At 41.9% G+C, this 69,636-nt stretch overlaps 1 protein-coding gene and 1 long non-coding RNA gene across 2 annotated transcripts; one reads left to right on the top strand and one right to left on the bottom strand.

The window, feature by feature from the left end:
• Window positions 1-9,970: 9,970 nt before the first annotated feature.
• TNFSF8 (TNF superfamily member 8) lies at window positions 9,971-44,828 on the bottom strand. Its single transcript, XM_012554397.2, has 5 exons — window positions 44,688-44,828; window positions 41,977-42,153; window positions 31,784-31,826; window positions 16,855-16,926; window positions 9,971-13,726 (listed from the first exon to the last, which is right to left on the bottom strand). The coding sequence occupies exons 1-5, from the start codon at window positions 44,826-44,828 to the stop codon at window positions 13,329-13,331; spliced, it is 831 nt and encodes a 276-aa protein (XP_012409851.2). The 3' UTR covers window positions 9,971-13,328.
• Window positions 18,637-22,090, top strand: LOC111819709 (uncharacterized). The gene is made up of 2 exons (XR_002823278.1): window positions 18,637-21,284; window positions 21,442-22,090. It is a non-coding gene; the product is annotated as an uncharacterized LOC111819709 (long non-coding RNA).
• Window positions 44,829-69,636: the final 24,808 nt, after the last annotated feature.

Here is a 69,636-nt window from a genome sequence, read left to right as displayed (position 1 = left end):
TGTTTGAGCCCATTGTTGCAGCCACTGTGTCAATCCATCTCATTGAGGGTCTTCCTCTTTTTCACTGACCCTCTACCTTACCAAGTATGATGTCCTTCTCCAGGGAATAGATGGTACTGAAGGAAGAAGTTGAAGCTGCATTGAAGGTACTGGTGAAAAACAAGGCTCCAGGAATTGACGAAATACCAATGACAATGTTTCAAGAAAAGGATGCAACACTGGAATCGCTCCTCTGTGCCAAGAAATTTGGAAGACAGCTACCTGACCAATCAACTGGAAGAGATCCACATTTGTGCCCATTCCAAAGAAAGGTGATCCAACAGAATGCAGAAATTACTAAACAAAATCGTTAATATCATACAGAAGTAAAATTTTGCTGAAAAGAATTAAAAAATGATTGCAGCAGTACTTTGACAGGGAACTGCCAGAAATTCAAGCCGGATTCAGAAAAGGATGTGGGAATGAGGGATATCATTGCTAATGTCAGATGGATCTTGGCTGAAAGCAACGAATACCAGAAAGATGTTTACGTGTGTGTGTGTGTGTGTGTGTGTGTGTTTGACTATGCGAAGGCATTCGACCATGTGGATCATAACAAATTATGGATAACATTGCCAAGAAAGGGAATTCCAGAACACTTAATTGTGCTTATGTAGAACCTGTACCTAGACCAAGAGGCAGTCACTCGAACAGAACAAGGGGTACTATGTGGTTTAAAATCAGGAAAAGTGTGCATCAGGATAGTATTCTTTCACTATACTTATTCAATCTGTAAACTGAGCAAATAATCTGAGAAGATGAACTGCATGAAGAACATGGCATTAGGATTGGGGGAAGACTAATTAACAACCCGAGATATGCAGATGACACAACCTTGGAGAGGTAACTTTGGTGGTAGGAATTGAGCCTCTTTAAGCATATTCTGGCTTTTTCCTCATCTCACTGTGTCAAACCCATGAAGGGTTGTGGACTTTCTTCCCTCTACTGCTTCTGCGCCTGATGCTGACTTCATCAACCCAGCTGATAAAATGAAACTAGTTGTGACAGCAGAAGGCAAGGTCCGAAGGTCATGGCAATTATGTCATAGATGTCTCTAGCAGCGGAAATGAAATAATGAAATATTTCAGCTGATTGTCTCTTGGAGCCTTCTGGTGGTGAAGGTGGGTCAGACTTCAACTCGGCATGCTCTTAAGTAGCTTAGCTGGTGCCCTCAGCTGGTAATTTCCTCATTCCATCTAGAAAGAAATTTAAACATTTCCTGAGAGCTGACCTTGTGCCGGACACTGCTCTAGGTGCTGGGCTACAGAGATGGCTTCCTTGTCTTCTAGGTGCTCACTTCTAAGTGGGAGGAAAGATGTGAAAGCACCCATAGTCCATGTGATCAGGGCTGCTGTTGGGCGAGGTGGAGGTAGGGTACCCCGATAATCTATCTCCTGAATATTTGATTGGTTTATCCAGTCTAGTTTTCCCTCAAGTGTGAAATCAGCCCCGGAGCATTTGCCTCCCAGAGACCTTTGCTGGCTCAAAGGCTGTTTTTCCCAGTTGCAGATAGGAGCAGGCTTTAATGAGTTTGAGGAACTTTGATTCCTTTCAACTCGCTTGATTCTTTTTGAGCTCCTTTCCCAACAGGCAAACTCCTTCACTGATACTGAACAACAAAAGTCGCCTGAGCTAGGTTTCAATGCCAAGATCACTGTTCTTTCCCATCTGCTACCTGAGACTTATTTTCTCTCTCTCCTTGGCCATAGGGGAAGTGCAGACCCCATTCAAGCTTCTGGACTGTATGCAAAGATTTCAACATATTGGGCAGATCCTTGTCCCATCTCTTGTCCAAGATTCCCAAAGGAGAGAGAGCTGGACCAAAAGCAATTTTTAAAACTCAGTGATGATATCTACAAATGAATATCATCATATTGACTCAATTAATGACATTTTTGTGGTATCTAGACCCTCACATTTGCTTAAGTAACAGAAGAGGAAGGGAGAATCCATTTCCCAAAGTCCCAGCGGGGAAAGTAGGGAAGCATAACGGATTCTAAGCAATCTTCGCCACTTACCAGGGAAAGTCATTGAAACAGTACTCTTCACACTATAATGTGCCTGTGAATCCCCTGCGGAGCTTATTAAAGCATAGGTGCTATTTTAGTAGGTCTGGGTAGGCATGAGATTCTGCATTCTAACAAGCTGTCTGGTGATGCCAGGGCTGCTGGTCCTTGGACACAATTTGACTAGCAACGATTTAAACCACCGACTCTCAAACTTGCATTGAAGTTGCGGGAGCTAAAAATAATGCTGATGCTTGTATTCCAGCCCCAGGCTAATTTAATTGGCCTGGGTTGTGGGCTGGCCATCAAGATTTTTAGAAGTCTTTCATTTGATTCTAATGCACCCTAAAGTTTGACTTAAACTCTCTAGACTTAGTATTTTCACCTACAAAAGTATTAGAATAGCATACAGATATACACAAGGGTGGGGTCCTTGGGTGGTGCAAATGGTTAATGTGCTTAGCTGTTCACCAAAAGTTTGGAGGTTCAAGTTTACTCAGAGACATCTCAGACAAAGTCCAACACCCATTCCTGATAAAAACTCTCAATAAAATAGGTATAGAAGGGAAATTCCTCAATATAATAAAAGCATCTACACAAAACGAACAGCCAACATCATTCTTAATGGAGAGAGGCTGAGAACATTCCCCCTGAGAACAGGAACAAGGCAAAGATGCCCTTTATCACCACTCCTATTTAACATTGTGCTGGAAGTCCTAGCTAGAGCAATAAGGCAAGAAAGAGAAATACAAGGGCATCCAAACTGGTATGAAGAAGTAAAACTGTCCCTACTTGAGGATGATATGATACTATACATAGAAAACCCAAAAGACTCCGTGAGAAAACTACTGGCACTAATAGAGAAAGATTCAGCAGAGTAGCAGGATACAAGATAAACATACAAAAATCAGTTGGATTCCTATACACCAATAAAGAGAACAATGAAAAGGAAATCAAGAAAACAATACCATTTATAATAGTCCCTAAAAAAATAAAATACTTAGGAACAAATCTAACCAGGGATATAAAAGGCCTATACAAAGAAAACTACAAAACCCTACTGCAAGAATTCAAGAGACCTACATAAATGCAAAAACAGACCATGCTCATGGATAGGTAGACTCAATATTGTGAAAATGTCAATTCTACCCAAAGTAATCTACAAATACAATGTAATCCCGATCCAAATACCAACAACACTCTTTAAAGAGATGGAAAAACTAATCATTAACTTTATATGGAAAGGGAAGAGGCCCCTTATTCTTGAAGAAGAATAAAGTAGGAGGACTCAAACTAGCTCACCTCAGAACCTACTGTACAGCTACAGTAATCACAACAGCCTGGTACTGGTACAATGACAGATACATTGACCAATGGAACAGAATTGAGAATCCAGGTGTAAATCTATCCACCTGCAGTCACCTGATCTTCAGCAAGGGCCGAAAACCCATCAAATGGAGAGAAGATAGTTTTTTTAACAAATGATACTGGCAAAACTGGTTGTCCACCTGCAAAAAAATGAAACAGGACCCATACCTCACACCATACACAAAAACTAACTCAAAATGGATCAAAGACCTAAATATAAAACCAAAAACTGTAAAGATCATAGAAGAAAAAATAAGATCAATACTAGAGGCCCTAATACACAGCATTAACAGGAACAAACCATAACTAACAACATGCAAACTTCAGAAGATAAGCTAGATAACTGGGATCTTCTAAAAATTAAACACTTATGCTCATCAAAAGACTTCATCAAAAGAGTAAAAAGAGAACCTACAGACTGGGAAAAAAATTTTGGCTATGACAAATCCAACAAAGTTCTAATCTCTAAAATCTACAGGAAAATCCAACACCTCTACAACAAAAAGACAAATGATCCAATTTAAAAAATGGGCAAGGGAAGTGAACAGACATTTCACTAAAGAAGACATTCAAATGGCTAACAGACACTTGAGGAAATGCTCACGATCACGAGCCATTAGAGAAATGCAAATCAAAACCACAGTAAGATACCATCTCACTCCAACATTATTGGCATGAATAAAAGAAACAGAAAATAATGAATGTTGGAGAGGCTGTGGGGAGATTGGAACTCTTATGCACTGGTGGGAATGCAAAATGGTACAAGCATTTTGGAAAATGGTATAGTGCTTCCTTGTTGTTGTTAGGTGCCATTGAATTGGTTCTGACTCATAGCGACCCTGTGTACAACAGAACGAAACACTTCACAGTCCCGGGCCATCTCACAAACATTGGTATGCTTGCGCCCATTTTTGCAGCCACTGTGTCAATACATCTTGTTGAGGGTCTTCCTCGTTTTCGCTGACCGTCTACTTTACCAAACATGATGTCCTTCTCCAGGGACTGATCCCACCTGATAATATGTACAAAGTATGCAAGACATAGTCTCTCCATCCTTGCTTCCAAGGAGCATTCTGGTTGTACTTCTTCCAAGACAGGTTTGTTCATTCTTTTGCCATTCCATGGTGTACACAATATTCTTTGCCAACACCACAATTCAAAGGCGTCAATTCTTCTTCGGTCTTCCTTTATTCATCGTCCAGCTTTCACACGCATATAAGAAGATTGAAAACACCATGGCTTGGGTCAGGCGCACCTTAGTCTTCAAGGTGACATCTTTGCTTTTTTATACTTTAAAGAGGTCTTTTGCAGCAGATTTGCCCAACACAATGCGTCTTTTGATTCCTGACTGTTGTTTCCATGGGTGTTGATTGTGGATCCCAGTAAAATGAAATCCTTGATGACTTCAATCTTTTCTCCGTTTATCATAATGTTGCTTATTGGTCCAGTTGTGAGGATTTTTGTCTTCTTTATGTTGAGGTGAGCTTCCTTAGAGAGCTAGAAATAGAAATACCATATGATCCAGTAATTCCACTTCTAGGAATATATCCTAGAGAAATAAGAGCCGTCACACGAATAGACATATGTACACCCATGTTCATTGTAGCACTGTTCACAATAGCAAAAAGATGGAAACAACCTAGATGCCTATCAACAGATGAACGGATAAACAAACTATGCTACATACACACAATGGAGTACTATGTGACGATAAAGAACAATGATGAATCTGCGAAGCATCTCACAACATGGATGAATATAGAGGGCATCATGCTGAGTGAAATAAGTCAATCACAAAAGAACAAATATAGTATGAGACCACTACTATAAAAACTCATGAAAAGGTTTACACGCAAAAAGAAACAATCTCTTATGGTGACGGGGGAGGGGGGGAGGCAATGGAAAAACACTAGGTAGACAATAGATAAGTGGTAACTTTGGTGAAGTGTAAGACAGTACACAATACGGGGGAAGCCAGCACAGCTTGTCCAAGGTAAGGTCATGGAAACTCCATACACACATCCAAACTCCCTCAGGCACTGAATTACTGGGCTGAGGGCTGTGGGGACCATGGTCTCAGGGCACATTTAGCTCAAATGGTGTAACATAATTTATAAAGAAAATGTTCTACCTTCCACTTTGGTGAGTAGCATCTGGGATCTTAAAAGCTTGTGAGTGGTCATCTAAGATACTCCACTGGTCTCACCCCATCTGGAGCAAGGAAAAATGAAGAAAATCAAAGACACAAGGGAAAGATTAGTCCAAAGGACTAATGGACCCCATGAACCACAGCCTCCACCAGACTGAGTCCAGCACAACCAGATGGCACCCGGCTACCACCACTGATTGCTCTGATGAGAATCACAATAGAGGGTCCAGGACAGAGCTGGAGAAAAATGTAGAACAAAATTCTAACTCACAAAAAAAGACCAGACTTACTGGGCTGAAGGAGACTGGAGAAACCCTGAGAATATGGCTCCCAGACACACTTTGAGCTCAGTAATGAAATCACTCCTGAAGTTCACCCTTCAGCCAAAGATTAGACAGGCCCATAAAACACAAAATGAGACTAAAGGGGCACACTAGCCCAGAGGTAAGGACTAGAAGGCAGGAGGAGAGAGGAGAGCTGGTAATAGGGAACCCAAGGTCAAGAAGGCGAGAGTGTTGACATATCATGGGGTTGGTGACCAATGTCATAAAACAATATGTGTACTAATTGTTTAATGAGAAGCTAGTTTGTTCTGTAAATCTTCATCCAAAGTACAATAAAAAGTAATAATAAAAAAGGGACATATGGTATATTTATAAAATGGAATACTACATAGCAGTTAAAAATAATGAAATATATCTCTATGTATATATAAAAAAAGAAAACTACTCTTAAAAAAAAATCAGCCATTGAAAACACTATGGAGCACAATTCTTTTCTGAGACACATGGAGTCACCATGAGTCAGGGTCAACTCTATGGCAACTGGGCCATGATGGCGGATTCATAGGTGAGGGAAGAAATTTTTATGGCAGATATACTACACCTGACTCATAGAAGGGAATCCGCAAAGTAAGTGAAAGTTTGATTTTCTCCTGTCTAAATTCTCCGATGACACAAGTGAATTCTGTTTTCTGAAAATTTCACCCTTCTCCCCTGAGTGCTGAAAAACATTTCTAAGAAAAACGATGACTTTCAATTCACAGTTCCTTGTTTTTTTCTGGATGAGTTATTTGAGATCTTTTCCCCTATCATGGGCCTGTGTTTCAAGTTTTCTCAGTTAGGCTGGACTGCGGGGACCCAGTGCTGAATAAGATCGATCTGGTTCCTGTTTTCAGGGAGTAGCAAGGATTTAAACAATCCTGTTTTCAGGGAGTTTGGATGTTGCAAAAGATGTATAGGGGGAATCAGTAATGAACAATAAAATTTCATGCATTAAGGATGGAAGAAGTCTGGAAGAAGAAAGCAGGGAATTACGTGAGGCTAGAGGGGTCAGGGAAGACTCCTCTGAAGAGGTGACATTTAAATGGCAAGCAGACAATGATAAGAGTTAATCAAGTAAAAGAGAGTGAAATGAGTATCCCAGGCATGAGGAAGAACATCTGCAAAGACCTGGTGAATGCAGAAGGTTTGAGGAATTGAAAAAAGTTCAGTGAGGTTTGAGCATAGAGCACAGAAAGTGGAGGTGGGTGGGCAGATGAAGCTAGAGAAAGAGACCGGATCTAGATGGAAAGGATCTGGTTTAAATAGCTGAGAGTTTAGAAAGGCTGTACTTGTAGTGATTGGAGCCTGGAATGTGGATTTAGACAAACTGGTGCTTGAAACCCCCATTGGTTGGGTGATGTCGGCTATGTTACTCAATGTCTTGGACTCACAATCTCCTTGTCTGCTGCATGGGGAAAATAATGTCTACCTCATAGAGGTATTCTGAGGAGTAAATGAGTGAGCCCATGAAAAGTGCATAACATGTAAGAGCTTGATAAACTATCATTATCAATCTCAAGAACAATGGAGAGTTATTATTGCTGTATGAAGATGGAATTTGTAAGGAGCAAGACAGGAGGCGAGGGTTTGAGTCAGGAGGTGATTAGGGTAGTACAAGTAAGATGATAGGAACTGGGGCTAGAGAACTGGCTGAATTGGAGAGATGTTGATTTGGTGGGGAATGGAAAAGAAAGGTCATGAGAGACTGAGATAGTTCTTGAGATTTGGAACATAGTAACAGTGGTAGGCTTGGGTGAGTATTATGAAGTCAGTTTTACACATGTTGAGACTGAGGTGTGTATCCATCAGAGATCAGTTGCAGAGAATAGACTTTACTCTAGTTTGTTTAACAAGAAGCGATTCATCATGGGAAATTAAGCAGTTTATGTAATTGTCAGGAGGACTGAGAGAACATAATCCAAGCTGAGATTTCAGGAGCGTTCAGGAGCAACCTCTAAAGCCACTAGTGGGAACCAGGCTGCCGTGGTAACTGCTATCTCTTCAGTGTTCTTGCAATCAGAAAGCTGCCTCCTTGAAAACACAGCATCACTGTTTTGAACAGGAAGCCACCACAAACAGGAAGCTGCTGCTGCCGCTCGTTCTAGAACTAACGTGCATCTGCTACAGACTACGTCAGCAGGATGGTGGCCCACTCCCCACCCCGACTCTGCTACAACTACCAAGCTGGTATCTAAACATTGAAACCTCTGCAAAGCAGCTGCAGAAAAACCAAGCACCTCCACAGCCATGCTTGCTGACTGCATGGACAAACATTCCAAAATCTTGTCCATCTCAGACTGAACTATATCAGAGACCAAGCTGCAAGGGACTAAGGGAAAGTATATTTTTAGCTTTCCAATTTCTGGAGGAGAAGAAGGCACACTAGAACAGTGTTTTATAAACTGTGGGTTGTGACTCATTAGAACATCATAAAATCAATTCAAGTCATAACAAGAAACTATTTTCTCAGTTACAAATAGTTAAGGATAAGTATTACTTCATGAAAGTTTTGTTTTAGATGAACGTGTGCGTGCGTATGAGTATGCATGTGTGTGCGTGTGCGTGCGCGCACGCATCCTTCATGTAAAATGTTTTTTCCTCTAAGTCATGGTGAAAGAACTTTGAAAACCACTGCATTAGAAGCAGGAGTGAAAGCCACTGTGTTAGAAGTGAGTGGTCTCAAGAGAGAACTATGGGTAGATCCCAATGGCTACTGAATCTATGGAGTTGGATTTTAGGTGCAAAATCAAAGCTGGATATACAGATTTTGGAGTCATCTGCAGAAAGATGGCATTTGAAGCCATGGGAGTGGATTACGTCATCCAGGAAAACTGGAGTGGGAAGAGATCTGGAACCGATCCTGAGGAACACAGACATTTGAGCTTGGGGAGGAAATTTTCTTCTGGGGTTGTGGTTGTCGTTTCCGTTTGGTAATTCTCATTTACCCCCAAGAAAGCAGGCCCAGAGTGCTTCGGAAAGGCGTGTTTTAAGCACCAACATGCTAACTAGGGCTAGTTTTCCAGCAGCCTGGCAGAACCATCGTGCATACCATGCTGGATTATAAACGGGCACCTCGAATGGGGCCTGGCAGCACACTGGCACTCAGAACATGCCAGTTAAATGAATGTACTTACAACAAATGGAAAGAGCTCTTCAGATTCCAAAGACAAAACTCCAGCTCATGAGCTGTGACCACAGAGAGATCTAGAAACTCACTAGCTATGACTAACTCACTAGCTTTGGGATACTATAATTTTCAGAGTATTTTTGCTATATAGACATATGACAACAGGGTGGGATGTGTACAAGAAGATAAGCTTGTTGCAGCTTTGTGTGTAATAGTGAAAAATCTAGAAGCAAACTAAATGTTCATCAATAGGAGAATGGACAAACTGTGGTTTATTTAAACAATGAAATATTATATAGCAGTTGAATGAACTAAATCTACTTGTATCAATCTGGACAAATACACAAAATTAATATAAGTGAAAAAAATCAAGTTACAAAATGTTTTGTAAAGTATGGTATTATTTATTGAAATTTTAAAAATTATACAAAATTGTACTATATATTCTTATGGGGAAACAAGTACAAAACTATGCAAGTGAAGGGAACATACAAACTTAAGGGCAATGATTACTTTTGGGAGGGGGGTAGGGAAATGGATGGAGGAGTGGTACTTTAGCTCTGTCTGTATTATTTTAAAAGAAATAGAAGCAAACATAGCAAAATAATAGTTGTTAAATAAGCTGGTATGGCATGGAAAAATATTATTTTCTGTTCTTTTCATAATTAAAAATAAATACTAGCATATATAAAGTTTGCAAGACCCAGAGCAAGAGGTTCACCTGACCCAGGTTAAGCAGATGGATTGTAAAACAATTACTAGGAGAAAGTATATATACACACAAATACACACACACACACATATATGTGTGTGTGTGTATATATATATACATATATACATATACACACATTTATACACACACACATATAGAACCACCCCATAGGGTTTCCAAGGAATGGCTGGTGGACTTGAACTGCTAACCTTTTGGTTAGCAGACAAGCTCTTAACCACTGTGCCACCAGGCTCTGCACACATATATGCACATATATATAAATATAAACATACAGACATGCATACACATAATCTCAAATTAGACAACAAACTTTTAATTTTTTTCTGGAAAAAAAATAATGGCTTTGTCATATATTTCTTCAGTTTCTGAGAGACAGAGATTTTATATAGTGGGACCCTAACTCTTTTTCTGTGATTTGGTCACAGTACTGAATCTATATGGGATTGAGGTGGGGCAGGGGAAGGAGGAGTAGAGGAAATCCTTGAATGCTGGGGACTGCTTCAATGTAGGGCTGACATGTGGAATTACAGAAAGGCTACAGGAGGAGATTAATAGAGCATGGTGGGAAATAATGGGGAGGAGTCAGGAGGCAGGGCTACTGATTACAAGTGAGGACTTGGACAAGTCCCTGCCCCCTTTTGGGCTTCCATTCAAACGTTGGCTTAAGTGCTCTCTCAGGACCTTTCCAGAGAAGACGTTGGCTGACTTCTCTATTCTTTTAATTTAAGGGTTTTGTCCCCCAGCGCCAGAATAATTGCCGTTGAGTTGATTCCAACTCATAGTGACCCTATAGTACAAAGTAGAACTGCCCCATAGCATTTCCAAAGCTGTAAATCTTTATGACAGCAGACTGCCACATCTTTCTCCCGTGGAGCTGCTGGTGGGTTTGAACCGCTGACCTTTCAGTTAGCAACTGAGTGCTTAACCACTGTGCAACCAGGGCTCCTGGTGCCAGAGTAATCAGTGGTATTCCAGTAATTCTGGAAGTCTCCCTTGTTTGGTAAATTAGCCCAACTTCCCTCAGCACTTCCTCTCTGGATTGCCTGTTTACATCAAACCCTCAGGGGTTATTGGGCCATTCTCTGAGCCACCTTTCTGTGACTGGGGGATTCAAGAAGGAATTGGATAGAAGACTAGCAGGTGATGGGGAGGCCAGGTGAAGAAAAAGTTACAGAATGTGGAGAAAGAAAGCTACGTTAATTTTTCCAAAGGCAAGAATACATTTAGCCTACACTGATTTGTTATTTTTCATTAATTCACACATCTCCTACCTCTACAAGTTCTGCACGTATTCTGATGTGTGTAGAGCAAAGAGTCTGTGAGCTCAATTTGAGTTTTTATCAGAGGTGTGGGTTTCAGGTAGCCCAGGTTCCTAGTTAGAAAATGACTTATTTTACTTGCAGAGATGGTGTCAATTACTCATAACATTTCCAGGGGCTAGTTAAGCCATAAGGAACAATAAAATTTTGTTTTAAATCCTCTGGGTTGTCTACCCCATAGGTACTTATTGGCTGAGTTATTAATGATTATTCTCTTTTAAATTTTTTGTTTTACTACAGGGTACCTTTAACTACTGTGCCCCCTTGTGTCTTCACCTGCTGGCTTTTGGAGCATTTCTTGACAGAGACTGAGAATAGGGACTGGAGCCCTGGTGGCTCAGTGGCTAAGAGCTATGCCTGCTAGCCAAAAGGTTGGCAGTTTGAATCCACCAGCTGCTCCTTGGAAACCCTATGGAGCAATTCTGCTCTGTCCTAAATAGGGTCATGACTATGAGTCAGAATTAACTTGACCGCAATGGGTTTGTTTGTTTTTTTTTTAACAGTGCGGAAGTCAGGTACCTCCGCTCAGAGGAAGCTTGGTGAAAGGGTAAAATGTAATCTTTCTGGAATTAACTTGTGAGATGGTAGAAAATTTCCTTTTGATTACATAAACTTAATTTTGTATACCTTTTCAAGAATGCATGAGTTGGTTTAAGCAAGATTCCTTTTTTCTACACAGCTAGAGCATAACTCACATGCCAGATGTCCCCTTATTCTCTAATTTTTGGGTCCCCGAAACCAGTCAAGTATTTTTTTGTCTGTTTGTTTTTTAAACACCACATATCACTTGGCTTGCTGAATTCAACACCTCTTTAAATGCCCACTCCTGTCGGAGCAACTACTCACAGAAAGCATTAAAAACAATGTAGATTTTACTATTTCATGGAGGAGACCAAGAAGAAGGTTAACATTGTACACCGTTCAGCAAATAACTTACAAACTTCTCTTGGACATTTTTATTCTCCCCAGTCCATCTCATCTGTACCACCACTGCTCATTTTTTCTTTCTTTTAAATCTTTTCTAGACTTTTCTTGGACAAACTTGCCTGGATTCCTATTCCTTTTGTTTTTTCTCTTCTCTCCTTCTCCAGAAAAATGCAAGTTTCACTCCATTCTTTTGCATGAAAGTTAGAAGTCTGTCTTTTGTCTCTTCTTACTGAAGCATAACCTCAGGGACTTTCACACCTACTCAAATGGTTTGTTAAAGTCTCTTCTTTCAAACATATAAGGTGCTTCTCGAAAGATGCTGGAGAGATGCAAAGGTTGATGTAGCTAGAGAAGTCTCATAGCTACTCAAATCAGTAGAGGAGATTGCCATTCCTCAGAAGTTCTCCTCACCATTTTCAGCTTTGTGGGGACTTAGAAATCCTCCACAGAAATGGTTTTCTGAGAGATATTTGAAACAAGGAGTAGAAACAGATCATGTGAGAGGTGGCAGCAGCTATTCCCTGGCTAAATGACTGCATTGCCTTGGTTATTGCTTGATGATTGAGTGTTTGCTGAATGCACAGCCCTTTCCTGACAGGACACCAATACTGTCTGCTGTCAACTTATTGTTAATCTTAACTGGAATAGAGTCAGGCCCAATTGGATGGTTTTCCAAATAGCCAGATGGTCTTTTAGAGTCTGGATTTCTGAACAGTCAGTTTGGCAGTGCTTTCTGTTACATATTTTTGAATCCTGCAGTTCTTACATTTCTGCAAGGCACCCTGAACCTTGTCCCCATATTCTGACTCTGCTGAAGTACACAGCAGCCCGATGCTACTAGTACCATCAGTTTTGTACAAGTTTAGGGGCCTTTCTTTGGTTGGGGGCTTCGTAACACTATGTGGAATCTCAGCTCACAGGTCTGTAATGAGAAAGTCTGGTCTTCTGAGATGGAAGAGACCTTGGGGAAGATCAGATCTAGCCCCCTCATTTTTCAGACATGGATTTTGAGTTCTAGGGAGGTGAAGGAATGGCCCAAGATCATACAGTGAGTTAGTGGTAGGGCTGGGTATATACCCATCCTTTCTGATTCCCATATGGGGCTCTGTCCACCATACAACACTACTTCCCTGCATTTTCTCTGAAAGATACTTCACTCAAAACCTTTTAAACCCTGGAGCTGTATCTTTCCAAGAGAAAGGAGGAGAAGAATTCTATTTAATACTCTTTGTGGTTTCCGTCTTGGTCTAAAGTTTTCTTTTTTGTTCAGGTGTTTGGGTGAAGGCAGTATTATATGGTGGAGAGTTTCTCTTTTCCTGAAGGCCAGGAAAAATTGCTCAGTCTGAACTACTGTATAAGAAGATGGACAACACATTTTCAAGAGGGAAGGTGTCTGTATCCACAAACTGGAATTTATCCACCCTGACTGATATGGTGGTGTTGACCTGAAGGTGCTCCAGCAAGAATTGTGAGAGATTCTGGTATATATTTCTGGTTTTCACTCCAGACTCACACACCGTCACCAGTGCCTGCTTTTTGACCATCTCGTTGACGAGAAGCTCCAACTTCAGGTCGACAGAATTTTCTGGGCATTGAGTCACGTGAAATTGCAGTTGGCAAATGATAAAGTACAAACCTGGGAACTGGATCACCAGATTCCCATCTTTATGTTTGACTCCATCAACAATGCCATCTGCGTTCCAAGACAACTTGGTTTGGTTTATATGTTTTGACACTGGGAAGAGAAGTATAAAAAACAGAATTATTGAGCAAGTTTCAGGTATAGGTTGGAAAATTTTAAGTCTTTATTCAGAGTTTCCCATTCAAGACCCATGTTTTCTACAGCACTGTCTCTGTTCTAACCATCTGGAATATTTTCCGTGTTACGCTCTCCAGGTTCTACTTGTTATTCAAAGCCTCTATACAAAAGACCCCTTCCTTTAATGCTCAAAGCTGAAGTGTCAGAACATCCACGGTACTATAGCTCTATCTCCTGCAGGATTAAGCTTTTTCCACTTAATAATTTTTATATTATCATTCTTTCTTTTTTAGAATTTAAGCTCCTGGATTGTATTCTCTACAAGGTCTGCATTATCATGTTCATTGATCCAATCAATCAATGAGCATTTGGCGGAGAACTAATCTTTGGTTCTAGAGTACCAGAGATAGAATACTCAATACTTTTCAATTAATAACCAAACGAGGTATCAAGAGGTCCAGGAGAATCTCAGTCTGTTAACTTTCACAGTAAGAGGCATCCTTTAACCACTCATTGTCTAAATTTTTTTATACATACCATTATTTATTTAACCTGTCCCCTATTCGTGTAGATTTTTCCAGGTTTTTTTTTTCCTAAATTTTATTTATTTTGTTGTTGTTGTTGAGACTATACACAGTAAAACATACACCAATTCAACAGTTTCTACACGTACAGTTTAGTGACATTGATTACATTCTTTGAGTTGTGCAACCATTCTCACTCGCATTTTCTGAGTTGTTCCTACCTTATTAACATAAACTCATTGCTCCCTAAGGTTCCTATTTAATCTTCCAAGTTGCTGTTGTCAATTTGATCCCATATAGATAGTTCTTAAAAGAGCCTAATGCTCAAGGCAGACCTTTTTTACTTGTTAAGATAAACTATTATTCAGTTTTAAGGTGACTTCAGGGGATATTTTTGGTTTAAGGTTTAAAGATTATCTCAGGGCAGTAGTTTTCAGGGGTTCATCCACCAACTACAGATCCAGAAAGTCTAGAGCCCATGAGAATTTAAAATTATGTTCTACATTATTCCCCCTTTGATCAGGATTCTTCTATGGAATCTTTAATCAAAATGTTCAGTGATAGTAGCTGGACACCATCCTGTTCTTCTGGTCTCATGGCAAAGGAGGCAATTAGCCACACATTCCATATGCTCCTCCTATTCCTGACTTTCCTTCTTCCTGTATTGCTGAAGATGAATAGAGACCAATTGTTGTACCTTGGATGGCTGCCTGCAAGCTTTGAAGACCCCAGGCACTATGCAACAAACTCGGAGGTAGAATAGAAGCACTAAACGTGTTATTAGGCCAATTAACTGGGATGTTCCATGAAACCATGACCCTGAACCTCCAAACCAAGGAACCAAATCCTATGAGGTGTTTGATTGTACATAAGCGGCCTCAGCAGCTATTCTTTTTTTTTTTTTTTTTTATCATTGTTGTAAATATATCTATCACACAACTTTTGCCAATTCAACTTTTTACAGGTACAGTACAACTTTTTGACAGCAATTACAAAAATCGGCTATGCAAACTTATCCTTAATCAATGTGATTTTTTCCATCACTGTTAATCCTCCTTTTCCCTTCCCTCCCACCCCTGGTAACCACTAATAAGCTATGGTCTCTATACGTTTGCCTTTTCTTGTATTTTTATATAAGTGAGGTCATACAATATTTGTCATTTTGTGATTAGCTTATTTTGCTCAGCATGTCTTCCAGCTCCATCCATACTGTAGCATGTATCAAGACTTTGTTTCTCCTACTGGCTGAGTAGTATTCCAGTGTGTGTATATACCACGTTTTGTTTATCCATTCATCTGTTGATGGGCAGTTAGGTTGTTTCCACCTTTTGGCTATTGTGAATAGTGCTGCAATGAACATTGGTGTACAAGTCTCTATAAGTCTCTGCTTTCACCTCTGTTGGGTTTATACCTAAGAGTGGAATTGCTGGGTCATATGGTAGTTCGGTAGCCCTGGTGGTGTAGTGGTTAAGAGTTTGTCTGCTAAATAAAAGGCAGGCAGTTTGAATCCACCAGCCACTCCTTGAAAACCCTATTGGGCAGTTCTACCCTGTACTATAGGCTCACTATGAGTTGGAGTCAACTCAACGGCAACGAGTTATGGTAGTTCTATTTTTAGTTTTTTGAGGACGTTGTCCGAATTTTTTAATGTCTTCCTTTCTATAAAAGGGCAGCCAAGCATAATTGTGTAGGTTCTTCATACGTACATTAAGGGCTTTTGCCATCTGGGATTTACAGAAAAGCAGAGAATCAGCAAACCCTGTAAGCCATGTTCATATCAGAAATCAAGTCTCTCTGAGTCATAACGAGTGAACCTCAGCACTCACTGGTAAGTATCCTTTCAGAACTGAGAAGATGGTGTGTTAGTTTTAATGGGCTCCCTGCTTTCCCTTTAAACTCTGATACAATTCAATTGAAAAGGGTGAGAAGTAATCTCACCGCAAAATTGAATTTTTAAAATGAACAGAATGGTTGTTCTGTTCAGAGAGTCTTGGCCACCGCCTCCATATCTCATTCTTTCACAGTGTAAGTACCTCTTATTGTTCTGTTTATAAGGGGCCTCTTACCTGAAGCATGCTGCAATATGCAAATAGGTGCTGTGCCAACATGTTCATTAAGCTGTCAATCTGGGGGACAAAGCAATTTTGTGGTTCCCTTGTGAATAACTCTACCGAGGCAAAGATTAAAAGCCTGCTTCCCTTGCATTAGGAGAAGTACTGTGCGCTGGACTCTAACTGCTAGGGGGCTGAATAGAGAGGGGTGGTGGTGCTGGTGGTGGTGGTAGCCGGATGGGATGAAAACGCCAGCAGGGGCAAGGTGGGCAACAGAAATGAGTGAATGGGGCTGAGGAAGGGGGAGCCTTGTAGCTTTGGAGAGAAACACTCCCTTTTAACTTTAAGGCATTTACATTCAAACTATATATATACATATATATGTATATATCATGCAAGCTAAACAAATTGCATCCACAGGTCACATTCGACTATGGGCCTCTTCCTGTGACCTCTGGCTTAGGAGTTGTAGAAGGGCTCCAAGAAGTGTTAGTCATATGGTTAGGGCTCCCTAGATTTGGTTACTGACCTTGGACGTAGGCCCATGACTTCTTGAATGGAGCCCTTTTCAGCATACATAAGATGTCCTCTGAGCAATTTCCTAAAAATAAAGAGATCACACGTTAAATGTCTTTTGCTGCTCGGGGAACTGACCCTTTGATAGAGATAATTATCATTCTGTTTCCATTTTGGGGGCAAAGGGAAAATCTCTTTCTTTCTCATTTTGCCGTCAACTACCTTAGGCTTTCTTTTAACTGATTGGTTAAACTTAGGCTTTGAGAGAAGATGCCGTAAGTCAGGGAAGGAAATGAATATGACCTGAGTTACAGTGATGTGCCAGGTGCCGTTCTTGTCACTTTGCATACTTCGCTTCACTTAATATTCACAGCAACTCCATGAGAGAGGCATTACTAAAGCCCATTTTACAGATGGAAAGACACTGAGGACCAGAGAGGGTAAGCAAATGTTCCATGCCACTTAGCCAGGCAGTAGTAGTTAGAATGGTGATATTGACAGTAATTACCACTGCCTTTTCTTGACAGCCTAGTGTCCACCAGCTACTTGTCTGAGCACTTCTGCATGTATCAGTAATCTAATTCTCAGAATAACCTGCTACAAGGGAGTGATTGTCATTTCTGATGCCTAGGCAAATGATACATTTCAAGTCAAAAAGCAACTTGATGGAAAAGCTGGGATTAGTCCCCTTGTCTATCCGATTCCAGGGGGCAGGTTTCCTTCACTTGGCCATTTTGCTAGACAGCAGAAATGAACACGTCCTTGTGCTCTATTTCAAGAGGAAATAGGACTAAAGACATCTCAGCAGGAGGCCTGCTATCTGGAGCTTCCTTGGCAGAGGAAAAGACAATGTTTATGTCATTATGGCATTTAAGAAATAAAAATGCTTTTAATAGCTTTGCGGGTGAGTGTAGCTTAGCTTTTTATTATTATAGTAACTGTTGTATGCAAAGCACCAAGTTAACCATTTTCTGAAATGACTCAGGGATTTAACTGATTCTGGGCAAATCTCTTCTCCTCTTTGGGCCTTGGTTCCCCTATCTATAAAACTGGGAGATGTCGTCAGAGATGGCTATTCGTTACCGTCCATCAGAGACCAGATTGCCATAGGCCATTCAATGGAAGCAGCCACACCTGCTGTGTTTGCTCGCTGGACCTCTGAGAGGTAGCTGTTGGGTTCAAAACCTCCCCCACTGCCCTCTCTGTCAGGGCCTGAGAAGGTCCCTCCTGGCCTTCTTCACATCTCAGGGCAGGAGGGGAGGGGGGAGGGAAGCATCTTGGAGTGGTTGAAAGTTAAGTGAAGAGTTCCCTCTGCTGTCTGAAAAAGGTCACTGCTAGCAGCACCCCCAGCAGAAACGGGGGCAGACGTTTTCATTCTTACATGCCCTCTACCCAAAAAGAAGCTCTGGTCCAAAGCTTCCCTTGGTGATGAGGGCTTATGGGCCAGATGCCGTTGTCTTGATCCCATCTGTGGTGGTTAGTCTATGTGTCAACTTGGCTAGGCTATAAACCAAAAAGCCCATTGCTGTTGAGTCAATTCTGACTCAGCGACCCTATAGGACAGAGGATTGCCCCATAGGGTTTCTGATGCTGTAAATCTTTGCGGAAGCAGACTGCTACATCTTTCTCCTGCGGAGTACCTGGTGGGTTTGAACTACTGACCTTTTGGTTAGCAGCTGAGCGCTTAACCACTGCTCCACCAGGGCTCTCTATAAAGCAAAACCAAACCAAACCCATTGCTGTAGAGGCAATTCCAACTCATAGCGACTCTATAAGACAGAGTAGAAATGCCCCGTAGAGTTTCCAAGGAGTGCCTGGTGGATTCAAACTGCTGACCTTTTGGTTAGCAGCGGTAGCTCTTACCTAACCACGATGCCACCAGGATTTCTGGGCTCGCTATAGTACCTGGTTATTTAATGAACACTAATCTAGGTCGCTATACGTCAGAATCGACTCGATGGCAGTGGGTTTAATCTAGGTGTTGCTGTGAAGGTATTTTGTAGATGTGGTTAACAGCTACAATCGTTTTGACTTTAAGCAATGAAGATTACCCTGGAAAACACAGGTGCGCCTCATCCCATCGGTTGAAGGCCTTGAGGGCAAAAACAGTTTCTCATGCAAGAAGAAATTCTGCCTCTAGACTGCAGCATAAAATCCTGCCTGAGCTTCTAGGCTGCCAGCCTGCCCTACAAATTTCAGGCTTGCCAGCCTCCACAATCACATGAGCCAATTCTTTAAAATAAATCCCTCTCTCTCTCTCTCTCTATCTATATACAGGTAGTCCCTAACTTATGACATACTCAAGTTACAATGAACTGAGCTTACAACTGTCCGCTTTTTTTTTTGGTACATCTTATCATTAGTAATATATACTGCATACAATGTTGTAGCGTGTAATTTGCTGATGTTATCATTCTCCGGCCAACCCCAAAGACAAATAAAGATCAGATGTATAAAGATACTGATAATAAAAGGCAATAATCATGAAACTAAAAATTAAAAAAATGAGGTATTTGACTGAAATCTGAATCAGTTTACAAAGGAGTCATTGGAATGGAACCCCGTCGTAAGTTGGGGACTATCTGTATGTATATACATATATGTGAAATTTGTAGGGCAGGCCGGCGGGCTGGAAACTCAGGCAGGATTTCCTGCTTCAGTCTAGAGGCAGAATTTCTTCTTTCCTGGGAAACTTGATGTTCTCTTAAGGCCTTCAACTGATTGGATGAGGCCCACCCACATTTTCCAGGGTAATGTTCTTTACTTAAAGTGACCTCCCTCCTGCCCTTGCACTATGTTCCAATGATGATGATGATGATGACGGTGACAGGAGCAGTAATAGTTGTGATAGTAATAACAATAATACCTAATACTGAGTACTTGTTATTTTCTAGGTACTGTGCTAAGCACATCACGTTCATTGTTTCATTTAATTCTCACAACCATCTCATGAAAAAAGTGTTATCATTATTTCTAGTTTGCATGTAAAGAAGCCTAGGCATTAAAAGGTTAAGTGATTTGCTCGCGTTCGCACAGTGTATCAGTGGTGGAGTGGAGATTCAGATCCAGGCTGCCTGACTCTAATGCCCGTGTAGAGTTTTGACCATGTTTCTGGAGTTTGGGGGCTTGCAGCACCCTCAAACACACTGTGCTGGTTTGTCATTCTTCCTTGGCACCTGCTATTTCCTCGCCTGGAATCTTCCTTCACTTGGTAAGTAATTCATCATTGAAAACATAGCCTGGAATTATCTCCCCTGAGAAACCTTCTCTGACCCTGCCCTGTTTCTCTATTTGCCTCCTCCATTAGACCGTAAACCCTCAGGGCAGAGACTGCTGTATATCTGGCCCTATGGCCAGCCCAGGGTCTGGATGTTCTGTAGATGTTTGTTGATTGAGTCATCTAGTCCATTTCTCTTGTTTCCCTCTGTGGGTGCCAGGTAAGTACATATGGCACCAGTGAGGTAAATGGGGATGCATGGCTTGCCTTTCCCCTCAGCGTTGGAATAACAAAGGACCTCATTCTCAAATTGACTTTGCAAGTTAGGTTAGGTGGGAAGATAAGATGTGCGCCCTGGGCTGAAGCCAGCACGTCACACCAAGACCAGACTCTGCTCATTGGCCAAAGGCCTCTCACACCATGCCACTCTTGGTGGCATCTAAGTCAAGGGAGCTTCTGTAAACAGGTGGCTGTAGCAGGACAAGTCAGGGCTTGTTGCCTCTCATACATATAGGCTGTTTTGTTTTTTCCCCTTTGGTCTTAGCACTTTTAGTGGGTGACCTCAGCTGTAATTCTGAGAAAACCAAGGATGGAAAAAAACAAAATAGCCCCCCCATCAAAAAAAAAAAAAAAACTTATTTCGAAGCATTTGTATTTCCTGAAGTCAAATGGCAAGTGTATTTTAGTTTTTCTTAAAGAATCTTTTCAGATGGCTTCAAGCTAAAGGAAAAACCCTTTCTGGTAGCTGTTTTTAAGAGTGACTTTGCTAGAGCTGGTTCAGAGAGGGGACTAGGAACCAGAACACTGGAGGAGCAGTTGAAGGAAACCTGGAGAAGGGCACATTCGTTGTCCTTTAACTTTCAACAAGGCTGTCTGCAGGAAGACAGTGCTGCCTGATCTGTAGGACCCAAGCACAAAGGCTCCAAGTGGAAGTTTAGGAAGATGAACTTACCTAATTGAGGCAGGCAGCCTCAGAGCCCAACCCTTCTAAGAGACACCTGTTCTGACTTCTCCTCCTACACCAAGCAGAATAGGCTGCACATTCTTCTAAAACTGTCCTTGACAAGATAACCACAGAATGGGCCATAGGCGGCCTGAACCAGCCTCTAGGTGGAGACTTAACACGCTAATGAAGAAAAATCGACCTTTTCCTCCATCCTGGAGAGTTGAACCCTTGTCTAAAGAAAATGCCTCGTCATTCCCAAGATCTGAGCAACTGAGTGAAGGTCAGTCCTGAATATTCATGATTAATTTGCATTTCCTTGTCTGTTCTCTGTAAAAGCCCACCTCCCCTAGCTGCCTGCAAACAGTCTTGGAGGCAACAGCCCCTATTGCTCCTTTCTTTGCACAACGAAATAAAGGCATCTTTCCTCTCCCACCTAGGACTCTTGTTTATTGGCTGTAACAAGTCACACCAAGCAGAACGTGGAGTTTCCACCCAGCAACATAATGGCTAACACTTCTCTCACCCCCATTTCTTGGATGAGACAATGGAAAGACCTCTACTAAGGACACTCAAGTCACATAGTAAGTGAACAGAGCTGGCAGCTCAAATAAGATTTGACAAGTCAGTAATGTTCAAAGATGGAGTGACCTGATTTGAGGGTTGTGAGCCTGTGTCAAGAGCTAGATGAAGATTTCATGGGTCATCACCTGTGTGACTTTAATCTCCTTATCCTTGAAAGCCCATGACACAACTTTATTTTATGGTTGTGGGAACAGGTAGAAGTGACTTATAAATATGTGGTGTTACATGGAGCTGGAATCCTGTAATGTCCCTGGAATTTTGAACGCTGGGAGCATAGGGAGCAAAATACATTCCTGCCTTATTCACTTTCTTGCTGAATGTGATTGGAGGACCTATGAGGCCTAGTTTGAAGAACAGAATACTTGGGTAGGGGAAAAGGAGAGCTGTTTGCAAATAGTGGCCGAGATAATGGCCTGGGAGTTGGAATCCTAGAATTATCCCTCTCTGGGCTTCAGTGTCCATTTCTAGATGGAGAGCAGTGTGGATCTGATGATCTAGAAGGGTTCTTCTAGCTTATTCTAGCAGGATGTGTAAACTCAGCTGTCCACTGCCAGACTTGCTGTAGGGAAAAAGTTAGCGCTAGCTCCAGCTGTCTATCTTTGTGGGAACACTGTTCTATCCAGGTAGGAAACTGTATCTTCATACATTGAGATTTCCAGACACCTGAAGTGGTAGAACAGAACATTTTCACTCTGGGGACAATTTGGCTTATGAACAGTCTGGTTTTGTAAGGATTTGCTTAGTTCATAGAAATGGAAGTCCCCTGAGAGATTACTTGATCCAGATTTGGTAAACACATAACAGATGTCCTCCTTGATGTGACCCCCATGAAAGACTTGTCCTAGGTCAAGGTCATCCAGCGAGTTAGTAGCAGAGGCAGAACCAGAGTTCAGGACTCCTTACTCCTTCATTTGGGCATTCTATCTTTCATACAACTCAAGCACCCTGTGAATTCCTCTAAGAACCAAAGCCTTCAGATGGGCGAGATTTGGAACTGGTCTTCCCAAGTTTTGTCCTCTTCTAGAAGGATCATAATCCTTTCTTGGGCTTTGTTTGGAAGCCTGGAGAAAAAGACATATCAATATGCCCCTCCTGGCCAATTGCACAGAGGAGAGAGATAGGGAGAGAAAAGTTGCTCAAGGTGGTTGAAATGATCATGTTCTAGAAGGTCAGCATTATGGAAAGCTTAAGACTGGACCCCACCTTGAGATATCAAAATATTAAACCTTGAAGGGCCCTTAGATTCCATGTTAACTAAGACTCTAGTTTTGTAAGTGGGGAGACTGAGCCCAGAGAGACTAAGCGTTTGGCTCAAGACTCCACAGTTGCAAAGCTGGGTTCAGAACACGGGTCTCCTGACTCCTAGTCTGGTGCTCTGTTCCCTGTCTTTTAGTCTTTCCATGGAGCAGGGAGGGTTAAATACAAGAAGTGGGTTTCCAGTCACCATAGACACTGGAACTAAAAACTGATGAGACAGCTGGAGGTGCTGGAAAAACAAGCCCTAATGAGCCTTCTGGTCTCCCTCTTGCAGGAAAAATGCCAGTAGATGACTTCAGGTCCATGTGCTGAACCTTGCCAAATCACAAGAGGCAATTGGACTTCCATAAAGAGACAACAATGTGCAAAGTGGCTCAGCAAGGTCAAAGTCAATCACTCCAGTTATTCAGATTGGATGGTATGTGGTCTGAGTGCCAAGTACCTTCCAGCTCTACAGCAGCTTTGATGTTAGGACAAGTCAGACACAGTGCACCTCGAAAAGAGCATCTGGGTTATGGTCAAGGCTTTTATCCTTGGGTCTGTTCCTTCCTCTTACTGGACCTCAGTTACTGCATTTGTAAAGTGAGGGTAGTAACACTTATCCCAGATGTACGGATGTTGTGAAGATGCAATGAGATTATGGATGTCAAGTGGCCGGTGCAGTCCCTGGCTTAGAGGAGATACTTGGAAAGTTGTAGCTCCTTTATCCCTTACTTCCCTTTTCCTTGTTAGAGTGGCACAGTTTAGCAATGCCCCTAAGCAGAGTGATCTGGTTGATGGAATGCTGATTAAAACAAAGCTCATGGCACTGTCTGATGGATTGGTGTTTCCTAAGTGGTTGCGGCCATCTGAGGCTTTCAGGAAAGTGTGCAGAATCCTCCTTCCATCTGTTGAAAATATTTTAATCCTTTCAAGGAAAGGATTGTCTTAATGACTGCATCTTCCCTCTCCTGGCTTCTTAGTTCCATCCTTCTGATAGAATATCTAGTTGTCACAGCAGTGACATCTAGGGGAGAGTCTCTCCATTCTCAGTAGAATTTGGGATCAAAGTGGATCCCTTAACTTCAAGGGTCATTTCAAACACAGGGGCGTAGCAAGGGTAACCAGCACTCAGGGCCAATCTCTAAATTGCATCCCTTCCCCAAAATTTCGAGATGAATAGATGTTGATAGCAGTGATGAAAAAGAGTAGCCCAGCGTTGCTGTGCCTGAGTGCAATTCCCTGCTGCGGCTGCATCCTGGGCAGTGGTCGCAGGTTGCGGTGGCGCGGTGGTGGTGACAGTGGTGGCGAGAGCAGCACCTCTGGGCTGGTGAATCATCTCGGCGGATACCGAGAGCCACAGCAGCAGAGAGAAGCACCAAAACACGACTGGAGCAGGCACAGGTTTTCTGGAGCAGCTCAAGTCCTACATAGCTTGGTCTTGGATGTATCTCTGGACCATGTGGTGTCACCCCCTTTGACAGTGTCACTTGGTGTGGTCTGCACTCCCCGTACGCCCCTAATGATGCCACTGGTGCCTTGGAATGTCATTCCATGCCTCATCTGGTACCCCTTGGACTTGTGCCCTTGGGCAAGTCCCCCCACCCCCCACCGCCTCTGTTCAAATGGTTTCAACTTGACCATTTCCTTGATGCCACTAGGTCAACTAGTGATGGAGACATAAACTCAGAATTGGTCTTTTGTCTAACAAAGGACAACTGGGTGACCCTAGATTTACAAAGAGCCTTTAGGGAATACCCACTCCAGTATGAAACACGTAGAAATTGATCAGCAAATACAAATTGAGATCAAGTTGGAATTCATTTCAATTCTCTGAAGGTTCCTTTGGATTTTTGTGTGTTTTCAATACTGGCGGGAGAAAGATGTGGCAGTCTGCTTCCTTAGAGATTTACAGCCTTGGAAACCCTGTGGGGTCACTATGAGTTGGAATTGAGGTGAAGGCAGTGGAGGTTTCAATACCGACCTGTTGCAGTATATAAGATAAGCCTACCTGACTCTATGGATGCTTGCTTGGAATTAATTTATACAAATGCAGGTTGAATTGACATTATTGGGGATATATAAAGAAGCAGTTTTAAAGTCTGTAATTTAAAAGGAAGGATGAGTCTCGAGTCACACGGGGAACTCTGCTAACACTTTAAATAACATTTTGAAAGCACCTCCTAGCTATTCTAGATGCAAGAGTATGGTGGCACATTTAGAAAGTTAGGCTTGAGAATCAGACAGAAGGGTTCAAATCGCACCTCTGCCACTTACTAGCTGTGTGGGCTTAAACAAGTCACTCAGCCTTTTTGAGTTGTCCTTCCCCCTTTTCAAAAATGATAATAATAATAATATGTACCTCGCCGTGTTGCTGGGAGAATTAAATGAGATAATGCATAACAATGAGCCTGGTGTCTACCATCCAAAATATACTAAACAATGGTTGGCTCCCATTCTCTGGTCCAGGATTTGCACTGCTTGGATTAGGAATTTAAGCCAACACACGTGGGGTCCAGAGAGTTGATGAAATAAATAACGAAACTGGTTAGAGGAATACGCCAACCTTCCTTTTTTCCTTTCTTCCTCCTTTCCTCCTTTCTTTCTTTTTCTTTCCCCAGAGTATTGGAAAGGTGGGGAACTCTGAGATCTTCTCTGGATTCAGAGACTTGTGACCTGTATGTGCTAAATTCAAGTATAAAATTTCACACATATCTCAGTGATCCAAAAGTGTCATTTCCTTTTCCTCTCCTTTCCGCCCCTCTCCTCTCTGTGGCAAGAGTGGGGAGTTTAGGTGTAGATGGCTTTAGCACTCTGGATGCCTCCTCGTGACCCTATTTCACTTTATTCCGAGAGAGTCATCTTCTAGTTTAGTTCTTATAGAGAGATCCTGAGTTCTCTTAGCTCTGATGTAAGAGAAAGGCAGTGAGTTTAACGGTGGGTTTTGAATGATGTGTGTTTAAAGTAAATGGAGTACAAATAGGCCTGTACCTATCTGAAAAGTGGTTTACCCCCTGAGCAGGAGCACTCCCCTTTGCTGGGAAGACAAAAAACAAGCAAACTCGTGGAGCTGGGCAATCTAGATATAAATCAATCCACCTGATAGGAGCAAGGTCTCTGCTAGTTTTCAGTCTTTCTAGGGGAAGGAGGAGGGAGGCTGCTGCTCTGCCACATTCCTCTCCTGCCACCAATATGGTGCCTGGCAGGCCTTTGACCACCTGGATCACAGCCATGAAAAACCAAGGATAGCTGGGTATTGGCGAGTATCCAGTCTACTTAGTTTAGTTTCTTTGCCTACAATGGTAGCTTCTATTGTTTCTATAGGGATCAGTTTACTAGGTAAGATTAGCAAGTCAGCCTCGCTTGGTCTCCTCTGATAGCTCTATTTTTTTTTTTTTTAAGTAGGAGGAGAGGAGATAGGAAAATAGCCTGCTAAGCTATGTAAGAATTATAAAATATTAGAATGGTAAAATAGTTGAAGAATCCTAAGATATTTGTTTGGTTCATGGAATGTTATACTCATAGCAAAAGCCATGCCAGGACTAGGTCATCTGGCTTGCCCCCACATGCTCCAACGTGTTAGAAATGGGAAACCAAAGACCCTGAGGGGGAAAGTGCAATGCTTCAAGTCCCCGAGGGCCATGACTAGAATGTAGGGGAGGTTCAAATTCCAATCAAGTTCTCTGCCTTTGGGACCACACCTTCAGCTGGAAACTGAATTCAAGGTAGGGCGGGAAACATGCTGACAGGGCTGTCAGGACCCACATGTGGTCTATCTACTGGTTTAACTTCCTTGGGTCTCTAGGGTGAGGGCAGTGGTGGTTCAGTGGAAGAAGTCTTGCCTTTTGTGCAGGAGATCTGGGTTTGATTCCCACCCAATGCACCTGTCTGTCAGTGGAGGCTGCGTGTTGCTATGATGCTGAATAGGTTTCAGAGGAATTTCCAGACTAGGAAGACAGACTAGGAAGAAAGGCCTGGTGATCTATTTCCAAAAATCAGCCAGTGAGAGTCCTGTGGATCACAATAGTCCAATCCCTTTGTGCATGGGATTGCCATGAGTTGAGGGCTGACTTGAAGGCAGCTATCAACAACAGGGCCTCTAGGAGCCCCTGGATATTGGAGGCTGCACAACCTTCACAGGAAAGACAAAAACCTCTTTTAACTGGCAGGCAGGGGGGAAGAAATCATCGAAGGTCACATAACTCTTTGGCTGTGAAGCTGGGGCGTAAACTTGGCCTCTAGATTCTCTACTAGGGACCTTTCTTCCTCGACCACTCTACCTGTCATACAAACCCATGTGTGTGGTCACCCTAATGACCCTCTGTCCCAGCACTCGATAGCAGAGTATGCTGCAGAGACATGAAAACAAACAGCTGGGGGAGCAGGTGCAGAGGAAGCAATAAAGAGCGTTGGAATGATTCTTAGACATGGAGAGCTGGTAGGGGCACTGGAAGGAAGCACAGTACTGAGTTTCCTACCTGTCTTACGATATGATCCTGGCTAAGCACAAGGGCTCCAAAGTGGGTCAGCCTGGATTTGAGGTCTTGCCCCACTCCTTACTTCCTGTGAAACCTTAGTCAAGCTAGTAAACCTCTCTGTGCTTTGGTTTCCTTACCTATAAAATGTGGATAATAATTATCCTTGGAGAGTGGTTGTGAGGATTGAACGAGTGAGGCATAAGTCACTCAGCACAGTGCTGGGCACATGGTGAATGTTCCGTCTACGTTAGTTACTTTCACTCTGCCAGATGCTCGTGCATATGTAGTGAGGGAAGAAAGAAACCTATTTTAAAAGTTGACTACAGAATTCTTTTACAGGCCATAAGAACTGTTATTTGGTTGGTGGGATGTTTTGTTTTGAAACAGTCCTGGGCCTGTTGGAATGAAACCAAAGAACCAAACTCATTCTGCAAAATAAAATCAGTAGCATTTGAATTTCTGCAGAGTCTATGAAGGGAGGTGGGAGGGAGGCTTGTCTATGGGGAGAAGGAGGACATAGAAACAGATAGAAAGGAGAGCCGGTCAGTACACATGGCGGAGGGGGAGGAGGGATGTCCCTTGAGAAATTCCCCATGGCTGTAGTGGCTGAGGCCGGACAAGCACAGAGGAGCCTGATGTTCAATTCCACCTGTGCGCTGGCCTGCACTGGGATGTAACGCACTCTGCTACCAGCTTCTCTACAGACCCTAGACCCTTCTCTAAAATGCTGCACTCAAGATTTTGAGTGCTGTTGCAACTCTGGGGAAATCAAGGCAAAAGTAGATCTAGTCTCACAAATACATATGCAATTCAAAATTTGGTAGAAGCAGAAGATTGGAACAAGAAGGAACCAGGAGAAGCACAAACCTCGCTCTTCCTCCTCACCCTCCTGGATTCCCCAACAAATGTGGGATGGGATAGAGTCATCTTACCTGGATATGGAAGAACAGAGTGGACCCTGTGCCCAAGGGATGCAGGCTCAGCCAGGCGGCAGGCACTGGTGATTTTGCTGGCCCGTTTCATTCTCATCAAAGCTCCACATAGGAGTCATCAGTAACTCCTTTTTCTAGCTGAGAAAACTAAGACCTCGAGAGGAGAAGGGTGTGGTGAAAGGGGCTCCTACCAGCAGTGCCTTTCTCGACACATGGCACTGACTGAACCCCGGAAATGGTCCAAGGAAGCTTAAGCTCAAGGGAGTAGGTGTGAGGTGGTAGTCTAACGTGGGCCCTTCTGGTTGAGAATGGGAGGCTTGTGTTAAGACTCAGAAACCCCTTTATTACCAAAAAGCCTGGCTTTCTGTGGTTTCCCTGCTGCTCTGTCATCCTGTGTTTTTGCTTTGGTGTGCGCACATGGCCCTTTCTCCACAGGCTCTGGGCTGATGCTGGCTTCCTGCTGATGGGCAGAAGACTTCCATCAGCAGGCAGCAGAGGGCTCCCTGGAAGGTTTCGGGCTTCCGGCCTTGTCTGCCCCAGTGACAAAGCACATGCTATCCCTGGAGCTTCCTCTCATGAGTGTCTGGGAGGTGATTCATCTCTGTCCTGTATGTCTTGCAGTGGCTCTTCCGAAAGCGGCACTTTGCTGCTGTTTTAGGTGGGCTTGCTGGGGAATGAGGCTATGGATTCATATTTCCTCAGGATTATTGTTGGGGTTCTTTCCTTCTCTATTTACAGATTGGATACTAGAGGGATAGTATTACAAAGTGTCAAAGCTGGAAGGGGCCTTCCAGTTCATTTAGTACATTGCTGTTACATTACAGATGTGGCAGAGAGGAGAAAGGACTTGCCCAGAGAGACAGAGCCTGCTGTTGAGGTCAGTTCTGGAACCAGTTCTTGCTCTAAGCTAACATTCTGTCCGCTTCACCCTGTGACAGTGGACCTGCTGGTCTGCAGTTTGCTCGGCTAAGAGAAAGGCAGACTTGCATTAAAGCAGGAGGAAGTCAGGAACACACAGCAGTCCATTGGTATCTCGTGGCAGAAGCATTTCATGCTAGGCAATAAGGAGGAACACTGGAGTCTGATTCTTGCTTTGCTGCCAACTCCTTATCTGACCTTAGACAAGTCATCTTGACTCCTTGGCCCTCAGCTCTGCCTGAGCAAATAATGAATACTAATCTCCAAATTACTCACTCACAGCATTTACGCTAAGATCGACCAAAGGGAGGTGTGGAGGGTCTTTAACAAAAATTCTCAGTCCTGGTGGGGATTATTATTAGTGTGGTTTTTTTTTTTTTTCCCTTTCTCTTTTTTATCTGGTTGTGGAAACATTGGATTGTAAATTGAGATTGGTTTTGAGTGAGTTTGTATTCTTCTATTCACAATCATGGCCCAGTGACAAAAAATCGTAGATATCAGATAGGAAGGGACCCAACAAGTGATCTAGTCCATGGTTCCCAAAATTTTGGATTTCATAGACCAAAGAAATATCCCCCAAAAATGAACATTCCAGGACCACCGTAGAGTGGGGAGCTTTTTAATTTGCCTATTGTAACCATTAAAACAAAACAACTATGACAAAAAGCAACGCAACTGAACTCCCATCTATATCAACTTTGTTATAAAAGAAAGAACATTTTAACACCAAATAATGTAGGAAGGACATACTCTCAGAAGAAAGGAGTGCCCCTATATTAAATAAAATTAGTTATGTGAAAAAGGGGCTATCTTGTCCTTCTTTTTCCCATCCCACTCTGGACTGATGAAAACTTTGTTATGGGGCCAGCACCACCAGCTAGAAGGCCACCCATAATTGAAGTGCTCTACAGGTGAGGGAAACTGGGAGCCAGAGTGGCCGAGGTCCCATTACTTAATCAAAACGATCCATGCAATTGAATCATGGTTATGTTAAAGATCACCATGCCCTCTCAAAAAATGAAGAGCTCCTGTCTCACTTGGAGAATCTGGATGGAGATGGTAGAGAAATGGTAGGAGTGGGAAGGAAAATTTACATTTATTCATTCTGTTTGGTTTTGTGCAAGGCTCTGTGTGAATGCGTGTTACATGTTTAACTCATATGTCTGACTCCAAAGCCTGTACTGTTTCTACTACAGGAGTTGGCAAACTCTAGCCTGTGGGCCAAATCCAGCCTTCTATCTCTTTCTTTAAATAAAGTTCCCTTGAAACACAGCCATGCTCATTCATTCACATATAGTCTACAATGGTTTAGCATTACGGCGGCAGTGTTGAGTAGTTGTGACTGAGACCTCATGGCCTGCAAAGCCTGAAATACTTACTCTCTGCCCCTTTACAGAAGAAGGTTGCTGATCTCTGCATTATATCGTGCTCCTTTCTACATTAATGTGACTGTCTGTCTACACAAGAATTATAGGAGCGAGGTGACATGCTAAGTAATTAATTGTTGACAAAACTGTGATTATTAATCTGCCTTGAAAGATTCAGAATCCTTATCTATCTGGGGCCTTTTATGCCTATTTTCTGAGTTTCTGGCTGACAGAGAGCAGGAAAGGCATGGGCCAAGGGTACCCTGAAGGAAAACTCCAAGTGTGATGGTGCTGGTATGAGAAGCTTTGTCGAGATACCTGTGCCCTCTTGTCCTAAGGATGATCTGATGTTTCTGCCTGGAGCCTGTGATGACTCACTCTTTCTCCTTTACTTTTTTTTTCCTTGGAGACATCTGACTATACAGTGATATTTGCTATTTAGATTCTAAAGATTAGAGGGCTAAGATGGGGTTAATGTTCTTGGGTGGAAAGAATGCTGAATTAAAAATGAGGACATTTGTACTCTAGGTTTAGTTTGGTATGACCTTGGAAGACACTTTCCTTCTCTGAACCTGACTTTTCCTACTCTGTACAATGAAAACATTAGTCAGATGATCTCAAAGTTTTCATCTTCAATGTTAACTGAATTCTGCATTATCACCTCTCTGAGGCTACTGGAGACAATGCGTTCATTAGTGATTTCAGTGATTGGAAATATGGAGGGTGAGGAGGAAGTCTGTTTGCACAAGTCCACAACATCATTCTGCATATTGGCTATTACCAGTTATTTGTTGCTCATGACATGCTAGTTGCCATGCCAGAAATTTACAAACGAGATCTGATTGGCTTCTCCAATACTTACATGGGGTGGATATTATTATCCCCGTTTCATAGATGAGAAGCTGAGGCTCTAAGGTGACAAGTAGAACCAAGATTTATACCCATATTTGCCCAACTGTAGATTTTAAGCTCTTAATACTATATTGCTTTGCGCTCCTGTCAGTGCCCATGCAATATCCTATGCCTCAGGTAGGAATTTTTATTAGTAGGAATGTCAAATTCTGGTGGGAGACTGATGGGGACTAGAGTATTCATCAGGGGCCACTCAAATGAATCTAAATGCATCAGCTCAGCCCTGAGCCGCCCGTCTCCCCTGCTTCACTGTTGGGCACTATCATAGCGTTTGCGGTCGCTAATCAGGCACCACACCTTGTGATGTCATCTGTGCGATTCACTACACATTTACTCCTGATTCCAAGGTCTTACCTCCTTTAAGGGGGGAATTGTCAGGTGGGCTGGAAATGGAGTCCTGGAAGAGAAAAAAGAAGCAACATAAGGATGACGTTCAGTCAAAACAACTCATCTTTTTTTCCCCCCTTTTGGTCATCCTCAATGTATTATACAATTTAGAATTCACTTTCAAGCTGACTCTTAAGTTTTAAAAATGAATTCACTGACTTAATTTACAAAGGATTTTCTTGCCCATTTCCTTGACTATCTGCCTATCAGAAATGCAAGGCAAGGATTACTGTTCACATTTCACAGGTGAGGAACCTGGGGCTGAGAGAGGTAAAGTCACCGTCCCAAGGCGACACAGCACATTTATGGCAGCTCAGAGACCAGAAGCTGGGATTCTTAACTCCTAGTCCATTGCCCTTTCCCCTCCACGAGTGTTTTTTTTCTCTTCAGTCAACATAAGAACAATCAAGAGCAGTGTATAAATATATGTTTGGGTTTTTCCCACACTTGATTCATCAAACAGTAAAAAGTATGTTGTAAACATACTTGGGAAGGTACATCTCTATCTCTCCTGTGGTTGGAAATTCTGAATTAATTGAATGTTTATATGTCAAACATTCTGAAGACGTCATAAATTAAATATATGTATGTATATATATATTTGAATGTTTATGTAGCATTGTGAGAATATCATAAATAATAAAATAAATAATAAAATTGGGCCCTTGTACTCTTAGATTTATTACAAGTTTATATTTTAATATAATATACACATATTTATCAATATGCATATTATAAATAATATACATGTATATATTTATGTGCTATACAACATACTATATATTATTTATTATATAATAAACACACACAAATATCTAACTATTTATACAAATAAGTAAGAGGGTTGATAGAAACAGATTGTCTAACAAAAGAAGGGGCTCCCGGGTGGGGCATTGGAGGAGAAGTAGAGGAAGTTCAGTTCAGGTACTCTGAGCAAGACGGAAACAGGAGAAGACTGGAACACAGGTCTCCTCTCCCAACAAATTTCTCAAAGTTCAACCTCCTGACCCCTCATTCCTCTCTCCTCTCCCACCTCAGCCATGGAGACACTCCTCAGGTATCTCCAACGAGGAATGAAGGAATAAAGTATTTTATTCACCTGTCCAGGTTGGGATCGTCTATAGTGCACTGAATTTAAATATCAATGAAGACCTTAAGAGGTGTGAGCATTTACCTGGACTAAACAACTTTCCAACCTCTACCAAAGCAAGAAGGCAGCAGCTGCCCATGTACTATTTTCTTAGTATTCTGTACGAACACCTAGGACCCTCCAGAGTTCCCTTTTATTCTACCGTCTCTCTAGGAGCTATGCCCTTTGCCTTCCTCCGAAGAAGAGATACATGGGTCTCTTCTCCAGCCCAAGTGGGTGGTCATGAGGTAAGAAAGCCTGCTGGAAACAGAGCCCCAGCATAGCACTGCTCTGGAGTTCCCGGGAAGTCAGTTTAAACTTTTGGGCCTGAGCTTTTAAGGGGAAGGGAGGTGGACTTGACCTGTAAGTTTCTTCTGTCTCATCTCTAATATTTTATGACTTTATTGCTTTAGTTGAGATCCTTAACGTAACTATGCTGTACACTTGCGGTCTTTCAATTACGCATGCAGTTCATAGGAAAACTTGACATCACAAAATTCCCCTTCATGTTGCCTCTGTAACACAGCAAACAGCATTTCGAAATGTAACGAACACTTAATTTACCGCCAACATGACCACTGATTTGGCTGACGAGCAAACGCACAAAGAGCAAACATCTACATTTAAATGTGGTGCCAAGATTGTTGAATTCATTAGCTGCCCAGGGAAGTGTCCAGGGACAATGAGAGAATGCTACAACGGCAAGTCCGATGGAGCCATCTCAGAGGCCAATAGCTGTTGGGGAGTTACCAGAGAGCCATTCATTCAGCACATGTTCAATGAGCACCTGGTGTGTGCTAGCCATGGCGTTAGTCATTGGAAGACACCCTGATGGATTTTATGGTTTAGTGCGGGAGGCAGTCATTGAAAAATACTTGCCAATACATATAGTACTTCTTAAACTTTAATGTGCATACGAACCACCTGAAGATCTTGTTAAAATGCAAATTCTGATTCAGTAGATTTGAGTGGAGCTTGAGAGTCTATTTCTGACAAGGTCCCAGATGATGCTGATGGTCCATAGACCCTACTTTGAGTTTCAAGGTTATAAGAGGTAATATCAGGGAGGAAGACTAATTTATACTGGAGGTCAAGGAAAGCCTCTCCCTGTCATCTGCGTGACTTCTGGTTTCCTAACTTCAGACAGGTGGATGTCAAAAACAAAGCATCTTAGTTTGGGAAAGCATCTTGACATTTTATTATTCCCCAGTGCCCCAGGGAATACAGGATAGAGGCGTGCTATTCCCATTTTTGAAGAGCTGTAGGGGTGAGGCCTCCACAGCTTTCCCTGGCTGCCCGTTGTGGACAAGAATCATAGAATCAAACCCATAGAGGGACTTCAACATGTTTCAGTCCAACAAGCTAATTGTACAGGGGAGGAAACTGAGGCTTTCGTGAGTCAGTGGCTGAAATTCCCCGGTGCTGTTTCCACTGGCCCGGAGAGATGCCATCTTCAGAGGTAAGGATAGAAAAATTCATTTTCTTTTTTGATAAGCAGTCCTTGCATTTGGAGGTGGAGAAGCAGGGTATAAAGAAACGCTGACTGTTAAAATTTACTGAGGACTGTTTATGCCCTAGGCACCATCCATCAGCTCCTCCTTGGAAATGGTATCTCCCAGTCCTAGAATAGCCTCCTACATCTTGTGTGGGGATTTGGGTCCTGGCTGGGAAAATGCAAACCATCACACTCAGCAACTTGACTTTGAGTAAGAAAGCACATAGGCTCGACACAGACACAAGCAAATAGACCCTCCTAACTTGACATATGTAGCTCAGGAAACCTCATTCCCATGGTTACCAACCAGCTATACTTCCAATTGTTTTTATTTATGTGTGCTGCTTCTTTTTTCAGATGCAGTAGGTGTCAATGGGTATGCCCAACAATAAACAACATTCTTCCTGTGTATGGAGGGAGGAACGGTTACATTTCACCTGTTCTTCCCCGGGTGAAACCACCCAAGCCCAATCCTCTTCCCTGCCTAGGACTGTTTCCTTTTCTCTTTTAATCACTGAGATTAGAAGGCTAATAATTAGAGGACCACTGGGTCATTGTGGATATAATAAGATATTGTATATAAAGTGTTATTAAGTGCTTGAAAATGGTAGCTATTTTGGATACTACCTTGACCCTAATGATGTGCTTAATTTGCTCTAATATTTTGAAAGCCTGATTTCTTTTCACAGAACAATGATGTGCAGAGGCAATCAGCTTCCCAAGTGGCTTTTGCCAAAAGATGCCCCCTTTGACTGAAAACTGTCAAAGGCAACTAATGTCTGGAATATCTCAGGAGAAATTCCATATCTCCTTCTTTGCTGGCCTCACCGTTGTCTTGTAAGGTGGGTTCTGATTCATGGCCCATGGATGCTTTTGTCAAAAATGCCTCTTTTATTTTTAGACTATCATATATTAAGCACTTAAGGAGAGTTACTCCTGGGGTTATATGCTTTACATGCTTTCTGTAGGTTACCTCATTTGGTTGTTACCTTGACCCCAAGACCTAGGAATTGACTAAGACTTACAGGAGTGACATGATTGAAGAAGGCCTTAGGTTTGCGTTTTTGATGACTTCCAAGTGATGCCAATGCTGCTGGACCATAGACCAGCCACCATTTGGGTAGCAAGGGCTTAAAGATCACTCCGTAGGCAACAAGAACATCTGAAGTCTTCCTTCCCCAAGAGATGGCTACGGGGGGCTGAATGTGGAGTTGGGCTCAGAGAGGGGTTTAGAAAATCTCCTTCCTAGTCCAAAGACGGGGTGGCATTTTGTCCACTCAGCCTCTTCTAGCAATGCTTTGCCACCTAGTCCTACTTCCTGCTATTCTTCTGTACTATCTGGATTGACCTCTGTCCTGGCCCCACCACTACTCTCCTCACACCTAGGTTTGCCTGTCATCTAGAGCTGTACCTCGGCTTACTCTTTTGTTTCACCTGGAATGCCCTGCCCCATCACTTGTACCTGTTACCACCCTCCCACTGGAGAGCTCTTCTCTACAGAAGAACGCTAGCCAATAAATGTAGAAAGAATGATAGAATGAGATAGTCATCATTATTCAATCCCTAGCACATTAACAGATTCAGACAAGGATTGCCAAGGAATCCCAAAACCATTGAGGGGAGAGTATTTATGTCTTCAAAGTATTACTCCATAGATCACTTATTAATAAGAAAGAAAAAATGTTTTCTAAAAGAGCTATCTGGCAGTCGTCACCTTATTCAGGTGACTAAACATATCATCACCAATGGAAAACTTGACCTATGCTTCTAACTGTAATACAATAAGTATATAATATTACCTATGTACTATTCTTACCAAAAATGTTTCATCTGAATATAATCATGAGGATATACTAAGACAAATGCAGAATGTGAAACATTCTATAACAGAACTAGCCTGGACCCTTCAAAAAAGTCATTGTTATGAAAAAGAGACAAAAAAGGACAGGGAGATTGCTAAACCAGTGCTTCTCCAAGTTCAGTGTGCACAAAAATCACGTGAGGGTCTTGTTAAATGCAGATTTTGACTTAGTAGGTGTTATGGATTGAATTGTGTGCCTCAGTAATATGTGTTGTAAATCCTAACCCCTATACCAGTGGATGTAATTGCATTTGGGAATGGGGTTTTCTTTGTTATGTTAATGAGGCCATATCAGTGTAGGGTGTGTTTAAGCCAATCACTTTTGAAATAAAAAAGAGTAGAGTAGGCAGAGAAGAAAGCAGAACGGGAAGAATGACCTCTGTCCTGGCCCCACCACTACTCTCCTCACACCTAGGTTTGCCTGTCATCTAGAGCTGTACCTCGGCTTACTCCTTTGTTTCTGGAGATGACAGACCATCTACAAGCCCCAGAACTCCAAGGGAGGCCAGCTCCAGAAGCTGAGTCAAGGATTTTTCCCAGAGCCAACAAAGACTTCGCCTAGAGCTGGTGCCCTGAATCCGGACTTCTAGCTTCCTAAACTGTGAGAAAATAGATTTCTGTTTGTTAAGCCCACCACTTGTGGTATCTCTGTTATAGCAGCATTAAGAAACCAAGACAGTAGGTCTGGGGTGGAGTTTGAGATTTTGCGTTTCTAACCATTCTTTAAATACTAACATTCTAGATTAAGGTAGACATAACCAAATGAAGTGTGTCAACCTAGGTTAGATTCTGGGTCCCAAAATAAAACAAAGCAAAACAAACAAACAAAAGCTATAAGAGACATTTGCAGGCAAATGGTGAAATTTAAATGTTGATTGTATGTTATTATTAGATGCTCTTACAGAAATGAATGAACATTAACTTTCTTAGCTAACAATAAGGGCATCAGGCTATGGGTGCTAAAGTATATGAGGGTGAAGAGTCATGCTATCTGCAACTTATTTTAATATATGTATACAGTTTATAGAGAGCTCAAATATGGCAAAACATCAACACTCGGTGAATCTAAGTGAAACGTTATATGAGTTTTCATCATCCTACTTTTCGGTAGGTTTGAAATTTTTCAAAATAAAACTTTGGGCATAAAAAGTGATCCATCTAATTCTTGGAGTCCTGGCTTCTGTTCCTGCACTTCTTGAAACCCTCACCTCATCCCAAGTAAAGATTCCCTCCCTGTCTTCTGATCCATGGCATTCTGTGCCATCTGTCTGGAACTCGAACTCTTGTGTTTGGACCTCATACCCTCAAACTGATAGAGTTCCCAGAAGACAGCAGTGCTGCCAGGCCCGCCTGGGCCCTCCCCTCACAGCTCAGCACAGAACTTGCTCCTGAGCATATTCTCAGCAAACGTATTTTGGATTGATAAATTCAATGAATGCCAGGTGGAGAGAGTAACGTGGGTAGAGGGAAGCATCACAGGGTATTTCAACTCTCTCATATACGTATCTGAGATTAAAAACAAACACAAAACCACATTACTATCACTACCCCTAACCAGACGCTCAGCTCATCGTTGGTAGGGAGGTAGAATGGTATTGTCAGAATAAATTGAAATTTCCTTTTCTTTGTTTATAAAGGGACACGAGATAGCTGCTTTCGCTTCCCCTCTTGAAAGGTCTCCTTGAAAACATAACGATCCTGAGCCCTTGCTCTAAACTTTTGGAATGCACACGATCTCTCCCGGGACTAAATAAATAAGCTCAGTCTCCAGTTTTTTAATGCAGAGGTGCTTCCAAGGTTGATGACCTTATAAAAAACAAACAAACAAAACATTTGCCACTGTGTGGACTCTGACACATGGTGACTCCCATGTGTGTTAAGAGTAAAACTGTGCTCCATAGGGTTTTCAATGGCTGATTTTTTGGGAAGTAGATCGCCAGGCCTTTCTTCTGAGGTAGACTCGGACCTTTAAGCTTTTGGTTAGCAGTGAAGCATGCTAACTGTTCACATCACCCAGGAACTCCACAGAGTCAACCTAGAAGCCTATCTTGTTATGTAACCTTTTATCTCTCGAGGACATACGAGACATTTTATTTTTTTTCTTTTGCTTTGCTGTATAAGTTGTGTGACATTTCTTTCTGATTCTCTAGTCTCTTGGGGCTTACTTATAATCAATTCTCTTTTTTTCCATAGTTAAGTGTGAGGTGTCTCTTTGTTGGTAGGGGTTTTACTTCCCCAACAGTACAATTTCTTTGGACTCTGATCGGCAATAGTTATTGAAATGAAAATCCACATTCCATTCCCACCGCTGGAAGTTATCCCACAGATATACTCACAATTGTGTGCTCAGGGAAAAGATTCTAGAGCAAAACATAAATGTCCCTCATTGGGCACAGCTAAAATAAATTATGAAGCATCTGTGCAATAGAACACTGTGCAACTCTTCAAGAAAATGAGATGGACTTCTATGTATTGACATGGAAAGATGTCCAAGATATACTGTCAAATGAATGAAGTAAGGTACAAAATTGCTGCTTTACTATAATGGTGTGTGTACTATCTAATTGCGGGTACACAAGAGTTTTGAAAGGACACACAAGAATCTATCAATGGTGGTTATCTCAGGGAAGGGGGATTGGTGGTTGAATGCGGAGAGTATGAAAGACTTTTGCTTTTCTTTCCTTTCCCTTTTGACTGTTCACTTTTCTTAAACCATGTGAATATGGTATTTAATTTTTAATATACAGTTTAAATTAAAAGAAAATGCAACCACCACAGAGACTTTAAAGATATCACTAGAAAGTAAGTTCTGTAAGCAATGTGAGAGCAGGGATTTTGTTGGTTTTGTTCAGAACTATATCCCTAGCGCTTAGAACAATGTCCTGTACACAGTAGATGCTCAATAAATATTTGAGTTTGATACCTAAGTTCCTTCTTTGTCTCTCCCAAAGTGTTTGACTTTTGAGTTATTTGCTCTTCAATCTAATTATCAAGGTAATCTTTGTTGGTTTTCCTACATATGCTGCATCTTTTCTCCTTGATACCTTTGCTTGTGCTGTTCCATTGGCCAGGAGTGCCCTCTCCTCTGATGTGGCTTCTTCACCTGTTTGAAACTGTAAGCATTTCTCAAGCCAACCCAAAACTCCAATTGCCAGTGAAGTTTTTGTTAAATGTGCCTGGGTAACGCTCTCTCCCTAACTTCCTTCTCAAGGAAGCCTACCTTCCATCACCATCACCTATCATAGATGTATTTTGTTTTAAATGTTGTCTGTATCTGGGTCTTTTGATCTAGAATTGTGACTTCTTAGGTCAGTAAAACCATTCTCCTCATTGTTCTCCACTGCTGCCCCCATCCACAGTTAGGACAACCTCATGCATAGAATGTTATGTGGCAATCAACCCATTCCATTTCTAATAATGGGAATGTGAGTTTAAGTTCCTTGGGTCTTTCCCATTGCTTTCTTTCCCAGAGGTCCTGTTAGAACCTTTTCACTTGTCTAAGATCTACCTGTCCTAAAGCCAGCCTATATTCTTTCTTCCTGTACAAAATCTTCCCTGATAGCTCAAGCTCAAGGGAATAACTTTCTTTTTAGTTATTGCAACAGCTAATGTCTGAATAATTTATTGGAAATGATATATGTAAAGCACTTAGCATTTAATGTCACTATTACTTTTGATATTACAGGCCTTAGCTTTTAAGCAGTTAACTGATTTTTCTCAGGATAGGAAATCACAGCACACCAAACTGTGTAATTAGACTGTGAAGTGAGTCCTTTCATATCCAGCATGAAGGGTAAGTCAAGGAAACAGATGAACAAGAAGAAAAATCTCCCAAAAGTAGAGTGAGAAAAAAGTTTCTTGGTGCTTCTGTGGCTGTCTTGGCAAAGATAACACTGTTCTCATTAAACAATCAAGCAGTCTTGACTCTACTGCTGTCTTAGGATCAGACTTAGTTCAAACCTTGTCCCCTCTCTGGTCCTCATTCTCCACATCTGTGAAATGAGGCAGAAAGATTCACTCCAGTTGTGTCAGGGGAGGAATCAATCCAACTAAAATGTGGATTTGAATGAGTACCATTCTGGAGCTCTCTCTAGCTTTATATATCATCGTTACCCTCCCCTCTGAGCCCCTCTTGCCATCTTGATTTTCTCTCTATCTCTCTCTGACTTTCTTTCTCCCTCTTTCTCTCTTCCATCCTTCTTTCCTCCCTCCCTCCCTTCTTTCCTTCCTTCCTTCTTTTCTTTCCAGTACTATCGGGAACCCTTAACTAAAGAACTTCTTAAAAGCTGCTTCAATTTCTTTTCTTCGGCCATTCCTATAAGATGACACACCTCTGGTTTACTCCAAACTAGAATTAAAGAAATAGAGCTGCTACAGAATTAAAAAAAAAAAAAAAAAAAGATGCCCTAGAATGTCTTCAGGAGTATTATTCTTAGTAGAAGTAGCTGAGCCCATTAAACTATGATTTTTTAAAATTTCACTATCTAAATAAAATGTTAACAACTCTGTTTTCTTTCGCTTTTATGGAGATGTGAGCTTCCAAGCTTCATTTTCATTTCTCTGCTTGATGACACTTGAGAAACGGATGCTAAAGCCCTTTAAAGCTGAGTTATTTTTAACAGTTGAAAAGTTATACAGCATTTGGTCTGAGACAAGTGAAGAAACATAGAACAAATTCTGCAGGATTGCAATACCATGAAAACTGAAGTAACAAACACAAAGATTTTTCACTTTGGCAAGGTGGTGGGAGGGAGGTTTATGTTCTTAAATGACCTGTTAAGAACAAATACTTTACTTCATTAAAAAAAATCATAAACTATATACGCTATCAGGGCAGTATTTTCAATAAAATACATATTGGTGAGCTCTCTGTAAACACTGATTTTCTAAAATATGAAGAAACTTCCTCTTTCATCTTATTGTCTATTTTTGGATACAAATCTTAACATTTACTTCAAACAAAGTAAATGTCCAGAGGCAGCTTGACCCTGAACACTGTGTACCTCACAATCGTAGTTTTAGTATTCTGAGGAGTCTTTGAGGGAACAGGTGTTAAAAACATTTCTGCTTGTGTCTCTGTGGTCTACGTTTCTTCTGACACCCTAAGCTCATCAAAGCAGTGGCTTGCGAGCAAACTTTCAGTTTGCTTTGCGGGCTTTAACCCTGAAATGCCCAACACTTTAAGGAGTTTGGGTCTTTATGCTTGGCTCCTTCCTTGACAGATGTTGGCCTCTGAAACTTAGCTCCTTGTTAAAAACTCTTGGCAATGGATGAGGCCTCAGAAACCTCAGGAACATTTAGACTGAGAGTCTGGAATGTTGGAATCTGGTCTCAAGGCCTTGAATACATGATAACAAGTTGTGCAAACATGTCAGATTTCCTTATTGCTTCCTTCCTTGATTATGAGTCTCTGGCTCTAAAGGCCAATAGCTCCTCTCTACTCCTTTGGCTCATGTGAGCCTAAAAAGTTTTGAAATGATGGCTCCACAAATGTTTGTCTGAAAAAGCCAAATTGTTTCAGAGAATGAAGTTCCTGTTTTTTTCTCCCATTGTCTACATGATATGTGTATGTTGTTTTTGCTCTCAGCTAACCCATTAGTTTGTTCTCAAGGCTCTCTCTGAGAGAAACTGAACATAAATCAGAAAGGAAAGACGAGGAAAAGGAGGCTACTTACCGTCCTCTGAACCACCAACACCATAATGGTTGCCACAGCAAAGACGAGACACACTGCCAGGGTGGCTGTGGTGAAGTAGAAATAACTCCGGCTCGTGGTTCCCAAATGGCTGGCGACAGAGCTTGCTGGCACATGCATGGCTGTGTCTTGAGAAGGGGCCACGCTGTTGAGTGCTTGCTAGCTCAGGGTCCGTTCTTTATATAGTCTTCCCCACATCACACCTTATCTCTCCTCATCTGAATCGGTTCTGGGCCCATCTCTGTTCCAAGAAGGATTCTTCCCCTGCATCCTGGATCATGTGACTTGGAAAAAAACCTTCACCGGCTGCCTTGTAAAGAAACCCTTCTCTGGGGGCGTGAGGCAAAAGGCAGCAGCAAGGGTGGGGGAGAGGTTCATTTTTCATCGCCAGGGATTAATTTGAGTGCAGAGAAACTAGCTACGGAGTAGGGAGCTGATGTCAGAGGGCGCGTAGGAAAATGACGGTTTCCCTCCTGAGTGTCTGTATGTGTGTGTGCACAAAGCGACTTCTGTTTCACTTAGACTCAGCCACAAAACTCCTTCCTGCTCGAGAAGCAGTACGTTCTCTTCAGCAAGGCCTGCTGCTCGGAAGACCTCCTCAGATAATGTCTCTTTGCTGGGGCTCAGGGAGGCCGGATTCCTTGGGCTGCAGTAGAATGACTCAAAAGGGTTCAGTTTGATAATGTCAGCTCCTGGTGAGAACTGGAAATGCTACAAGATATTTGGGAAGGAAGAGCCCTCAGATGTGGAGATTTATCCAAAGGGAGGCAAGCTCATGGCAGTTTGAAATCTGGGGACAGGCTAAAAGATACTGTCACAGAGCAGAAATCTGGAAACATTGATCTTCTGAACAAAAACTCCTGCAGAGTGTTTTGGGATCTGTTAAACTTGTGGATTAACCGGGACCTGCCATAAAACTCATAAAAAGGGGAAGGAATTAGCGGTGGGAGTGGATGTAGGGAGGTGGTGTGGTACAGAGTGTGGTGTGTGTGTGTATGTGGTGTGTATTCTGTGTGGTATGTATTTATGGTGTGTGATGTATGTATGTGGTGTATGTGTGGTGTATATATGTGAGGTATGTATGTGGTGTGTGGTTGTGGTGCGTATATTGTGTGTGTGTTGTGTGTGTATGTGCTGTGTATGTGTGTGCATGTGACTTCTCCAGCTGAACCTCTAGCATTGTGCTAGGAGCTTTACATACATTGCCTTACTGCCCCCTCACTTCCAGCCTCTGAGGCAGATCGTATGTTTCTGTTTACAGATAGGAAAAACTGAGGCTCAGAGCGGGTACAAACCGCCAGAACCAGTAACACAGTCACAAATGCTATTCAGTAAAAGAACTTGGCTGCACATCCACACTTGCTGGGCCAAAGTCCATGCTGTATTATTCAACCTTCATGGCACTTGATGGCTGAAAGCCTGACATCCGGCCTTTCTCAGTCCTATTTCTTACTAGCCATGGGTCTTTGAACAAGTCGCATGCCCCTTCTTTTTCTCATCTGTAAAATGGGTTAAGGATACCACCCTTGACAGCCACCTTGAAGATGAAATAATGATGTAAGAGTGCTTTGTAAATGGGAATAGACTTGGTGGATGGTGTTGGACCATTTCTATTAACTGTCCCTCCCTTTCACTCATCTATAAAATAGGCTAAGCACGCTGGCATTGACAGTCACTGTGAAGATGAAATGAGATAAGGATGTAAGAGTGCTTTGTAAATGGGAATAGACTTGGCAGATAGTTTTGGATTATTCCTGTTAAACATCTCAAGTGGTCCTTTGGGCCAAGTCTGGAATTTAGAGAGATCCAATAGACAGATTCTCTGGGGAACAGAGCTACACCACACATTTATGGTTATTAATGACCGGGGCAGGGAATCTCCCTGGCTGACTCTCTATTTCCAAACGTCATTTATTTAAAATGTGAATCACTGCATAGCTGCTGCTTCCAGATGTGTCTGTTTGAAAAACTTCATTTGGTATCACCCTGGGAAATAGCCAATTATTTTTAATGGTCGTCCATTTTATGCTCAATTTTTGGCTACAGTACATTTCTGAGAGCTGTAGTAATCCCAGATCTGCTGAAAGAAATGTTCTGTGTCCAAAGCCAAGCTTGGATTATTACCATTGCCCCCCATGCATAGATTCCAAACTTCTGAGCATCACCTGAGTTAGGTTAGGCTCTAGGAGTTGGTCTGAACGTCTCTTCCCAGTGAATCCATAAAATCATAGCTCCTGGAGATGGAAGAGGCATCAGGAGGTGAATTGTTTTCTTTGGCTAAGTAGTGTGGTCGGCAGTGTGCTCATTTGACAGTTGAGGAGGATGAGATCCCCTTGATCCCAAGTTGGGCTTGGTTTTGAAAGAAGTGGCTGTACACATTCCTTCGGTTTGGTGATTGAGATGGATAAGCCAGTATTTTTGGGGGGTGCGTACTGACTGGGGAGAAGGTCAAGTCCTCTGGTGGACATGGGCAGTGAGTGGGCTGTGGGGGCTCTTTAATCTGCTCAGATCTGCTGAGAACAGGCTGCTTCCTCGGCCCTCTGTGTTCAGCCTCTTTGATGAAAGTGGAAAACTTCTGATTGTTGAATGGAAGCTGTGGGTGTTGAAAAATAAAAAGGCTTTGCTTGAAGTGCTGGTCTTCCTGAAGGCCCGGGGGGCTGAGAAGGGCAGTGGAAAAAAAATGTTTGTCTTACAGTCACCAGTTTTGCATACAGTATAATGTCCTGGGAGGGAAGAGCTGACAAGGGGGAAAATCGCCCTTTGTTTTTACTCAGAACCTTCTGAGGAGTTGAGATGTTCAGATCAGTTTGTTTCTCTAGCAGCTTGTGGCCCATATTTCATTCCCGTCCCTGTGGCACTCTACTTACAAATCTTCAGTAGTTCCCTATTTCCTGCCCCCACTGGTTTAAACTCCTCTCTGTGTTTCAAGCCGTTCCAGAATCTAGTCCACCCATCCTAGCAGGTCCTATCTCCTGTGCTAACTGGCTTCTTTCTCTCTTCTATTGAATTATCCAATGTTGGAATGGGAAGAGCCTTTACAGAGTTTCTTGTTGAGTGGTTTTAAAATCCTTTCTGGAAGTGAAACTGGATGGGGAGTGTAAAAATGTAAGAAAGCAGAGTTGTTCTGGCTGAAGCAAAGGTGGGACAACAAGAAGAGCTGGGTACCACCTGCTCATTCACCCTCTTCTGGCCTGGGGCCACTTCATGATGGAACAAAATTGGAAAACTTCTAATGTAACCCAAATCCCTAATTTCTCAAATAAGGAAATCAAGACACAGGAATGGGAATGACCTGAGGGAGTACACACCGGCAGGAGTAGAGACGGGCATAGAAGTCCCCTCTGGACCTTCTCATCCCTATTCTGCTAATATTCCCCCTGCATCCAAGCTTCCTCTCATGTTTTCCTCACCCTTCCATTGCTTCAGATCCTTCCTGTCCTTCCAAGCTCTGCCAGCCTGCTTCACCTCCTCCAGAATAGCCTGTCCAGATCTCTTGAATGCACCAACATCCTCTTTCCAGAACATCCTATCTCCATGCCACATTATCCTATATCTAATTATCTACTTGTCTTGACTTACAGCTCTCAGGTGTGTTAACATGTGTGAATTTGCCTTCCCCATGAGATTCAGAGTCCCACCGAGGGTAGTCTGCACTTCCCCAGTCTTCTTCTGATTCCCTGCTTTACTTGGTACTGGGCCTATAGTCAACTCTCAACCAATGCTTGTGTTGACTTTGTGTTTATGAAAAGAGAAAGTTCTAGAAGAGTGGCTTATACAAAGGAATTGTGTCATAGCATATTTGCCTCTTACTTCTCATCTGCCCCTATTGCCCCATCCTTCTCCAGATGGCTGACCTGGCTGCCCACTGGCCTTTGCGTTCCCACTTGGCCCTGGGAGCATGACCACCAGTTTCCTGTCAGCCTGTAATTAGTTGCTGAGGTGTGGCTACAGCACCTGAAGCTCAGTGGACAAACAGAACAAATCTCTCATTCCTTTAAGTGGGAACACTATTTCGAAGGCATGTAGAGAAACTAGCTGTAGGAACACTCATTGCTTCCCTATATAAGGGGCTATGAGATCTCTATCATGCTACTAGTGCTTATCAAAGTGTTGTTCCTGGACCAGTAGCATCAGCATCCCCTGGGAAATTGGTAGAATTGCAAATTATCAGGCCCCACCCTAGACCTACTGAATCAGAAGCTCAGGCTGGGGTCTAGCAATCTGTTTTAACAAGCACCCCAGGGAATTTTGATGCCTGAAACCATTTGAGAATCATTAGTTTAAGGAGAAAAACCTACCTAACATCCAGAAAGAAGGTTCAAGAGATCATCTGGTCTAGACCCTGGCCTTTGGGCAGCTGAACTACTATACCCATTATGCAGATGATAAAACTGAGGCATAGAGAAATTATTGTTCAGGGTCATGTAGCTGGATAAAGTTGACATGAAGACTGGTTTTTCTGCCCCTTGGTTGAGCCCTTTTTCTAACCTGATATGTGACTGTAGGATCTGAAAATACTGTTGTTTATGCAAATGGAGATATAATTGTAATAAAATGAAGATTATTTCTCTTGTGGTGATTACAGCTGGTGGTAGAAAAAATATTTTTAAGAAATATTGGTGTATATGGAACCCTTGTGGCATAGTGGTTAAGAGCTCTCGTCTGCTAACCAAAAAGCCGGCAGTTCAAATCCACCAGCCGCTCCTTGGAAACCGTATGGGGCAGTTCCACTCTGTCCTCCAGGTTGCTATAATTTGGAATCGACTTGATGACAACGGGTTTGATTTTTCGGTTTATGGTAAATATGAGAGAAGGAGAGACTCCCAGGGTGTGTGCAAGCAATAAAACATGCAACGAAACTGCCTTCTGTGGAGAGAGGGTCCTGTCCCATTAACAGGAGAGCCTCTGTCTTGCTGAGGCCAACTTGAGACACTGGGCATTGGAGTTGGGCCAGAGTGACACTTCACTGAGAGGAGCCAGGAAGGGTAGGTACAGTGGGTGGTAAGTTTAGAGCAGGGGTCAGCAAACTACAGCCCACAGCCCAAATCCAGCCAGCTGCCTATTTTTTAAAATAAAGTTTTATTGAAATATAGCCATGTCCATTTGTTTATGTATTGTCTATGGCTGCATTTGCACTGCAACAACAGGTAGAGTTGAGTAGTTGCTGTGAACCCTCATGGCCTGTGAAGTCTAAAATATTTGCAGTGAAACCTGTGAGGTCTGGAACTTGATGGGACTGCCTTGTTTTCCTGGTTCTTGCAAGTTTTCCACCTTTGACAGGGTGCAGTCTTACCACTTTTTTATCACTCTGTTAGTGGAAACTATTTGAGTTTTCCTTCTCCGGCAGGTTTTTGCCTTACAAAGGTTCCGGCTTTCACAGGTTTTACTATACTATTTAACGCTGTAAGTCGTGGTTGACACAGGACAAAAAATAGACTGCTCAAGAGGACATAGAAGCTGAAGGATGGGGTGGGGGGTGCAGGCAGAAGACATGTGGAAGATATACAGATAGATACACTTTCAGTGGTGGATATATGTGTGTGTGTGTATTTAACACTTGCTTACTTTAAAAAGGTTTTGAGACAACTTATAACAAATGCACAGGTATATAAGAACCATTAACACAAGGCAAAATGTAGCAGCCAAGATAAAAAGGTAGAGAGAAAAGTGAAAGTATTAAAAAACCCTGGCTGATGACAGCTTCAGCAGTTCAGCACAACAAGTATCTCTCTGAGCTTCCTGGCAAACAGGGCAAAGAAGAAAACACTCTGGGTTACAATATGCTCTTTGACTGGTCCTAAAAAGCAGATGAGTTCAAAAGGAGAAAGAAACACCTTGCTGCTTGAGTAGGTGCTTTGAAATATATACATATTCAGAAATGCCAGATGATAGTCATCTATGACTTTAAAGCATGCCATTGCAATCAATTAGGATGAAAACCAATCCTAACAATGAAAACACCGGAACATTTAAAAATAAATGTCACTTTATGATTTTCAATGGCCCAGACTAATGATGAACTAGGGAATACTAGGGAAGCGGGAGATTAAAAAAAAAAAAGCATCATTTTCCTGGCCTCTAGGATCTTCCAGTCCAGTTGAAGGACTAGAAAATTTTAACGGTTAGATGCTCCTTAAGAACTTCATTATCATTCAGTAAAAGGAGATGAGTCTTCACTCTTTGCCAAGCTGAGGGGAAGGTCCTTCTATGTCAATATATAATGGATACGGGAAGAGTCTAGATGTATATAGTGAATGCAGGATAATATTTTCTATGCTATGTACCCATTGGGCATTTGAATGCTTACTGTGGGCTAGGCAAAGTTGATATAACAATGAGCAAGGCAAACATCACCTCTGTCTTCGTGAAGCTTGTAATCTGGTGGGGAAGATGGTCAATAAAATAAATAATTATAATACATTGTGATTGCTATTAATAACAGGTGATTCAGGGTGTTAGGAATACACAGTGGGGAAACTCAAGCCAATCTATCACTCTCCAGGGGGCTTCCGTGAGGTGAACTCTTGGACTTCTACACTAGTTTTATAAGTAAGAATTCACCCAAAACTTCTGGTAGTTCATTTCACTTTTCTCTTCCAGTTTAAACTCTTTCAGCATCTCCCCTTGCCTGCAGAATCCTGCTCATGTTTCTTTGCAAGGCCTCCCTAGCCTGGCCCTAAATTCATACCTCATGCTTTCAGCCTTTGATCCCGCTAAATCCATACCTCCATTCTAGGTGCACCGGTTTATTCTGGTCCTGTGTCTGCTTATTCCTTCCCTGACTCTTTGTGCCTGCAGGATCCCACCTCAACATAGAATGCCCCTTCTTACATCTCTTGCTCTTGCAACTCAACCTTTTTTTTTATAAGCTGCTGTTCAAATATTGTCTCTTCTCTGAGCTCCCGCCTCCAACTTTCAGTGAGAAATATATTCTGCTTTTGGCTGTAGAATTTCATAGCAGGCCACAAAGTCCAGTCAATAATGATGAGTGATAATGATTATTTTTATGATCACAGCAATGACCTACATTTAGTGAGCTTGTATTGTGTTCCAATCATATTACATTCATGATTTCATCTAACTTTTACAAATAATCTTGAGAGTTGCTAGCATTCCCACTTGGCAGAAAAGGAAACTGAGGCTTGAAGTTGCAGAGTGGATTTTCCAAGGTCTTCTTTGTTTGTTTGTTTATTGTTGTAGTTTAAGTGAAAGTTTACATTTCAAGTTAGTCTCTTATGCAAAAATTTATACATACATTGTTATGTGACCCTAATTGCTCTCCCTATACTGTGACTGCACACTCCTCCTTTCCACCTCTGATTTCCCGTGTCCATTCAACCAGCTCCTGACCCTCTCTGCCTTCTCATCTCACCTCTGGACGGAAGCTGCCTGTTTAGTCTCACGTATCTACTTGAGCTAAGAAGCACACCCTTCACAAGTATCATTTTATGTCCCACTGTCTAGTCCAATCTTTGTCTGAAGAGTTGGCCTCAGAAATAGTTTTAGTTCTAGGCTGACAGAGAGTCCAGGGGCCGTGCGTTCTGGGGTTCCTCCAGTCTCAACCAGACCATTAAGTCTGGTCTTTTTACTAGAATTTGAGTTCTGCACCCCACCTTTCTCCTGCTCCATCAGGGACTCTCTGTTGTGTTCTCTGTCAGGGCAGTCATTGGTGGTAGTCGGGCACCATCTAGTTCTTCCGATCTCAGGCTGATGAAGTCTCTGGTTTATGTGGCCCTTTCTGTCTCTTGGGCTAATACTTACTTTGTGACTTTGGTGTTCTTCATTCTCCTTTACTCCAGGTGGTTGGGATCAATTGATGCATCTTAGATGGCTACTGGCAAGCTTTTAAGACCCCAGACATCACTCACTAAAGTAGGATGCAGAACATTTTCTTAAAAAACTTTGTTATGCCAATTGACCTAGATGTTCCCTGAAAGCATGGTCCCCAGACCCCTGCCCCTGCTACTCTGTCCCTCGAAGTGTTTGATTGTATTCAGGAAACTTCTTAGCTTTGGTTTAGTCCAGTTGTGCTGACTTCCCCTGTAGTGTGTGCTGTCCATCCCTTCACCTAAGATAATTCTTGTCTACTGTCTAGTTAGTGAATAACCCTCACCCTCCACACCCTCCTAACCATCAAAGAATGTTTTCTTTTGTGTTTAAACATTTTCTTGTGTTCTTATAATAGTGGTCTTATACAATATTTGTCCTTCTGTGACTGACTAAATTCACTCAGCATAATGCCCTCCAAATTCCTCCATGTTATGTTTCACGGCTTCATCTTTGTTCTTTATCATTGCGTAGTGTTCCATTGTGTGAATATACCATAATTTGTTTATCCATTCGTCCATTGATGGGCATCTAGGTTGTTTCCACCTTTTTGCTATTGTGATCAGTGCTGCAGTGAACCTGGGTGTACATATATCTATTTCTGTGACAGCTCTTATTTCTCTAGGATATATTCCAAGGAGTGGGAGAGCTGGATTGTACTGTTCTTCTATTTCTAGCTTTTTAAGGAAGCATCAAATCGATTTCCAAAGTGGTCTTACCATTTTACATTCCCATCAACAGTGTATAAGTGTTCCAGTCTCTCCACAACCTCTCCAGTATTTATTATCTTGTGTTTTTTGGATTAATGCTAGCCTTGTTGAGATGAGATGATATCTCACTGTAGTATTGATTTGCATTTCTCTAATGGCTAGTGATCGTGAGCATTTCCTCATGTGTCTGTGAGTGGCCTGAATTTCTTCTTTGGTGAAGCACCTGTTCATGTCCTTTGCCTGTCTTTTAACTGGGTTATTTGTCTTTTTATTGTCGAGGTTTTGCAGTATCTTGTAGATTTTAGAGATTAGACGCTGATTGGATTTGTCGTAGCCAAAAATTTTTTCCCAGTCTGTAGGTTGTCTTTTGACTCTTTTGGTGAAGTCTTTTGATGAGCATAAGTGTTTGATTTTTAGGCGCTCCCAGTTATCTAGTCTTTCATCTGGTGCTTGTGCATTGTTACTTACGGTTCGTATTCTGTTTATGCCATGTATTAGGGCTCCTGGTGTTGTCCCTATTTTTTCTTCCATGATCTTTATCGTTTTCAATTTTATATTTAAGTCTTTGATCCATTTTGCGTTAGTTTTTGTGCTTGGTAGGAGGTATGGGTCTTGTTTCATTTTTTTGCAGATGGATATCCAGCTATGCCAGCACCATGTGTTAAAGAGACTGTCTTTTCCCCAATTAGTAGACTTTGGGCCTTTGTCATATATCAGCTGCTCATAGGTGGTCCAAGGTCTTACTGTTATTAGGTGGGAGAGCTGGGATTCTGATACTGCTCTGCCTGATTTCAGAGCAAGTTGCTGTAACCACCATGTGATTATATTATCTATAGTCTAGGTAACAATTTAGGGCTCTGTCTCCCCATTAGACTGTAAGCATTTTGAAGACACAGAGTGTTTATTCTTGGAGTAGCGACTTGCACATTTCCACATCTAGCCAGTTCCCAACAAATGTTTAAACTGATCATTTACCTAATAAATCCACTATAAATATATAATGTTAAGGAAAAACAACAGTTGTTTTAAGATTTTTTTTTTTTTTTTTCAGAAGTCTCATATTAATGAGGTATAAACATGAGCCTGTCCAGGAAAGAGGCTCCATGTCTGGCTCCACTCTGGTTCCCCCCACTGTAAAGGGTGTCTCATTTTGTGTGCGCCTTCTTCGACATACACCAACTAACTCTAACTCTAAATATAACTCTAACTCTCTGATACCATCTGCAAATGCAGCATTTCTTCCTTTGACCCTAATGACCAGAGCAAGATCAGATCTTACAAGTTAAAGGACATAGGCCTCCAGACTTCTGAGTCTGCCCAAGACTTCAGATGCCAGCTGCAAGCTTGAGAGTCCCCATACCCTCACTTCTGACTTGCTGGCTATGAACTTGGGGGCTCCCTCTACCCCGTCAGGATATCAGCCATAAGCTTACTGGTCCCCAGTTCCCTCCTCACTTCTGACCTGCTAGCTACAAATTTGGGGATTCCCATCACCTCCTTGGGTTTGATAATTCATTAGAATGACTCATAAAACCAAACCAAACCCATGGTCATCAAGTCAATTTCCGACTCATAGAGACCCTGTAGGACAGAGTAGAGCATTCCAAAGAGCGCCTGGTGGATTCAAACTGCCAACCTTTCAGTTAGCAGTCATAGCTCTTAACCACTGCAACACCAGTGTTTCCAAATGACTCATATGACTCAGGAAAATTCTATATTTACGAACACAGTTTTATTACAGCAAAAAGGATACAAACGCAAAGACCTATAGGGTAAGGTCTGGGAGGGTCCCCAATGTGGAGCTTCCATGCCTCTAGGAATGCTCTACTCTTGCTCATGCATTGATGTCTATCTACAACCAGGAAGCTCTCTGAACTTTAGTGTCCTGAACCTTTATTAGTGCCTCGTTACATAGACATGATTGGTCAAATCATTGCCCAATTAGTTGAACCCAAATACCAACCCCCCTTCCACTGCAGTTGGGCTGATATCACAAGGTGGGTCTTTCTGGCCTGGCAGCTTCCACCCAGGAGTCACTTTATTAGCATACACCCTCAGGTTTGCACAGGAGCCCTCAAGAATAATACAGACTCCAATCACTGAGGAAATTCCGAGGTTTTAGAGGTTGTGTCTCAGGAATCAAGGACAAAGACCAAGTTCTTTGGGCAAAGTCAATTGTAAACTCTGCACCCTCATTGCTTTCCATCCTCAAAACTCCTGTCTCTCCCCACTCTAGTCATTGCCTTAAGTGTATTCATACACATATGTTTTTGGAATAGAAGTGGACAGAAACTGTGACATATAGATTCTAAGAAAATTGGTGTTTTTTTGAAACAGTGTTTGGAACAAATATACCGGCAAAAAAATTAGATGAATAAATGCTATTTGGAGAAAAGAAAAGAGAGAAAATAGAAAATTTGAGTGCATTTTAGAAATTTGGTGTATGAGATTTTGTTTGAAAAGAAGAATGGCTCATTTCTCTTTAAGGAGTGAGGAGTGAGTTTCAGAGTTACTCAAACTTTCTCATGTAGAACCAAGCTTGTACCCTCCGGTTTGAGGGCTTTACTGGGAGTGGAGGTTGACACTAAAAGATGTCCTAAAATGTTATTTCCTGATGTTTGCAAAATCAGGAAGTGACCTTTTCTTTTCTCTTTAAAGTGGGCTAATTTTTTTTTTCAACTTCTATGAAACTTGAAACTAGATGGATCTTGATTTTGAAGTAAAAATCTATTTATCCCTGGGTGGCTAGGGCAACTGTGTAAACCATTTCAGATTGCCCAGATGCTTTAAATGTGCAAAGACATGTATTTTCAGGTGTGAAGGGACAAGCAAGGGAGAAAACACGTGACTCACAACAGAATGCACAAATTCATTTCTCATAGCTATTGTTTTTACTGAGAAGGAGAACAGTAAAGTCCCAACCCAACTTTGCCTTCTTAACATCAAACTTTCAGCTGTTCCAAGAAAGGGGGAATTGGCAGAGTGTGAATATTCCAAAGTGTGGGTGTCTGCTTGATGCTCATGGGCAGAGGGGCCAGAGAGGGGATAACCAATGAGGTGGAATAAAAAAGGTGTTTGATAAATGGAAAACTTCTAGCAGAGCACCTTTATGGGAAATTCTTTTTGAGTGATGCTTTAGGATACTACGGATGTTTGGAGAAGGGCTCAGAGAGATATCATGGAAATATAGGCCTGTCTTCCAATCCCCTCTTCCTTCCTTTCACTTCACTACAAACATTTGTTGATCACCTGCAGTAAATTAGGTGCTTGTAACCTTGGGGGACACTACTTACTTACCCCAAGTCTCAGGTGTTTTCATTGGTAATATGAGAACAATTGTATTTACTTTTGGGTAGTTAAATGTTCAATCTTGTATGTTTAAAACACCTTAGGACACATCCTGGTACACAGGCGGCACTTGGTTTATGTTTTTAAATGTAAATGAGCCTTTCTTTTGTTTCTTAATTTTGACTTGCAGCTTTAGAAACTGTTGTTGTTGTTAGTTTTTGTGGAGTCGATTCCAACTCATGGTGGCTTCACACGTACAGAGTAGAACAGTGCTCCATAGAATTTTCCCCCTTTCTTTCTTGATTTGCCATTCTCCCATCCGTTTGTTCTTATATTCCCTCCTGCTGACTCTCCAGCTGCAATTTTACTAGGTAAAATTGCAATAGTTCCAATAGTGAAGGATTCTATGGGAAAAATATTAAACGATGCAGGAAGCATCAAAAGAAGATGGAAGGAATACACAGAGTCATTATACCAAAAAGAATTGGTCGACGTTCAACCGTTTCAAGAGGTAGCATATGATCATGAACTGATGGTACTGAAGGAAGAAGTCCCAGCTGCACTGAAGGCATTGATGAAAAACAAGGCTCCAGGAACTGATAGAATATCAATTGAGATGTTTCAACAAACAGATACAACACTGGAAGTGCTCACTCGTCTACGCCAAGAAATTTGGAAGGCAGCTACCTGGCCAACCGAATGGCAGACATCCGTATTTATACCTATTCCCAAGAAAGTGATCTAACCGAATGCAAAAATTATCAAACAATATTATTAATATCACACACAAGTAAAATTTTGCAGAAGATCATTCAAAAGTAGCTACAGCAGTATATCGACAGGGAACTGCCAGAAATTCAGGCTGAATTCAGAAAAGGACGTGGAAAGAAGGATATCATTGCTGATGTCAGATGGATCCTGGCTGAAAACAGAGAATACCAGAAAGATGTTTACCTGTGTTTTATTGACTATGAAAAGGCATTCGACTGTGTGGATCATAACAAATTATGATAACATTGAGAAGAATGGGAATTCCAGAACACTTAATTGTGCTCATGAGGAACCTGTATATAGATCAAGAGGCAGTTGTTCGGACAGAACAAGGGGATACTGCGTGATTTAAAGTCAGGAAATGTGTGAGAAAAGGTGTGAGTCACGCTATGTTCTTTCACCATACCTATTCAATCTGTATGCTGAGCAAATAATCTGAGAAGCTGGACTATATGAAGAAGAACGGGGCATCAGGATTCGAGGAACATCATTAACAACCTGCGTTATGCGGATGACACGCCCTTGCTTGCTGAAAGTGAAGAGGTCTTGAAGCACTGACCGATGAAGACCAAAGACCACAGCACTTCAGTATGGGTTACACCTTAACATAAAGAAAACAAAAATCCTCTCAGCTGGACCAATAAGCAACATCATGATAAATGGAGAAAAGCTTGAGATTGTCAAGGATTTCATTCTACTTGGATCCACAGTCCACACCCTTGGAAGCAGTAGTCAAGAAATCAAAAGACGCATTGCATTAGGCAAATCTGCTGCAAAAGACCTCTTTAAAGTGTTGAAAAGCAAAGATGTTACCTTGAAGACTAAGGTGAGCCTGACAGAAGCCATGGTGTTTTCAATTGAATCATATGCATGCAAAAGCTCGACAATGAATAAGAAGACTGAATAAGAATTGACTCCTTTGAATTGTGGTGTTGGTGAAGAATATTGAATATACCATCGACAGCCAAAAGAATGAACAAATCTGTCTTGGAAGAAGTACAACCAGAATGCTCCTTGGAAGCAAGGATGGCGAGATTACGTCTTATATACTTTGGACATGTTATCAGGAGGAATCAGTCCCTGGAGAAGGACATCATGCTTGGTTAAGTAGAGGGTCAGCAAAAAAGAGGAAGACCCTCAATGAGATGGATGGACACAGTAGCTGCAACAATGGGCTTAAGCATAACAACGATTGTGAGCATGGCGTGGGACTGGGCAGTGTTTCATTCTGTAGTACATAGAGTCCCTATGAGTTGGAACCAACTTGATCACCTAACAACAACAACAACAATTTATCTCTTTTATTTTTGCATTATATTTGCTTGTATGTCCCAAATTGTTTAGGGTGAATATGTATTATTCTTTATTAGGAAGATACTAGAAACAACACTTAATCCTTACCTATAGGAAAGACCACAAGTAATATCTTGGGATCATACTGAATACAAAATTTATACTCGTTTTTCTTTTTAAATATATGTAGTTTCTCATATATCATAGAAAAAAACTATTATTTCCTTTTCTGAACAACTTTCAGTACCTCTTTCTAGGGAATGTGGAATATATAAGAAATAGAATTAAATTTCTTCCATTGAAACCAGCCCACAAGTGGTTGACCTAGCTCTGTTTGCTCTTAATTTTTGCTCTATAAAATTGCTTTCTGGAGTATCCCATGCTGTTCTGTTTTTTTAAAGAATACATATTACATGATGTCATTTATACAATGTTTAAAAACAGGCAAAATTAATATGTGACATTGTCATGGATTGAACTGTGTCCCCCAAAAATATCTGTCAGATTGGCTAGGTCATGATTCCAGTATTGCATGATTGTGTAACCTGATGTGGTTTCCTTATGTGTTGTAAACTTTATCACTATGATGAGGTTATACTGATGAGGTTTACAAGATTAGATAATGTATTTAGCCAATCTCTTTTGAGATATAAAAGACAGAAGTGAGCAGAGACACATGGGAACCTCATACCACCAAGAAGCAGTGCCGGGAGCAGAGCATGTCCTTTGGACCTGAGGTTCCTGTGCTGAGAAGCTCCCAGACCAAGGGAAGACTGATGCATCACAAAGACCTTTCTCCAGAGCCGACAGAGACAGAAAGCCTTCCCCTGGAGCTGATGCCTTGAATTTGGACTTGTAGCTTACTGGACTGTGAGAGAATAAGCTTCTCTTTGTTAAAGCCATCCACTTGTGGTATTTCTGTCATAGCAGCACTAGATGACTAAGACAGATACTAAGTCAGGATAGTAGTCACCTTATTGGGAGAAAGGTGTGACTGGAAGGAGGCACAGGGGTTTCTGGGTTGCTGCCCATGCTGTTCTTGACAGATAGCTGGATAGGCTGAACACCCTGCATGGGAATTGAGAGAGAATAAAAGACCAGTTCAAGGGGCTCATTACTCCAGTTTGGCAAAACTGTGGAAGACAATCTCCCTACCCTTAGAAGACTAGAACCCAGGCAAGCTTGGAAAGGCTCGTTTGGTCACAGGTTTCTCCTACGAAAGCCTGCATTTGGTTTCCCTGTCCATGTCCATTCAAGGATCCAGGCCAAGCAAGACTGGCCTGGCTCTCCAGAGCTTCATGAGACCAGGAGAACCTCCAACCCTGAGGCTACATGGCATTGCCTTTCCTTTCTCTTTCTCTAGCTCTGATGCAATGGAGCTTAATAAACACTTTTTTGTGTGTGAGGAAATACAGCCTAAACTTAATATGTTTAAAACATTACAGAGATAGTTGTCTATGCTGCATTGGGACTGCATTGGGAGGTCTAATAAATTAATTTTAGGTTGAAATAGAAGGACTTAATCTACTCACAGAGTCCTCTGGAGAATATCAATAATATTGTGATTAAAGAATTACATGTAAAAACTAGAAACAGCTAGAAGAAAATACACATAAATACTGATTTGATCTGGGAATGAGTAAGGGCTTCTCAAGAGTGGCATAATTTGGCTAGAGTCACTGCAATGCCCATTCCATGTGACCCCCAGCACTGGTCTTGGGCTTATCTATACTACTGCTTCTCAAACTTTAATGTGCATAGGAATTTCTTGAGAATCTTGTTAAAATGTACATTCTAATTCAATAGGTTTAAGCAGGGACTAAGATTCTGCATTTTTAATAAGCTCCAGGATAATACTCATGTTGTTGGTCCACAAGCCATACTTTGAATATCAAACTTATCCAACTACAGTAGTCCATTTCATTTAGAAGAATATAGCAGAGGGAACACAGCAGTCCAGGAGCTGTTCCTTGCCCTCCGTCTCCTGTCCCTGCCCACACAACACCAAACCAAACCAGTTGCTGTTGAGTTGATTCCAACTCATGGCAACCCCATTTGTATTAGAGCAGAACTGGGCTCCATGGAGTTTTCAATGGCTGATCTTGGAAGTAAATCGCCAGCCTTTTCTTCCAAGGTGCCCCTGGGCAGACTTGAACCACCAACCTTTTGGCTAGCAGCCAAGAACTTAACCGTTTGCACCACTCACGGACTTCCCCACATAACACAGGTGTGAGTTCATGAGACTCTACCATTGAGTACAGCAACTGCCCTAGCTTAACAGCCCCAAGTTCCATAGAAACCTGTTATGAATTGAATTGTGTCCCCAAAAATATGTGTTATAAATCCTAATCCCTACACCTGTGATTATAACCTCATGTGGGAATGGGTTTTCTTTGTAATGTTAATGAACAGTATTAGTGTAGGGTGTGTCTTAAATCAATCTCTTTTGAAATATAAAGGAGATTAAACAAGCAAGCAAGGAGAGATGAGGGAAGACAGATGCCATAGTGAAGATCACTATGGAATAGAAGCTGAAGAGACAAGGACTTTCTCCCAGAACTGACACAAAGAAAAAGCCTTCCCCTAGAGCCGGCACCATGATTTCAGACTTCTAGCCTCCTAACTGTAAGAAAATAAATTTCTGTTTGTTAGAGTCATTCGCTTGTGGTATTTCTGTTATAGCAGCACTAGAATTTGGTACTGAGAAGTGGGGGTGCTGCTCTAAGAAATACCTTAAATGTGAAAGTGGTTTTGGAATTGGGTAATGGGTGGAGGCTGGAAGAGTTTTAAGGTTTCTAATAATAAAAGCCTAGATTTCCTTGAAGAGACTGTTGGTAGAATTACGACTGTCAAAGGCAATTCTGGTGAGGGCTCAAAAGGAAGTGAGGAGAGCCACAGAGAAAAAAAAATCTCTATCATCTTAGAAAGTATATATGGTGCCATCGAGAGAATATTGCTAGAAATGTGGATGTTAGATGTGTTTCTGGTGAAGTTTGTAAAGAAAATGATGAACATGCGATTGGACAATGGAGGAAGGGTGACGCTTTTTATGCAGTGGCAAAGAACTTGTCTGAATTATGTTCAAATGTTTGATGGAAGACAGAACTTGTAAGCGATAAACTTGGATATTTGGCCGAGGAGATTTCTAAGCAAGATCTTAAAAGGACTGCATGATTTCTCCCTGCTGCTTGTAGTAAAATGCAAGAGAAAAGAGATGAACTTAAAAATCAACTGTGCATAATGAAAGAAAACAAAACTTAAGGATTTGGAAAATTCTGTTGTACAAACTAAGGACGCATGTCCTGGAATGTTCAAGGACGAGGCTACGCAATCTTTTGTTAAAGAGATTAAGCCTGTGACTTACTGATGGTTCTAACCAACCACCACAGCAGAAAACCCATTAGCTTAGACCAAATAGGACAGAGATAGGATGAAAGGATGAAAAGCTGTCTGCCTCTTGGAATTCTACAAGCAGGAAACAGGCCAAAGGAGCTACATCTCCTATCCTCCAAGAAAAGAAAACGGCCATTCTTGGAGCAGCTTGGAGATCAGCAGAACTGTTGGAAGGAGCATGGGAAGCAGGACAGCCCTGGTTTCAAAGAGTGGATCTACCGCCTCCTGGGTTTCTAAGGGTGGAGCTATGGCCTCCTAGATTTCAAAGAGTCAAATCTTTACCACATTAAGTACAGAACATGGGGCTGAACTTCACGTGTACCCAGAGGATGGGGCTGCCCAAAGCTGAGGGAGTGCGGCTGCCATGCCCAAGGGGGAGAATAACAGGGTCTGCAGGGGCCGAGAGGGTGGGGTCGCCATTCAGATGGATTAGGAAAATGGAGCTGCCCAAAGCCAGGGGAGCAGAGTTGCCATCTCAGTGGGCCTGGAAGGTGGGGCTGAAGTCTGGGGTCAAGGGGTCACCACAAAGAATCTAGAGAGTATGGGCAACACCCGGAGACTGGAGGGCAGGGACATTGCCCATATGGTGTCAGAGAACAGGATTATTTTGAAGTCTTGAGAGCTAATGTAATTTGTTCCGCTGGGTTTTGGACTTGCTTGGTGCCTATTATCCCTTTTTTCCCTCCAATTTCCCCCATTTGTAATGGAAATGTCTATCTTCCACTGTTGTACTTTGGAAGCAGAGGACTTGTATTCTAGATTTCACAGGTTCACAGATAAAGAGGAATTTTGCCCCAGGATGGAATACACCTAAAGTCTCACCCATATAGATTTGATTTAGAGAATTCAGAAGATGAGATTTTGGACTTTGAGTTGATTTCAGACTTTTGGGATGATGTGATGGGCTGAATGTGTTTTGCATGTGGCAAACAAACAAACCACAAAACAAAACCCATTGCTGTCCAGTCGATTCTGACTCACAGCGACCCTATAGGACAGAGCAGAACTGCCTCATAGTGTTTCCAAGGAGCTGCTGGTGGATTCAAGCTGCCAACTGTTTGGTTAGCGGCTGTAGCTCATTTTGGGAGGCTGAAGGGTGGGATGTTATGGATTGAATTGTGCCCCCCCAAAATAAGTAAATCATAACCTCTATGCTTGTGGTTAGAATCTCATTTGAGATTAGGTTTTTCTTGTTATAGTAATGAGACAATATTAGTGTAGGGTATGTCTTAAGTCAATCTCTTTTGAGATATAAAAGCAGAGATGAGGGAAGATAGACACCATGCCACATGATCACCAAGGAGCCAAGGAATAGAAGCTGAAGAGGCGAGGACCTTCCTCCCAGCGCTGACACAAAGAGAAAGTCTTTCCCTGGAGCTGGCACCCTGATTTTGGACTTCTAGCCTCCTAACTGTGAGAAAATAAATTTTTGTTTGTTAAACCCACCTACTTGTGATATTTCTGTTATAGCAGCACTAGATAAGTAAGACAGAATTAATATCCGTTGTAATAGTTTTCTTATCCTCAGCTATGCAAACCCTGTATCTATGGCTTTCTACCTGGCATTCATAGTTCATTCATTATTTTCCCAATCTAGAGGCAATTTACCAGTTAGAAGTCATTTTTTTTTTCCCATTAGCTGTGCCAATACACGTTTATCAGAGAATAGTTTCCAGGGAATAGCGCTAGGAGGTTAACCCACGGTCATTTCCCATAGAGTTGGAGAAGACATTTGGTTAAGGCTTTACTCATACTCACCAATTCGTTTTTTGTTCTTGGACACACAAGAAGACCTCTAGGAAGAGGACAATAACCTGTCTTCTTTTCAGTTAGGGTGGTACCATATGGTTAGTTTGAGGCAATGGAATATGATGGGGGTAATTGTGAGTTGATATATTTCTCTGAACTCCTTCTTAGCTAACTAGCTGGCTGGGTGCAGACGATTTTGCAAAGGACTCCAAGGAAGACCTGTAAGGGATGGTGGAGCCTCAAGGTGGAGGAAGAACAGAAGCATGAGTTGATAGATGTCTATGGGGAAGTCAGAGTAAAAGTTGCTATATGTTGTATTTGATATAACTAGTGTAACCCTATAATTTATTGTCCAAACCAGGACACCTAACAGGCAAAGGGGGCTGATATTAATAATTACTTTAAATTGCACAGGGGCAACAAGTACACTCTGGAACTGACCTAGCCAACGCAGGACATACATGATCACACTAGTATATCCATTTTGTTGTCACCCAAAAAAATTCTTCAGTAAAAGCAATATTACTTACCATTGCCTTTAGAGCTGTGTGTATATGTGGGAGGGATAGACATAATGAAGCACCAAGACCAGTTTCCAGGTGGACGTGGGGGTGAAACTAGGGACGATTCATAGTGACTTATTCATGTTTTAGTAATACGAATGAGAAAATGCAGAACCAGTGAGGAGATGACTTTATAACGTCACATAATAAGCTTATGATAGAGCCAGGACTCAAACTCTTGGTCTCTTCAGTTATTTTTCCAGTGTTCCACTCTGCCTCTCTGTATTAGTCAGAGTAATACTAGGATATGCAACAATAACAAGTTAACACTGAAATCTCAGGGATTTAATAGTTTATTTCTCATTCATGCAATACCTAATGGGTGACAGATAGCCTTTGTGGTCTCCAAGGTGACTGTGGAAAGGGAAGAGAATGTGGAGGATTGCACATGGAATATTTGATGGGTCAGGCCTGGGAGTGGTTTATATCACTCCTACCTGTATTCTATTGGCCAGAACTCTGTCATACGACCTCACCCTAAGTGTAAGGGAGGCTAGGAAATGTCTTCTTGTGTGCTTAGGAAGAGGAAATAGTGTGGCAAACATATAGCATTTTCTCTACATGCTCTCTCAGAACTATGCTTTAACAATTGGCTAGTATGTATATAAGAAACTGTATAAGCAAGACTGACGACCCATGAGCGTAACAGAATTTCCCCACCCCCCTGTCCAATCTTCAGTAGACAACCTTCTGCCATTTTCTGCCTATACCCAGGACACTATATGATTGGAAATGTGGATACCTGGATTCTGGCCCAGACTCTGCCACCTTGGACTCTGGAACTAGGACTTCTGGTCATGTGGTCTCTTGATGCATGAGATTCTCCACATTCCTACCTTAAGAGCTCTTGAAATAATGAGTGTAAAGGAACTTTATGGAAAGAGGTACTGATTACTGTGTCATAGTCAGAGAAGAAGAGGTTATCTACTCATCGTTTGATTTAACATGTTTTTGAGCACCTACTAAGTGCCAAATATTTTGCTAGGAACTAGAGATACGATAACCCAAAAACCCGTTGCCATTGAGTCGATTCCAACTCATAGTGACCCTATAGGTCAGAGTGGATCTGCTCCATGAGGTTTCCAAGAAGTGGTTGGTGGACTGGAACTGCTGACCTTTTGGTTAGCAGCTGAGCTCTTAACAACTGAGCAACCAAGGCTCCATAGATACAGCAGTGACCCAAAAAAAATATACTTGCTGCCCTCATGGATTTTTTTTGCCTAGCAAGTGTTATATCACCATGAGCTGGAATTGAATCTACAGCAACAGATTAAGGATTATATACCCTGTTTTTGTAATTATTTGAATAATGCTAATTATGGATTATAATTAATTCTGTGAATGAAAGGTACACAGTAATAAGAACAGACAACATAGGGCACTCAATCTAATCTGAGGGTCATGAAAGCTTTCTGGAGTGAATAATATTTGATTAGCGATCTGAAGGTGAAATTCATAATAATAAGATGGTTACGATGATGATAACACTTATTTGAGACCAGTGTACCAGACACTTTTCTAAGTACCTTACATGTATTTTTTGAATTATTTGTTATTCTATGATCTAGATATTAATACTACCCCCCCCCCCGTTTTTTTTAAGTAGAACTAGCAGGCCAAAAATATGTGCATCTTCCAGGCAAAGGGAACAGCATGTACCAAGATCCTGTGGTTGGAGAGAACATGGCACACAACACATTTGAGGAACTGAAAGAAAGTTGAGGTATTTTGTGTAAAATATTTTAAGTTAAACAACTTCTCTTCCCATCTGTCTCAGTCATCTGGTGCTGCTCTAACAGGAATACCACAAATGGATGGTTTTAACAAAGAGAAATTTATTCTCTCATAGTCCAGTAGGCTACAAGTCCAAATTCAGGGCATCAGCTCCAGGGGAGCACTTTCTTCATTGGCTCTGGAGGAAGGTCCATGTCATCAATCTTCCGTTGGTTTGGGAGCTTCTCTGCGCAGGAACCTCAGGTCCAAAGGATGCGCTCTGCTCTCGGCACTGCTTTCTTAGTGGTATGAGGTTCCCATGTATCTCTGCTTGCTTCTCTCTCTTATATCTCAAAAGAGATTGCATTAAGACACTAATCTTGTCAACCTCATCAGTATAAACTCATCACAGTGATAGAATTTACAAAACATGAGGAGATCACATATAATCTCATCATAGTGGTAGAGTTTACAACACATGAGGAAATCACACCAGATAACGCATCACACATACTGGGAATCATGAGTTAGCCAAGTTGCTACACACATTTTTTGGGGGACACAATTCAATCCATGACACCATCAAATTGTGAATGTGTTGGTGGAGGACGGAAAGAAGTAAATAAGCAAGTTTGTGGTTGGGAGACAAGTTGAACTGTCTATAAAATGCATATACTATGTAATATGAACTTATGGAGAATTTGATTTAAAATTTTTGTGTTTGTATTTCTCATAATGTTACCATAAAAGCTTCGTGAAATATAGGCTTTTTGAAGACACATAAAACCCTAAGACAAAAAGGAGGGAATTCAAGGTTTACTAGCAGTTCCTATTTTTGAAGCCATAGCATTGAAGCCATAAATTTGGGTTTGGGAGTTACCGAGGTTTAGTAAAGAATAAAGAGTTCAAGGAGGAATACTTCCACTTGACCTTATTTAAATCTGCGGTATGGATTGGGGATGATAGCAATTTTGTATAATACAGAGATAGCTTATCTATTCTGGTTCAAAGTGTTTGCACAGGAGGTTAATAGGAACAACTTTTTTCTTCTCTTCTTAGAAAATGATCAGCTCTTTTGAAGTTAGAGTTTGATTCTCTATGCTAGGCAGCATTTTGTTTTCATTGAATTGACTTTGTGGTGGAATTTCCTGGCATTTCTTAATTCTGTACAGGAGGTTTCTCCCTTTGATGCTGAGATGTATGTGTATATAATTTTATGTGTTACACATATAATATTGACACAAGTCCATGTATCTGACTGATCCATGTGTTCATTTATTCACTAACAAGCATTTATTTGGCACCTACTATATGTTAGAGAATATTGTTTGAGGTAGTGCTAGAAGATGAGCCCCCTAGGTTGGCAAGCACTCAAAATACACAGTAGCTGCAACAATGAACTTGAGCATGCCAATGAGTGTGAAGATAGCGTGGGACTGGGCAAAGAATGTTTCTTTCTGTTGTATATGGGGTTGCCATGAACCGGAGCGGACTTGACGGCAACTAACAACAACAATAATAATATATGTTAGATTCTGGGAATACTGCAGTAAGCCCGTCAGGTATGGCTTATGTTTTCTTGGCCATGAAATTTCCAGTCTGAAGGTGCTTACAGACATTAAATAAACACATACTGAAGAGAAAAAAAAATTGTTCACTCTTAAGATGGAAAAGAACAGGGTGCTATAAGAGAGATTAGGAAGCGTGTATCTCAGACAGGGTGGTGTTCTGGGTAGTTTATGTTTGCCCCTGTCATCCCTCTCTACTCTTCTCCACCCTCCCGGGGAGCCTGATTTGTGTGGACTGCCTTAAAGGGCTGCTCTGTTCTCCAGATCTCAGCTGGGCATTGGCCTTTGGAAAAATGGGAGAAGAAGGCTGGGTATTTGCTTCCCTGGCTCCCGCCCTACCAGGTTGCCCTGCTCAGTTGCATCCCTTTACTGAAGGCCACTCTTCTTAAAGGTTATCCTCTTCTTCTTACTGTACTCTCTCCAGGTTCTGGTACATGATCCCCCCATCCCCGCGCCCCTCAGGCCCTGCTGCTGCTGGCCCTGGGGTATAGCATTATCCCTTGTGGGTGCACCTAAACTCTGCCCAGGGTTTCATTTCTCAAGTTTGTAATGTTTTCTCTAAATTCTGCTTGGAAACTGAAATGGGAATTTCTCCATTCCCATAATTTTGTATATAGTCCCTTTATTAATATCTCCGTTTACCCTGTTTGATGTATGACACTAATTTTTTTGCCAGGGCCCTGACTGATATATCTAAGAGGGTCTTTTTGAGGATGTTAATTTTAAGTTGAAACTTGAAATGTCAGAAGTTATGGATTAGGCCATTAGTGGAAGGATGCAGGATTTAAAGACAGGGAAGAACCTGCGCAAAGACGCTAGAGGGACAAAGGGGAGAGGGTGCCTGATGAAGTGTTGAAGTGGACACGGAGAATCATGACTGGCTTTGTACATGTTGTTAGGGAGTTTGGACTTAATCTGAGTGTGATGGGAAGCCATTGAAGACGTTTGGACAGGACAGTGACATGATAGGATTTCATCTATTAATCCATCAATTTGCTTGAAGTCATTAATTGATATTTACCAGGACCTGAACAGGATATTGTGTGTAGGGGGTGGGGGGATATAGAGGCATATAGGGTATAGCCCTTCCATCAAGTTGCCTACTGAAAGAGTTAGGATACTAGCATATGGAATGTTAATACAAGACAAGATAAAAGTAGTATAAGAGGGAGTACCAGTGACAGATTGTTTTCATCTGAGATGAATAAGGAAGGCTTCCTGGAGGGCTTCCATTTGAGTGGGGCTTTAAAGGATAGATAGATCTTAGATGTTGATGATGGAAAGAATTCCAGAGAAGGAGAATGGCATCAGGCAGTGCTATTCAAAGTGACTGGTCTGTGCACCAATGAGATAAGAAGCTTGTATTTGAATGTAAATCAATGCATTGCTTCCTTCATCAAGACAGTCTTGCAATAGGCCACCTGGCGTTTGCAGGTAAGACGTAGAGGAGGAGAGAGAGAGAGAGAGAGCGAAGGTTGGTAAAGTGGGGTGCAGCATATCACAGGGGTGCAAATACCAGGGTAAGGAGTTGGGGCTTTATGCTGTGGGTAATGGTGGGACAGTGAACATTTCTGAGAGAAATGGCAAGATTACAACTGTGTTTTGGAAACATAATCTAGCAGCATGGGGCTGGATAGATCCAAAGGGGAAAACGTGGGGCAGTGATCAGAGAACCAACGTGGAAGCCATTCTGGGGATTCAGTTCTATTTCTTATAGTTTCGTTAATTTAACAGGGGCGGTTTTATCTTGAAATGATGACTGTGGTTTACAATGTGTGAGTGGTTTCTTTTTGCTTTTCCATGCTATTTTTTTGGTAATGCTGGAACAAAGCCAGGAGCCGCCAATGAAATAAAGCAGAAGTCTTGAGAAAAAAAGTGAATTGCTGTCTGCTCTTTTTTAGCTTGTTGACTGGGAAGTACCAGCACCAGTTGCCGTCAAGCCAGCTCTGACTCATGCTGACCCTATGCATATCGGAGCGAAACTGTGCTCCACACGGTTATCAGTGGTTGATTTTTTGGAAGTAGACCGCCAGAACTTTCTTCCGAGGCACCTCTGAGTGAATTTGGACCTCAAATCTTTTGGTTCGCAACTGAGCGTGTTAACTGTTTGCACCACCTACCGATCTCTTCTGTAACCTGTGATTTGTGTGAATTTGGGAAAAGTACAGAATTTTACAGGACCCAGTTTCCTCTTTTTCAGAGTGATGCCAAAGAATTACTTAGAGAAATTTGGTGGATTATTAGTACACTATTTATTTCTAGATAAAAGAGATCAATCATTTTTATTGATGCAGGCCTCAAATAGGATTAATGAAAGAGAAAGGGGAGAGGGGAGGGAAAAACACAAAAGTACAGGCTGTCTAGGGAGAGTGAATCTCTTGTGCACATTTCAGGGTAAACTTACCAGCTGGCATCAAGCAAATGGTTCAGTGTGGGCAGTCGCTCCTTGAGAATACCAGCTAGGAGTGTCGAAGAAGACCATCATTCCTGAAGCCATTTCTGATTCCCTCAACTCACAATATTCTCCCTCCTCTAAATGCTTCCCAGTAAATTTATCAATACATTTCCTATGTATTTGTTACTTTTATTTATTTGTTAATTCATTTAGTAAACATTTATTGAGAGCTGACTTTGTTACTTAATGAAGGCCTGCTATATGCCAGACTTTAAATATATCATGTCATTTATTGCTTGAAGCCATCCTGCAGGTAGAGTTGTTACTGTCATTTCCCAGATGAAGAAACCAAAGCTTGGGAAGGTCGTGTGACTTCCTGAAGGTCAGACAGCTAGGTAGGTTGACAAGGTGACCACCCATCGTGGTTTGCCGAGGACTGAGGGGTTTTTGGGGATGGGAGACTTTCAGAGTCCTAGAGGAACCAGGATGGCTAGTCACTCTCCTGTTGAGCCAGTGTTTGAAGCCCTGCTCTAAGCCAGTGCTGCCCAATAGAAGTACAATGGGAACCACAAATGTGGGTCACATATATAATTTTAAATCTTCTAGCAGTCACATGAAAAAGTAAAAAGAAACAAATGAAAATATATATTCAAAATAATATATTGTATTTAAATACATATATACAAATGTATTATTATTTCAACGTGTAATCAATATAAGAACGAATAGGTATTAATGAGGTATTTCCCATTCTCTTTTTTTGAACTAAGTCTTTGAAATTTAGTGTGCATTTTACTCTATGGCATACCTCAATTTGAACGAGCCACATTTCAAGCACTCAATAGCCACATGTGACTAGTAGCTGCCATATTGAACAGTGCAGCTCTAAGCCATTATTCTACGCTGTAGGTGCCAGGCTCTGTACTAAGCCCTGGGAATGCAAATTTGAAGAGGCAGGGACTCAAGACCTCACTATGCTCACAGAATCAGGACGCAGACAAATACGCAGATACTTGCGTTACCACATGTCAGGCACTACAAAAGCAGGGGTGGGACCCTAGGGCAAGGATTGTGCAAATCTGCCTGAGACAGGTGGGGAAGGCTTCCCAGAAGAGGTTACCCCCTTACCACGATTGAAGAAAGAGTGGGCATTGGGGAGGGCATTTTGACAAATTGTGGAGGACGGTTTATGCCAGGTAAAGGCAGTTGCATGTGATCCTAGGGCAATGGGGAGCTTTTGGAAAGAGATACTCTTTTAGCCAGAACAGAATGTTGTGCTGTTCATAAGTCTAGCAAGAGGTGCGGGGGTGGGGGGTGGGGGGCTGGAGAAGGAAGTCTTGTTCCTGGTAGGTGCCCTATGCATCCATGCTTGCTGAATGCAAGAATGGGAAATGGGACAGTTAACATGTGCCTTCAAGAAGTGGCTAAAGGCGGTACTGCGGCTTTGGCGGTGGTGCCTGCAGATAAAGTACTCAAATGGGATTCAGACTGAGTGATAACAGAAGAGGAAATCGCACCGGGGCTGAGGTTGTGATCACCAGATGGAGGTGACATAGGAGGAAACCAGGACTTGGAGCTGGGGGCGGCCAGAGACAAAGGCACATGGTTGTCCTTCTCCCTTAAGAGGTGGACGATGTGTAACTGTGGGAGTTGAGAATGAAGAAAGGAGCAATTAGAAATGAGATATTAAGAGGCAGGAGAGAAAATGTTGTCTTTGGCAATGACAAAGTGCCAGAGGAGGATCTGCCTGGTTAGTATGTTTCATCTTTGTCATTTCTTTATGGGTTAAGAGTTTGTGCTCTAATACTTGTTAGCTGTGTAGCCTTGGAAATGAGTTTTAACCTCCTAAGGCTCAGTTTCCCTCTCTGTAAAATGGGGATATTAACAATAACTGCCTTAGGATTAAATGAGGGAATCCATAAATGGCAATGAGCATAACTCCAGACATAATAATATAAGACTGGGAATGGGAAGTATTTGCATGAGAGTTTCTGGCAGAGTAAAATGAATATGGATTTTGGAGTCTAGCTGACCTAGATTTGGATTTTGGCTTTGCTCTTTGCTGACTTTGACCAGAGGTAATTTTCCTCATCTTTCTGAGTCTGTTATCTCATCTGCAAAATTGGGTTGCCGGGAGGATTACATAGGTAATGTGTGTATAGGGCTTGGCACGGAGGAACATCACAACAAAAGCAACTATTATTATCCTTAAAGGACATTAGCCTGTCAGTTTTTGGAGAATTTTACACCTAGGGACTTTTACCTGTGCTTTCAGCAAATCCTTAAAGAGAGAAAGTTAATGCATATGGCATGAAGTAGAGGGAACAGCTCAGCACCTATGATCTCTTTCTCTTCCTTTGCAACCAGAGACA

The sequence above is a fragment of the Trichechus manatus genome, unplaced genomic scaffold (genome assembly GCF_000243295.1).
Source record: "Trichechus manatus latirostris isolate Lorelei unplaced genomic scaffold, TriManLat1.0 scaffold00016, whole genome shotgun sequence".
Classification (NCBI taxonomy): Eukaryota; Metazoa; Chordata; class Mammalia; order Sirenia; family Trichechidae; genus Trichechus; species Trichechus manatus.
Note: the sequence above shows the minus strand (reverse complement) of the source record. Positions and strands in the feature narration are given on the sequence as shown.

Excerpts from the sequence above, each read along its gene's own strand:
- TNFSF8 (XM_012554397.2), bottom strand. The coding sequence starts at position 44,828 with ATGGGCCACAAGCTGCTAGAGAAACAAACTGATCTGAACATCTCAACT. Across the intron at positions 16,927-31,783 it reads CAATTCCCCCCTTAAAGGAG|GAAATTGCTCAGAGGACATC; the intron begins GTAAGACCTTGG and ends CTTTATTTTTAG. Across the intron at positions 13,727-16,854 it reads GTCATGGGCCTACGTCCAAG|TGTCAAAACATATAAACCAA; the intron begins GTCAGTAACCAA and ends TTCTCTTCCCAG.